The sequence below is a fragment of the Mytilus edulis genome, chromosome 6, assembly GCF_963676685.1.
Source record: "Mytilus edulis chromosome 6, xbMytEdul2.2, whole genome shotgun sequence".
Taxonomy (NCBI): Eukaryota; Metazoa; Mollusca; class Bivalvia; order Mytilida; family Mytilidae; genus Mytilus; species Mytilus edulis.
This window is the reverse complement of record NC_092349.1, coordinates 13,840,755-13,912,843: the sequence shown is the minus strand read 5'-3', so window position 1 is coordinate 13,912,843 and position 72,089 is coordinate 13,840,755. Positions and strand designations below refer to the sequence as shown.

At 32.7% G+C, this 72,089-nt stretch overlaps 5 protein-coding genes across 7 annotated transcripts; 2 read left to right on the top strand and 3 right to left on the bottom strand.

Annotated features, from left to right (window-relative positions):
- The first annotated feature begins 4,235 nt into the window (after positions 1–4,235).
- LOC139527180 (E3 ubiquitin-protein ligase TRIM71-like) lies at positions 4,236–15,316 on the top strand. Of its 3 annotated transcripts, XM_071322491.1 has the most exons (3): positions 4,252–4,380; positions 6,706–8,150; positions 15,113–15,316. In XM_071322491.1, the coding sequence occupies exons 2-3, from the start codon at positions 6,714–6,716 to the stop codon at positions 15,116–15,118; spliced, it is 1,443 nt and encodes a 480-aa protein (XP_071178592.1). In that variant the 5' UTR covers positions 4,252–4,380; positions 6,706–6,713; the 3' UTR covers positions 15,119–15,316. The 3 variants fall into 3 exon arrangements, with proteins under 3 accessions (XP_071178591.1, XP_071178590.1, XP_071178592.1); XM_071322490.1 differs by lacking the exon at positions 15,113–15,316 and having other exon boundaries at positions 4,236–4,380; positions 6,706–8,502; XM_071322489.1 differs by lacking the exon at positions 15,113–15,316 and having other exon boundaries at positions 4,242–4,380; positions 6,701–8,502.
- Positions 15,317–20,433: 5,117 nt separating this feature from the next.
- Positions 20,434–31,880, bottom strand: LOC139525986 (uncharacterized). Its single transcript, XM_071321173.1, has 3 exons — positions 31,773–31,880; positions 23,690–23,803; positions 20,434–21,755 (listed from the first exon to the last, which is right to left on the bottom strand). The coding sequence occupies exon 3, from the start codon at positions 21,658–21,660 to the stop codon at positions 20,467–20,469; it is 1,194 nt and encodes a 397-aa protein (XP_071177274.1). The 5' UTR covers positions 21,661–21,755; positions 23,690–23,803; positions 31,773–31,880; the 3' UTR covers positions 20,434–20,466.
- LOC139525985 (putative nuclease HARBI1) lies at positions 29,769–31,602 on the bottom strand. Its single transcript, XM_071321171.1, has one exon. The coding sequence runs from the start codon at positions 31,021–31,023 to the stop codon at positions 29,776–29,778; it is 1,248 nt and encodes a 415-aa protein (XP_071177272.1). The 5' UTR covers positions 31,024–31,602; the 3' UTR covers positions 29,769–29,775.
- Positions 31,881–38,611: 6,731 nt separating the features above from the next.
- On the bottom strand, positions 38,612–51,310 carry LOC139526210 (prion-like-(Q/N-rich) domain-bearing protein 25). The gene is made up of 10 exons (XM_071321336.1): positions 51,234–51,310; positions 48,880–48,951; positions 47,259–47,391; positions 45,073–45,155; positions 44,493–44,564; positions 43,514–43,640; positions 42,345–42,467; positions 41,782–41,907; positions 39,158–39,277; positions 38,612–38,616 (listed from the first exon to the last, which is right to left on the bottom strand). Exons 5-10 carry the CDS (start codon positions 44,493–44,495, stop codon positions 38,612–38,614), a joined length of 504 nt encoding a protein of 167 aa, XP_071177437.1. The 5' UTR covers positions 44,496–44,564; positions 45,073–45,155; positions 47,259–47,391; positions 48,880–48,951; positions 51,234–51,310.
- Positions 51,311–64,425: 13,115 nt separating this feature from the next.
- Positions 64,426–70,047, top strand: LOC139527179 (E3 ubiquitin-protein ligase TRIM71-like). Its single transcript, XM_071322488.1, has 2 exons — positions 64,426–64,548; positions 68,298–70,047. Exon 2 carries the CDS (start codon positions 68,308–68,310, stop codon positions 69,970–69,972), a length of 1,665 nt encoding a protein of 554 aa, XP_071178589.1. The 5' UTR covers positions 64,426–64,548; positions 68,298–68,307; the 3' UTR covers positions 69,973–70,047.
- Positions 70,048–72,089: the final 2,042 nt, after the last annotated feature.

The window sequence follows — 72,089 nt, the reverse complement described above, 5'->3', positions numbered from 1 at the left end:
CCCGATATTTCAGATGTGGCGCTTTCTATCGTGATTTCCAGAAGATTCGTTGAATTCGTAATTTTTCATTAATCTTATTGGATTTTTATTGTGTTTATATTCTGGCTATGACTGGAATATAAGGTCGAAGGTAAACAAACATCAATAGTACTACCAAATAGTCCATCATTTCTTATTGATGAAAAAATTAACATACCAAATTATTTAATTGATGAAATTTAAAGAACACACAGTAGCTTGTAAACGAGTAGTTTTTTATGTAGTAGCAAGAATTGAGTTATTTAGGAATAAAAGTAAGACCTGACATACTACAAAACCGCTTGACCGCAAATGATGTGTGGTTTAACTATTTCGTTTTAACATATCATATAGAGAGATATGATATGTTTCACAACATGGTCTCATCGCAATTAACTAGGTGATTAAAAATTACATCCATAAGATGTACTCAGCTACGTCATAAATTACCTGAGAAAGATATAGTAACTTTACTTTAATTTGTCGTTTAATTGCATAATTTCAATTATGTGAACGAAAAACTGAATTTATGCCAGGGGTGGTGGTGTATTGTGGTAAATATATTTAACCCAAATAATTCATATAAAATCTCTTCTTGAGATTTCAAAAATAAACATTTTATATGAATTTAGTTAAATATACTTACCATGAAATTACATTTATATTATATTGAAAATTTACTGATTAACAAGCAGTATTTTATTTTGGTGGAAGATAAATTCTCTCATATGAAATTCTTGTTTTTGACAAGTGCCGGACGTATATCCGATTCATATGAAATTAGCTATCAAAGGTACAAGGATTATAATTTAGTACGACAGACGCGCGTTTCGTCTACATAAGACATCAGTGGCGCTCATATTAGAAGAGGTTTACAAGGAGAGTCTCATAGTTCGACAATTTGATGAAAAATTCTACCTCCAAATGCAATCAATATGTTGTCAAAAGAAAACCGGCTACGTTTATTCACGGTCTTTGGTATCATCTTGCGTCGTTAATCTTTCAGTATTGTTAATTTTCTAAGTGAAAGTTAATTGGATTTTTTAAAATTGTTTTATTGGCTATTTTGATATTTGTCTGTCTTTGACCTCGTCTTTGACCTTGTCTTTGACCTTGTCTTTGACCTTGTCTTTGACCTTGTCTTTGACCTTGTCTTTGACCTTGTCTTTGACCTTGTCTTTGAGCTTGTCTGTTACTGAAGTTTGTAATTGTATGTCCATTATTTCGTATTAATGACAAATGAAAAATTAATATAATAATTGTAAAGTGAATATAAAATCTACCTATGTAATACACAAAATCATATCCTTTTTTTCTGCACTTAGGGACCGGTCATTATTTATCTCTAGGGGGGGGGGGGGCAAATGTAAATTTGAAATGATAAAATATGATTGACCCCCCCTTTTCAAAATGTGATAAAAAAATTAACCCCCCTCTTTCAACTACATAAAAACTTAACCCCCCTCTTTTCTGATTATAATTGAAAGGTTTCAAATGATTCAATTATCATATGTTGCTAATATTCCGAGTAAGGTATTTTGATACACATACACAGAGAATGCATTGAGCCTTGAGGACAACATGCCCATTGTGTGAAGAAATAAAGTGTCAAGAACTTTTTCCCATAAATACAAATGCAATTTACTATAATATCAACAATTAGTTTATATTAAGATATTATTATAAAACAATAAAACCATAGTTATCTCAAATCAGCATTTTGATTACTATTTCAAATCGCAAATTTTGTATTTTTTATTGAAAATACCCTTTAATATGATAAAATTGCTCTAAAAAATCATGAGACAGTATATCATATATGTGAAGTGCAATTCTTATAAAGTTAAACAAAATATTCATTTATAGTGAAGATTCCAACACCAAAGTATTTTTCTCCAAAGCAATTAAATGAATACAGTATCTTAGACTAAAAGTATTTTCAAAATGTCAAAATTTAAAAAAATATATTATATAAAATCAGATTTTAAAATGTGGCATATTTAGCTGGGTATTCAGCCAATGGTATGCACCATCTCGTCAAACTCAAAACTAATTGGAGTTTAAGTTGGTTACTGGTATTCAATTATGATTTCGTCATTTTCAGTTTTAAAGAGTAAAAAATTTGAACTTTGATTGATATCTGAGCATAATTTTTTATTGTATTGATACAGAATGTAAGGATGTCTTTTCTCAAGTTAGAGATGTTGAAATGAAGCTTTTCTTGGCCTTTCAATACAAAATTTTGTATTATAAATGATTCATTTCTACTTCTAGACGGAGGGTCTTCAACAATGAACAAATCATTCATATATTTATTTATATTAGAAATCTATATGAGGTATATTTCAGATATGGAATAAAAATAAGAAGAAAATGCTTTGAAAATGTCTTTAAGAATATTTTTTGTACACATAACACAACAGTTTGTAAAATATATGAGTTCATCTTGAAAAATAAAAATGGTGTTACCTTCAAAAAGCAAAGTCAACCTTTGCTGTTGAGAAGCCAAGATTATGAAACCAATTTTATAGTCTCTATTCCTAGTTTCGTAGTCCTACAACATCATGGCTAAGAAAAACATAAGAAAAGTGACTAATTTTTCACATTTTTTGGTTATATTCATTATTCACTTGACAATAAAATTAGTCAAAGAGTAAAGTGACTAGCTATAGCCGGATCACTGATAGTGACAGTTTCATATTTGTTAAAGAGTCAAACTAGGAGGCAAGTTAGCTCTGGAGGGCCTAAACAGTCTATGGTCATGGTATATTAGTCCAGTCCAACTTAGTTTGAACCTCAAACTAATTGCAACAGAAAATGTTTTAGTTCTCATCTATAGCATTTAGCCACAAATATACACAGAAAAAAGTCCCATAAAATCTTTACTTGAGGTAAACTCAAAATCAGCATTTTTAATTTCTTAAGAGAATTTTTTTTGGGGTCAGTTTTCGGTTGATTTTCAAATTCGTGTAAAGCATGATACTTGGATGGAGTTTGTATTTGACTATATTACTAGTATTGAATATTCACCTCCTGAAATGTACGAAACCAAAGTGTTATGGGTATTTTTTTTTTGCACATTTTTCATTAAAGAAATTGCAAATTTATGGCTTTGTGACCAATAAAAAAATAATGTGAATATTTGGTATTGGTTATATCTGTAAATTAAATTTGTTCAGCATCTACCGTTTATAATGAAACTTTAAACCACAAAAAGAAAAGAATGAATATATGATTAATTAGTTTTATTAAATTTGAGATTCTTTACCTTGACATGTAGAAAAATCTAATAAAATGTCAACTAATGAATTATGAATCTTATGTTGTAGCTTGATAAAAGATATGAAAACACATGTAGAGTTGTTTGTTATACTCTAAAGACGTCTTAAAATATCAAGAATCTATACATTCTGTTGAATAGAAGGGGTAAAGTTATAATTTTGTATCAATTAATATTACTATTTCTGCTTTATTTGCAGAGTTATCTCACATTTCAATGCAAATCTCCATAGTAATTTTAGAATAGTGATTTTTTAGTTTTCTTCAAGGTAGATTTTGTTCGACTTTTTCTCTGTATATTTGGGGTATAATGCTAAAGATTAAAACTTAAAAATCTTCTGTTGCAATTACTTCAAAGTTGGGGTCAAATCTATGCTAGATTGACTAGACTATATGGCGATCAATGAATCTATGGCCAATAAAATCCTGCCCCCTACTTGATCAACATGAAAACGAATGACCCCCCTCTATCAGATTCAATTTTTTTCATGACTCCCCCTACTTTTTTGCCGCCCCCTGGAGATAAATAATGACCGGTCCCTTAAGGTTCATATGGACCCTTGGCTTAATTAAAATGTCTGCCTTTTCACTTCCAAATTTACTCTGAGTACAAACCAACCTGTTCATCAGGAAAAGTTTTAAGGCATAGCATGTTCTAGATATATAAAGTTCTTGCTGTTTTGGAAAATTAAAATTCTAATTAGATTTTGCAGTCCACATGATTCTTAATAGAAAGCTATCTGTGTCAATAAATCCTTGAATCATAAAATCGAAAAATATTCCTCTGTAGCCAGCATTATTATCTATTGTAATTTTCATTATGATTTTTCTATATACAACTCTAGCAATAAACAATTTGATTTTAATATTGCGAAATCGTTTTGCATGAATTATTCAATTTATGTGATTTATTTTTAACCAGGAAGTGTAACTAGGCAGATAACAGCGCCACGAAGTGTTTAAAATCGTCATACACCACACAGTTGTTGACGTAGTTTTGTCTTCCAGAACAAGTATTATAAGTTAATCAGTAGAACATTCGTGGTTTATTCTGAATTCGTAGACCGTCGTAAAATCAATCAGGTATGTTTTCATAGTTTTGAAGTAATTTATTTTGACAAAGAGCTAAACAAACATGGGTTTATACAGTTAAAAGCGAAAGTAAAAAAAATACCAATTCTTTCTTCGTTGAGTTTCTGTTTTGCTATAACACATGTTACATTCCGATATTCGGTTTGGTAAATAAAAAATTGTTTGGTTTTAAATGGATTGTCTCTTTTTCGTCTTTATGTATAGATCACTGTTAAGGACTTGCGAATCTAGTCCAGTCAATCAAGCATAAATTGACCCTAGCCCGAAAGTAATTGCAACAGAAGATTTTCAAGTTTTAATCTTTAGCAATATACCCCAAATATACACAGAAAAAAGTCCCATAAAATCTGACTTGAGGTAGACAATAAACATCACCATTTAAAATTCCTATGAAGATTTGCATTGAAAAGGGAGATAACTCTTGCAAAAAAGGCAGAAACATCAATAAAAATTGATACAAAATTATAACTTTACCGCATCTATTCATCAGAATGTATTGAGCGGTCTTTAGAGTATAACTCGAACGGTGTTTTCATATCTTTTATCAAGCTATAATCTAGATTTCGTAATTCATTAATTGACCATTTATTGAATTTTTCAACATGTCAAGCTAAAGAATCTCAAATTTAATAAAACTAATTAAGCATGTAATCTTCTTTTTGTGGTTTAAAGTTTCTATAGACAAGTAAGATGCTGAAAAAATAAAATAAACAGATATAAACAATACCAAATTTTCACATTATTTAAAAAAAAACACTTCAAATTTGCAATTTCTTTAATGAAAAAATGCACTCAAAAATAAAACTACCCAAACTACTTCGGTTTTGTACATTTCATGAGCAAAAGAGTATATAGTTTAGTCAAACACAAACTTATAACCCCATCAAAGTATCATACTTTACATAAATTTCAAGAAAATCAACCGAAAAAGACCAAAAAAAAGACAAACTTTTAAGGAGTTATCTCTCCTTCCAATGATTATTTTCATAGGAAATCAAAATGCTGATTTTGAGTTTTCCTCAAGTTATATTTTACGGGACTTTTTTCTGTGTAAATTAAGGGCATAATGCTATAAATTAGAATTACACCATGTTCTGTTGCAATTAGTTTCACATGTTTCAGGTTAAATCTTATTTTGACTAGACTAATCGTTTTAACGGTCTGTATCGCAATAATTTTTAATGTAAATGTAGAAAACATGCGCGTCTGATGTTTAAATTCTGTGTCTTTGATGAGATTTTAGTATGCAATAGACATTCAATTTTTTGGAGGTCAGGTAATCATGGTAATGCTATAAAAGTATAAACAACTAAAAAATCTAAAATAACCCTAGCAAACAACATTACACAACCATAGATTTATATCTCCATTTTTCCACGAATCAATGAGCTGGTTGATCCAATTTTATATCATAATACACTTATATAATTTGGCATATTCCGATTGCGAAACTTGAACATTGTTACTATTTTAACCGGGAAATTAAGTTTTACTCTTGACCGTCTGTACTCCCATCCTTACTTTCTTACGTCCAAACATTGGTTTCCGTTCTCTAACTTTAGTTTGCCTCTACCAAATGTTAGGAATGTTATAAACAATGCCTATGACCAAAAAACTAAGATCCAATTTGAATGAGGGTGGCGTCTTTTTTCTTTTTTTGTTGTTGATTTGTTTCTTTACAAATAGCAAAACAATGCTTAATCTCAGTTTCCGTTCTCTAACTTGAGCTTGCCTTAACGAAATGTAATGCATCTTATACACAATGCTTTTTACCAGAACACACAGATAAAATTTGAATTTTGGCATCGTCACTTTTACCTGTCTTGAGTTATACCCCTTCATAACATTATATTCAAGCGGGGACATCATCTGTGTATTCCTTACAATAAGCATTAAATGGAAAACGATCAAATTATTAGAATATGTTTTTGGTCAAGTTCACTAGCCACGTAATGTTTCTCGTCGATTTTCTTCTTTATAAGTTCCGGGAGAAATAACCATAACGTCATATAAATTGGTATTTTGCTCTGTATCTACTTTCATCAACAAGCGACACTCAAATTTATTATTCTTTTGGAAGATATTCTGTGTCAAAATTTCTTTATATCGAGAAAACGATATTAAAATTTCCTCTGGAATATGACAAAAACTCTGGGTGTATTATGTCTTATTGCCTAGTTTATTGTTGCCGCATAGGAATATACTCTAACATCACTGCTAAAACTTCTCAGAAAAAATCGCTTAAATATAGAAAATCTAGATTTTTTTTTGGATCTGGAGTATAATAAAACCATACAACATTTCTTTGTAGTCAAGGGTTTCCTATGGCAGCAGCTAGTTTCTGTGATCCTTGTTCTGAAGCTAATAAGTCATTAACAGCAACAAAGTATTGCTCTGACTGTGAAGAAAGACTTTGTACAGACTGTGGGGAATCACATTGCCGATCCAAAGCCTTCAAAACTCACCATGTTATCGACCTGTCGGCCATCGGATCCAATATCCTAATATCTGCGAAGAAAAACTGCAATGACCATTCAGAAATGATATTGGATTATTACTGCACAGATCATGAGATCGTATGTTGTAGAGCCTGCATATCTAATGAACACAGGCTTTGTCAGAACGTACTCCCATTGGAACTTGCCTCGAAAGATGTTAGAAAGTCTGCACTGTTTAACGATGTTATGGAAGACATAACGCATCTGATCACAACATTGAATGCTTTAGACAATAACAGACAGTCAAACTTACAATCAATTGAGAAAACTAAATCAACAATAACTAAGCAGATCCGAGCAGTGAAATCCAAATTTTTGAAACAAATTGACGATTTGGAGCGTGAATTAACGACCAGTTTGTCATCTCTCCAACGAAAACATGAAATGGAAATCAACAAAGAAAAGCAAGAAATATCGCAAGTCTTGGTCAATGTTATAGAAAATAAAAACGAAATGAATTTTTTGAGAGATCATGGATCTAAGAATCAGCTCTTTATATTCTTGCGCCAACAAGTAACAAATATTCATAGCGCCGAGGCAAAGATTCAGCAGATGGTATCAAATTCACAAGAAATCGATATTATCTTTGATGACAAGAAAGATGTCAAGCTTGAGTCTCTCGGGTCACTATTAGAGTATGTTCAACCATGTAAAGTTCAATTTAAACCAAAGAAATTTCAACAAGCCCAGATAATGGCGAAACCAATGAAAAACATTCTAGGTTTTGAGAAGGATACAGTATTAAAACTTAATACTAATGTGGTAAAAAATCTTTTAAGTGTATCAGTGACAGATAATAATAAGCTGCTCATTACTAGTACATCATCATCCGCTCTGAAACTCTATGTTTACAGAGACTGTAAAGAGTATGAGACAGAGATAATATTTTCCTCCGCACCGTATTGTGTTGATGTGATACCTGGTACGGACAGAGCTGTTATTACCCTACCTAACGCAAAGTCTATACAATTTATTAACACAACAACGATGACAAAGGGCGACAACGTTAAAGTTGGATTTACATGTCATGGTATCACTGCTGGACGAGAGATGATTTACGTTGGAGGTAAAAGTGGCACTATCAAAACATTAGACACCAATGGGACAATTCTAAAATCAATCCATCATGGATCTAATTGTATTTACTTCATAGCATACGATGATATTCATGATCATTTGATTGTTAGATGTGTTGGTAAACTCCTTTGTGTAAAATTAGATGGAACACTAGTTTACAGTAAGGACGTTTCAGGAGTAGCAGATGTAACACTTGATCGACAGAGGAACATTTATTTTGGCGGTTTTGAGACCAACAACATACAAAGAATGTCAACAGATGGAGAAAATTGTGAAGAAATGCTGAACAAAGACAATGACATTGACAATCCATATGGAATGTGTTTTAACAATGACTTTACAAAATTATTTGTTATTAATAACCTTCACCAGTCCGTATCTGTATTCAAATGCAAGTAAATGTACAGGTGAAACAATATAAATATTGAAAACCTATTTCGAATAGTCAGCTATAAAAGTCCGCGAAATGTCAAATGTAAATATACAATGTTTGACAATGGTGAAATCAAAAGAACAAACACAAGCATGCAAACGTTTACTCTCCATTCAGCCACAAGAAATTAGTTATATATATGAGAATAAATAACAAAATGAGATATGGCATACAATTAAACCAATGACTTAAAATGTAATGGGATTTAGTGTTAACATATCAAACTCGTCTACGTTCATTCGAGGTATTTCGTATTATTTCGTGCCGTTACATTTTGAGTTTGCTTTATTTTGTAAGTGGATTGTTTGTAGGATTTTTATTTGTTGTATAAATATAGGATACATGTCACGTGTTGTTTGTCTTTCCCCGAAATGTAACGACTGTTATTGTCCATAATTGCGTATAAATGATGGTAAAGTGAACAATTATTCAATATTTATCTTAAAGGTTGTTCTTAACACTGCGGCGGAGATAAGTCAATAAAATCAGCCAAACGTTTTAATCACTTTGTATTGTTAAGAAAATATTAAGGCTCTCAATGATCAAAATGAGTGTTTGTCAAACTGCTATATATCAAACCATTTTTTCCAGAAAGTGATGGGTTCAAGTTTTTTGAAATTTTATATTTTTTTCAAACGTTCAAGTAAATATTTTATTAAAATTAAACGAGCAAAATTTATTCTAGTCAAGGTATTGGGTACCACCTAAATAGATAACAATTATTGCATTGTTTTTTCAGTATTGGAAAGTTGTTAAATTTAATGTGTGCTTTAACGCTTTTCTGTTTCAATAAACTTTAAAACATCAAATCGAATGAAATATCCCTGCTGCCGCATGCATAATTATCTATTGTAATATTTGATTATATCTTTATTGCTTTTTAGACATCAAATTGTAATAAAACATTATGATTTATTACAAAAACGTTTACCATGAAATTGTAATTTTTTAAATCTATTTTTACCCAAAGTGTCGCATGAAGTTAAACTAGACTGATAACAGAGCCACGTAGTGTTTAAGTATGTCATACAACAAACTTTATTATCCTTATATAATTTCTACATTAAGTTCTAGTATTGTCTTAGTGCTGGCTAAAGAACCAGTATTACAAGTCAGTGGCGTAGTTGGGTTATTTTAACGTGTACGCCCGAACCTTGGCGAGGGACATGAGGGGTGTCAACCGCTCAATGATAAAGCACCTGCTGGTAGTGTGTTCGAAAAGGACGAAGCCCCCAAAAGCTATCGAGAATGAGATACCGTAATGATTCCTTTTAGTAAAAAATCATTGATGGCAACATACTTTTGAATCTAAATGGTTTATTTGTTTTGGTTACATTTTGTAATATACAATTGAGAATGGAAATGGGGAATGTGTCAAAGAGACAACAACCCGACCATATAAAAAAACAATAATAACAGCAGAAGGTCACCAACAGGTCTTCAATGTAGCGAGAAATTCCCTCACCCGGAGGCGTCCTTCAGCTGGCCCCTAAACAAATATATACTAGTTCAGTGATAATGCACGCCATACTAATATCCAGATTGTGCACAAGATACTAAAATTAAAAAAATACAAGACTAACAAAGGCCAGAGGCTCCTGACTTGGGACAGGGCGAGGCGCAAAAATGCGGCGGGGTTAAACATGTTTTTGAGATCTCAACCCTCCCCTATACCTCTAGCCAATGTAAAAAAGTAAATGCATAACAATACGCACATTTAAAATTCAATTCAAGAGAAGTCCGAGTCTGATGTCAGAAGATGTAACCAAAGAAAATAAACAAAATGACAATAATACATAAATAACAACAGACTACTAGCAGTTAACTGACATGCCAGCTCCAGACTTCAGTTAAACTGATTGAAAAATTATGATTTCATCATATGAATATCAGGCACAATCCTTCCCGTAAGGGGTTTAGTATCATACCATCATAACATATATGAGAAGAACATATCCCGTGTCATGCCAACAACTGGTTTTTGAATAAAATGTGTTTAGTTCCGATGCAAAGACCCTATAAGTGAATCAATATTAACGCCAAAATAAGCAATCTTTAATGACCTGACAACAGTATCGTAACTATATCCCTTCTTGATAAGTCTATTCAAAGATTTTGTTAGTTTCTGAGGTGAATACTGACATTTCTGTGCTTTATAAAGAATATTTCCATATGTTAACTTTATATTCATCGTATTAACCCGGAAGGGAGCCTAATGGTCATTGGTTTTAGAGAAAACGTCCAAACCAATATCACTTTTAAATAAGTTTAAAGGGTGCCGTGAGTGAGCATACAATCGACAAAAGCACCTTTAAATGAACACGAAAACTGAAATATCTAAGAGGGGAAATATAAAAAAAATTATTCTGAAACACCTAGGATTTCTTGACACAAAAAGTGAATCAATTTATCGTTCCTTTAAAGGGATTTAAAAAAAATCTTAAATTTTCGTTTGACGGTTTTTTTTCTTGATCTGGAATATTTCACGACAATCTATGAAGGTTTATAAATTGAGCATGTAAAACAATTAATTGCGTTAAGAAGAGTCCGGCTATCTATCTATCAGAAAAGAACAGAAAAATGAACGAAAACAAATGCTTTCAAAATTTCAGCTTTAGACATTTGGCATTTTCATAAAATTCGTTGAAGGTTCGACAAGTAGTTAACTGTAATTGAGAAAATAACAAAATGTAAGCCAAAACTGCGACCACTTATTAATTGCAGAAAGAAATACATTTTGTCCTTAAAATGCGGGAAAATTAAAGATATAATTGCATAATTATATTGCTCTGAATACTTTTTTGATCATAAACAGTTTCTGTCCATCTTTCGTAAAATTTCACGGAGAGTCATTCAAAAGACTTTATCCACATTCGGAACCTAAATATTGACGCCGCTTTGTCTCGTTTTTGGGACATAAATCACAGGCTCGACAAAAATACAAACAGCATATCGAATCTGAGTAGATAGTGAATTGCTTTTTAAAATACAAGAAAAGTACGTAGAATTCATAGTAGATTCAGACTTTTACAAAAGATTCGAACAAATATATTAAATGATCTATTTGAGTAAATTTAGTCCCTTTTTATTCAAAATTACAATCCATTGAATAAAGAAGCACAAGGCTGGTGTGCTTTTGACCAGTTTTTTTTTAAATTTTATGTCGATTATTTGTTTCATTTTCAAAATTCAAGTGTACGCCCGGGCGTTTTGACGTAAACGTAGCTACGCGCATGCAAGTTAAACAGCAGAAAAGTCGTGTTTTTTTTTGAATCTGTTGATCTCGTTTTAAATCCAACAGGTAAGATTTCTTAATTTAGCAGTGTTAAATATTGTTTGTTTTGACGACGATTTTAATCGAAAGTAAATTATTTCACAATCTGTTCTTTATTGTGTTACTGTTTAACTATTACAACAAAATATTCCGGTTTTTTATTACTTTGATTTGGTTTCAAATGAATAATGTTCTTATTGTTTGTCTTCTTTATAGAAAAAACACTGTAAGGAGAGTGCTAATCGTTTGAACGGCCGATATATGTTGTAATAAGGTAAATCTTTATTATTATATTATATATTTGTGTAGTGTGTTGTGTTGTATACAAACGATTCAATGTGCAAGTTTTGTGAAATGAAGCAAGTCCTTGTAAATATTAAATGAATGAATGTATGAAATTAAGACGATGAAAGAAAGTCTGTGTTTTTGGAACGAACAAATATGAAAGAAGTGACAGGAGAACGTAAAGATTTGAACTGCAAAAAATAGCCAGTGAGATTGATTTTTTACTTAAGATAAAAGATGAAAAAAGTATAAAAAATAGTAACCGCTGTTTTGTTAGGAAAAATTGAATTCAAATGATCGGAAGCCTCGAAATTGATTTTGATTGGTTAATTCAGTTTAAAGATCGGCTTGAAAATGAGCAGTTGGGCGATGTTCATAAGAGACAACAGTCATTACGATCAAACAAAAGGTAGCAATCATACGAGCCATGACACGTTAGAAACCTTTCAGTGAATACAAGCTACAAATCTCACCAGAATTTTTTTTTATGTCATATCTTTAATGTATATAACTTTGAGAACATGAACATTTGGTGTTTATGGGAGATCTTGTATTATTTATTTTAATAGCTGTTAAAAAGTGAGGACGATTTATATCTTGAATTTTTATGTATTTTTCTGTGGTCTCCTTTCAAATATAGTATGCGGCCGTCCAGTTGCCTTTTAACTGTATTTGTCGTTGACTTATTGTCTCATTGAGATTAACGTAGATGTTTTAACAATCATTTGGCCAATTGTATTTCAAAATATCATCACACGATCGTTACATATACTTAACCCAAAAACTGTTTTTCACACCTCGATGCATCACAGCTGGATATGTGATATTTCTAATATTTTTTTATGAAATCACGTCTATGATAGTAAAAATGGGTTTCTTATGTGGAAGGGATTGATATGCATTACTAGTATTTAATGCATGATTTTTTAGTTCTAAGATTTAAGCGTTTTACTTATAGGTTGCCTTCGTCATAATAGGAAAAACGTTTTGAAATATTCGTTGTTTTGGTTTCGTATTTGATTAGCCTTTTTTGCATCTGTGTACAAAATTATCAGCCTGCTCTATTTTATGAGTTTTTGATATACCAGAAACATTACTTTTTTTTGACTGAATTATTTCTTCAAAATTAGATACATTTTTTTTTAAATACGACAACTTACAATGTAATTTAATAATGATTTCCGTCATTGTAATCAAATTCCGATATTGTGATACGCTACGTACACTACTCTGGAATGGATATAATCATAGCTTAATCTAGCAGCCATTTTAATGTGAGTGGATCTCTGTTTTTATAGATTATGTGATTATGACCTCATTAATCCAGTCAAGGAGTATCATATATTGATTTACAAATAGCGGTTTGGTTTATAAAGTTGCTAAAGTTATCTTTCTTGAAACATAAGCAATTTCCATAACTACATATATAGTTTGTCATTCTCTCAGTTTTGATTAAAAATTAAAAAAAATCCTAAAAAAAATAAATTGAACCTTTTCAAGGAAACCACACATACACTTTACCGTACTATGTACCAAACAAAGAATATAGTTTCAAATACATAATGATACATTGTAATGTGACCAGTATAAATTCGAAGCGTGTTTATTTTTTATTGGTTAACTTTGGATTATTTGTCCCCTATTTTTGGTTTTCTGAAAAAATACTGCATTTGCTCTTTACCGTAGTGTAATCTTATCTTAGATCACAATCTCTGCAATTTTGCCGTAATATTAAGACTTTTGATTTTGCTATGCTTTACACTACTATTTCCATGCTCATTCATATCTCATTTGTTTTCAGAAATTTCTCTATGGCATCAACTAGGTTCTGTGATCCTTGCTCTGAAGCTGATTAGTCATTAACAGCAATAAAGTATTGCTCCGACTGTAAGGAAAGACTTTGTACAGACTGTGCAGAATCACATTGCAGATTCAAAGCATTCAAATCTCACAATGTAATTGACCTGTCGTTCATAGGATCCAATATCCTTACGTCTGGGAAGGAAAATTGTCAAATTCATTCGGAGATGCTTTTGGATTATTACTGCACAGACCATGAGATCGTATGCTGTAGAGACTGTACTTCTATTGAACACAGGGTTTGTTAGACCGTACTTCCATTGGAACTTGCCTCGAAGGATGTAAAACATTCTACATTGTTTAACGATGTTACGGAAGACATAACACATCTGATAACATCATTAAATGCTTTTAACGATAACAGACAGTCAAACTTACAATTACTAATAAATGCTGAATCAGCAATAACTAAGCAGATTCAATCAACAAAATCAAAGTTAATGAAACGAATTGACGATTTGGAACGTGAATTTACAGCACGTGTGTTAAATCTTCGACGAAAACATGAGGCAGATATCAACAAACAAAAAGAAGAAACATAACAAGTATTGGACGAATTAAAGGAAAACAAAAACGAAATAGATTTCTTGAAAGATCACGGGTCGAATAATCAGTTATTTATATCCTTGCGTCATCAAGTGACACATATTCAAAGGACAGAGGTAAAAATTAATCAGATAATATCTGATTCACAAGAAGTCGAAATCGCTTTTGATTCAAATGAAGAAAAGATTGAATCTCTGTTGTCCCTTTCTGAAAATGTTTAAAAAGGATACAGAATTGAAACTTAAAACTGGTGTATACAATCTTGCATGTGTAGCAGTAACAGAAAATAATAAGCTGATCATTACTAATGTATCGTCATCAGATTCAAAACTGTGTGTCTACAGAGACTGTAAGGAGTATGAGACAGAGGTAGCTTTCCCTCTAATCCTAGATGTGTTGCCGTTATACCTGGTACAGAACAAGCCGTTGTTACACTATCAAACGAACAGTCTATTCAATTTGTAAACACAACAACGATAGAAAAGGGAGACAAAGTTAACGTTAGATTTACATGTTTTAGTATCGCTGCCGGACGTGACATAATTTACATTGGGGCTGAAGGTGGTATAATCAAACTTTAAGACATTAACGGGACAACTCTAAAAACCATAAATCAGGGATTAGGTGATATTTACCTTATGTTATACAACGATATGAATGAAAAATTGATTATTAGATATCCTAGCAAACTCCGGTGTGTTAAATTAGACGGAAAACTTGTATATAATATGGATGTTTCTGGAACAGCAGGCATAACCCTTGACCGCCACAGGAACGTTTATTTCGGTGGTTATCAAACCAACAACATACAGAGAATATCATCGGGTGGAAAAGATTGTCAAGAAATGCTGAACAAAGACAATGATATTAAACGTCCGTATGGAATGTGTTTTAACAATGACTTTACACAACTGTGTGTTATAAATTACCATTGCCCGTCCGTAGATGTTTACACATACACAGAGAAATTTTTGTGAAACATTATGAATACCTGAAATTGAATTCTTATATCATTGTGCAACTTATAAACATGATATATATAATACATAAATGCAACTTTTTTATGCGTACGTTACAATTTGAATTTTGAATAAAGAAGTAAAAGTGATAATACTTTTTAGTATTTTTCAATTTAAGTTCGTATTACATGTAATACTATAGTTCTTGTCTAATCGTTTTTATGTGTTTTGTTATTTGATTTGGTAATGTGATTATGAACTTTCCAACTGGTGTATATAATCTTGCATGTGTAGCAGTAACAGAAAATAATAAGCTGCTCATTACTAATGTATCGTCATCAGATTCAAAACTGTATTTCTACAGAGACTGTAAAGATCCTATCAGATTTTCCTCTAAGGTCAGTATTGTTGTGATTTTACTTTTTTTTGAAAACAAAAAGGTATGGAATGGAAACTATTTGAAATTCAAAATGCCGTATAAACTAATATGTTCAATCTTTTTGTAAGCACGTCCTACGTCAGTTGGCATTGGAACATAATGTTAAATTTTGAAATCACATGAATATTTGGTAAGTGCTTCGTCTATGATAAGTTTTAATGGGTTGCAATACCATTAACATTGAAACTAAGATTTTCAATTGAACGATGATATTGGAGAACTTTTCCCTCGCGGTTGTAAAATCAAATATGGCCCTTACCGAACTTACTCCTTTTCTAGTAAATCGTCCCACAAGCCACGTTAATAACTGGAGACCGTGTCATAACAATGACCAACTAAGATATTTGCTAGCAACCAAAAGTCCAAAATACCATAGTACAAAGCACATCAACTGAAAAAGAATTTCTTGTTATTGATGGATGCAGATGATGCACATGTCAGAAAATTGATTAAGCACCAGCCAGTTGAATTAAAACTAGATATTTTTGAATGATTTATTAAAAAAAAAGATTTACAAGTAGCACACGGATTTCTAATTATTTGGAGAAACAACTAACGATTGATTGAGTGTTGGTTGCATAACGTTAAGACGCAATGATATTTGATCAATCTTCGCGTTACAAAAAATAAGTTATTGTTGCATTGCTAATTTTACCATCATGTTTAGTACAAAGTCGTAAAATAACGACATTCTATATAACCGTAATAACTGATAGGAAGGTAGGTTGCAATGGGTGAAAACCCTTAACTAAAACACGAAATTGCGTTCACATTTAATTAATTTCAAAGGAAGACACCCATAACCCCCTACAGATCCCCTCTGGATTAGCGTATGGGCAAAAGCATTTTGCATTATTGCTTCATAAATTCAGATACTTATTTTTCGACAAATTAGGCGCCCGGTAGCCTAAATACCTTAAATATGTAGTAAGTATGTAGTTAGTATTGGGACTCAAGTAAACCCAGACCAACACATGTGTTTAGATATTTATCTAAATTCTATTCAGTTAACATAAGAAATTATAAGTATGTTTCGCGAAGGGTGAAAGTGCTAGATTTTACTATTGAATTAAACATCAATTGGTAAACAAAATCTGATTTTCTGTACTGTCTTGGTATTAAAAAGAAAACAGTTTTTCAAAGGTGATTACCCAAACAGTATGATCTTATTATGGTGGCATGTTTTCCTTTACAATATTTGCTATCAAAACAGTATGTCCCTGTGGTAACCTAAAAAAGAGCAGTCAACGTTAAGGTAGATGGAGTGTCTGAATTATAATCCATAGAATATTTTAATAATTTGCCAAAAAGTAGTTTATATCCTGCTTGTTTCAAATCATTAATGAAAAGAATGGGTCACCGGACTTATTTTCACACTGATGATGACTGAGCCGAAGGCGATGCCATTATCGCTGTCGCAGACAATACCACTGTCCTACGGGCTGTCAATATATCACGATAATGACCCGTTTTCAAAAACTAGTATGTTTATTTCATTTTTAAACCATGTTTTAAAAAGAATTCATAAATTCAAATTATTCGAAATAACCTCGAGATATCATAATGTACGATTTCTATAAGAAAGAGTGAAGACCGGTCATTGTTTTAAATAACTACAAGTCACTTCAGGATATGAAATACAAAATAAAGTTTAATTTAATCTTAAAAGCTTGCAAAACGATCATGTCTGCACAAGCAGATTTGTCTTCCATTTTCCTAAACTGTAAACTGTAAACACGTCTGAATCGCGATTGCGTTTTATTACGAAACGTCACTTATACAGACAAACCCCGCCCCATCGGTCATTATCATGTAAAAGTCTGTTAACGACCAGTTTTCCGGTCCGTTTTGTTCTGTTAATGACCGATGAAATTTATTACTGAAGTATAAAGAATGTCTTGTGGCCGCTTTTTATCAAATCAGATAAGCTTATTCTCAACCGATATGAAATTATTTGTAATAGTACTGACTGATTTTCTAATCAATATTGCCCTTACCTTTGATCAGCTGATCATACAATGCAAAACTGTTTTATTAGTAAGTAAGTAGTTGTAAACGATCTTTAAAAAAATAGAAATTACTGGTATAACTGGGCAGTTTTAGTTATTACATGTAATCCTTAATTCCAGTAATTACGTGAAATTCCTAATTACCTCTATTTCCTGTAACATATACGTCTTTTTTTACCACCCTATATATACCTCTGTTTTTTCTTCTCTCCATGCATATGTTCATGCAATCATTTTCTCTGTTTCATTTCCTTATTGTTTGTATATACGGAAACAAAAAACTAAAGATGGTACTATCCAACATTTTTTATTGAAGCAATATTGCAGATCTGAATGATCAGTATAGCTTTATCTATCTTTGCTTTTATATCTTAAATCGAATTTCTTTTTTGTTTAAGGCACGTTTATATTATATTTAAATTAGAGTGGCACTGCAACTAGTAAATTTAAAAAATAATTTGATTGCTTATAAAAATCTTATGACTCAGGAAGCAAGTAAAAGTCTTGCAACAGCGCCAGTAGCCATATTGTGTTTTTTTTTGTTGTTTTACGACCTTGACCTTCACATGATTAAAATTTTACATAAATGCTAGAAGCGCGTTTCGTCTACAAAAGACTCATCAGTGACGCTCAAATCAAAACATGTTTCGAAGGCCAAATGAAATACGAAGTTGACGTGCATTAACTTTGTGTAATTAGACAATATACGTATAGTGTCTTGAGGTATGAAATTTATTTGTATGAGGCTTAGAAACGGGGGAAATGCGAGGTTCTACCGAGCATTTCCCCTGTTTCGTGCCGAATATAATAAAATATGTAACAAATATTGTTAAAAAAAAGTGTTTGGAATTTCCGTCTTGGGGTACCATTTTGGGGTATTTGCCTATGACAGTAAGACATTGACATTTTAATGAATTGAACATGGAAAATGAACTTTATTAATAACATTTAATAAACATGGTATATGAATAACCAATTCGAAGACATTACAAGTTTAAATTTAAAAGTTTGACCATTGTTACTACACGTTGTCATGGTTGTGACGTGTCGTTGTTTATAAAAAACAGTAGTTCCGGTAAGTAGGAGGGGCTGAAAGGTTCGTTGAGGTCATTGACGTATAAAGCTTACGTTTATACGTATAGCTTTATCTGTATAGTAAAATAGCTGATTGCAGTATAAATGGGCGATATTTGATATCTGATAAATCGACCTCAATGAGGACATCGTTTAAGTGCCGTCCTATAAATGCTGACTATTTGTCTTTCAGAATTGGTCATCTGTTCAACAAAAGTATAGCTGATTTTGTATTTAAAATTTAGTCACCAAACCCGAATAATCTCCAACTGCGAATTTATATGTACTCTAAAACGAATTTAAGATGAAGCGCGACTCGACAAAAAAAAACAGTAGATCGAGGAATATTCCGACAATTTAACAGCGCTAAACAAAAAGTTGCAAATGGTATGTATACGATATAATGATCAAAATTCACAAAAGATTAGGACATATAGAAAAAAAACATAAGTCCATAAAAAATATAAAGGTAAAGATGTTCAATGTGTAAACAACACAAAAATGAAGACAAGAAATAACCGAAATAAATTGGACAGTACCACAGACTGTGTCAACTACCAGAATCCGATTTAAACTGGGGTCAAATAAAGCTGTAAAAATGTCTAATTAGTATATATAGATCATATGTCGGGAAAATAAAACGCATAATAGAACACACGTAAACTACAAAACATTGGCAACTAACATACACAAGGCAATAACAGATAACACATAACAATAAGACGAAGTTGTATGAGTACAATGGCACAACTCTCCATCCAAATCACAACGGATAAAAGTCAACCATCATACTGGGTAGGTACAAATTCGGTCTTCAACACGGATCATTGACTCAAACCGACAAGCAAGCTATAAAGAGCTCACATGACTATAGCTAGTGTAAAACAATTCAAACAGAAAAATAGTCTTAGCTTTATAAACTTAACAGGGAGCCACTAAACAATATTCTCCAGGCTTAGGAAGGTGCAAAAACATACAGCAGATTCAAACATTTTAATAGGCGCCAACGTTTACCCTTACCTGCGAAAGTACTGTAACATTAAAAAATAAAAAGACACAATATATTAAATATCAACTGATATGGCTTAACTCCATCAAAAAGACGTTTAAAAGAAAACAACATACATTGTGAAAAAAAATTTGACCTATGCCATAAACTAGTATAACTATAATATTCAAACGTGTGTGTCTTTATAGCATAAACCGTATTTGTAGTAATGAAAAAGACAACTAAAACCTGCTCAAAGAAAGCGTTGAATAAAACACTAATGCAGGTAAATAAAAAAACTTTCGAAAAGTATAAACGTGTTCATTACTATTTATCAAACAAGATTATGCATAAGTCAATCGCATAGACAATCATTCCAAATCTCCTTGTTTCTGAATAAAGGTTTTTTAACATGTTTTGTTACGTTGGTATATTTTCTTGTTTTTAACGTGTTCAAAATGTTTTAAATGTTTTTAACTTCTTTTCATACATGTTTTCGAGCCATTGAGTGTAATGTTTAGTTGGATTATTAAAAGAATTAATATAAAATTGATGGTTTCACTTGTTTATAAGGAACAGTTATTTGTAACTTATTAGACGTTTTTCGGTTTAAATTTATGGACCATAAACACAAATTATGTTTTAAATGCCATTCCACCTTGGTAACCGTATATCCCACCATATACCCATAGACCGAATCGGGCCTTGTTGGCATGCACTATATAATGGTCACCTGGAGATATAGGAAGACTAAAACTGCTGAAGTGGTCTGAATTATGAGTAATATTAAACACATCATTTGCATCCAGCAGCTTGTCATCGAGAATTATTCCGTTAATTGCATCTGAATTTATGGCAATGCTAATAAAGTTTACAGAAGCTACATACGGAACGATGAAATCGTATTCATACAAATACTGATGTATTCCTGTAACAGTCATCATGGACGACCCGATAAGTTCATTTTGATCTTCAGGGTAAATCATAACCATTATGTCATTCATTGAACGAACATAAGAAATATTATCATATTGAAAGTCAATGTAGGCTCTAGACAAAATTGTACTGGTAGACGTGGTGGAGTCTTCCTGTTGTAACGTGATTTCTGTATGCTTGATACCCAGTATTCGAACAGTACTGTTTACACGTAAGGCTAATTTTGGAATAACATATTCATTGTCTAACTGATTTACCGGAAGTATCATTTCCATAAAAGGTTGACAGTAAAACCTTGAATGAGGTTTAAGAATTGCTACAGTATTACATCGGTTGCCACTAACAATTGCAATAGGATTAGATGCTGTAATAGCTGTTCCAGTAAGGTCAGTTTCATGTGACAGTTGAAAAATTGTATTTTCGTCTAAAACGATAGAAATAGTTTGATTAGTCGTGTAATTTGCACCGTCGTAAGTGATTGGTCCGTCATTAATTTGCAGTGTAATATTTATAGTTGTATTTGAATACACTGCTCCGATAGCAAATAAACTGTCTTCATGCCTATAAAAAGATGGTTCACGTTGAACGAAAAACGATGGTATTACATAGTTCGTTGATAGGAACTGTAATGGAATGACAAGAAAACCTTCCATAAAATTTGCATCCTTAAGAAAGGCGTATATTCTGACTGGATCTTTCGAACTAATTATCGCACATCGTCTGCTAATGCCCTCAGATGATACAACGCCTGTTAAAGCAACATGCTGTCCAATCAGAATTTCTGTTTCATTTTCGTCGTGATCGTAAAGACCTATATGTCTAATGTTAAACCATTGATCTAACGACATTTGACTTTTACCAGGCGAATCACACATAGTAAGATTAGTATCCATGGATTTGTTTGGTTTTATCAAAACTAGTGTATCGGTTTCTTTGCCATGCCAGAAGTCATCAGGGACGAAAAATATAAAATCTTGTCCTCTGCCGTCTGTCAAATTAAAAAAATGTACATAATTACATTACATGTTTGTTTTATTTAGAAACGTTATTTTGATTAGCTAACAAATATCGATTCCAAATTCATTGTGATATTCAACAATAAAGTGGACAGATAAATTAGAGAAAAACTTGATAGAAATCGTATTTTAATAATCCTGAAACAAAATGTTATTATACGTAATGAATACTCTTCAGTAATTTTATACGGTTGTAAAAACGTTGACCGTGAGCACATTTTTAGAATGAAGTGCTTTGACGCTTCATACACACTATAGTTCGATCAAATTTTTCAGACCACAAGAAGTTAACAGAAAAACATTCAATTCTTAAATATTATACATTGATAATATCAGTTAAATAAAATGCCAACAATCAAGTGGAGTTTTCGCGTTCTTAATTTAATCATGATATGACGTTTATTTTTGTATTTGTGTTGTTCAACACTTATAAGTGATTGATTTAAAATCTAAAATTTAAAATTCAGTTGTATTAAAAACAATGTATGAACTCGTATAATAATGTGACAATATGTTTAGTGTTATCAAAAGATATCCAAATAAACATTGGTTTTGGTGTTGGATTTTTGTTTAAAAAACAAAACAAAACTGTATATAATTGTATTGTTAAAAACCCGTCAAATATCGTTTTGAAAAAAAAGATATGTAGTTCCTTGAATGTCTTGTGATTTGGACATTTCTATAAAACCAACAAATTGGAGGGTCTTTTTGTTCGTATAGTGCACTTGTATCAATGTCATCAATTTATTGAATTCTTATCCATTATGATATGTCTATTTATGTGGGAAAACGTAACTAGTCTAGTTCGTATTTGCTTGTTATCATGAAAAAAGTGTTCGTAAAATCATCACAATTAATGAGAAACTTTAAGTCCCTTTATATATACATAATATAAACTTAATTTCAAGAGTGTTTTCGGTTGTTTAAAAAAATGAAATGGGAGGTAACTCTACAAACAAAACAACTTACTTACAATAACTGCAACTAAAGTCGACAAACGATTTCCTAGATGCAGGCAATATAAATAAGACGCGGTTTGGTGTTCAATGCTCAACTTTGTACTTTATCTCGACCTTTTAAACATTTTTTTAATCGAGCGTCACTGATGAGTCTTTTGTAGTCGAAAAGTCGTAAATATAAAACGTTAATCCTGGCATCTATCTATGATGAGTTTATTTGAGTGTCACTGAGACAACACTTCATCGTATTCCCAAATGCGTAAAAAAGTTAACAATTATATAGCTATCTATAAAATGACCTTACATGATTAAAACGGTTCAATCATGGAAACTGCATGATTACATAAATCAAGGAGAAACGAGGAACACCTAGGAACAATTTTTTTTGAAATGCAAAGTAACACAGACTAGACCTAGGATAATCCAGGATTTACCCCTAGGTGAATATGTTCGGGTATTTTTTTTAGTCCCGACATGAATTATCAATAACATTCATTTAGCAAGAAGCTTATGTATTATGATTTACACAAACAAAATGTTATTTTGGAGGTTATCTCAGCAGAAAAAAACACCCTGTTTCTGGCAATATTTGCTATGATTAATGTAAGTTTCTATTTGGTTATATGGGATTCGTAATACTTGTTTCCAAAATTAGGATGTAAAGAGAATGAAAGGGCTAATATATTTGAATTTTATAAATTGAGTGGTTCCAACCTGTATAATATGATTGAAAACTATTTTTGACTCCCTGTATCATACAACGTAAGTGACTTTGAACCTGCTATTGAAAACTTCGAGAACTCTCATCTTGCGATCGGACCATGTTGTCTCTGGATTTTTTTGAAGTTGTTTTGTTGTGTTTGGTGTAGTATTAAAAGTGTTAAAATGGAAAACAATTTCCAAATCATTATTTTTTTTTATATTTGTAGCAAAATTAACTTATATACCAGATAATTGACATTGCCTCCCAAGGTATCCGGGCTTACATATACATGAGTTTGTATCATTAAAAAGCTTGCAACTACCACCATTCCTGCACAATGTTTTGCTCACACATAAACCTACAACACCAAGAAAAAAAATAAAACTATGAGATAGACTTTACACCTGATTGCTGTTTTCATCTACTTTTGACTTCCTACCTTTTATAACACTAGTATTCCACATTCAAAACTAAAGCCAAATTGAAAGAGTTGGTATTGCTTTGTTCATAAAATATGAATGGCCAGGTAGATACAAGTATCTTGTCTACGGGAGGGATAAATTCTACTTTGTAAAGGATCACTCTGATTCAAGCAAAACATTCTCTGAAACTGACATTATCAAGATGATTGATTTCTTGATTGATAACATATTTGTTACGTTCGGAGAACGTGTATTTCAGCAGACCGTCGGTATTTCGATGGGAACAAATTATGCTCCTCTTCTTGCCGACTTAATTATTTCTTTATTATTATGAGGCTGACTTCTTACATGAACTTCTTAGAAAGTAAGATAAGAAATTAGCATTATTCTTTAACTCTACGTTCCGCTATATAATTGATGTTCTATAACTAAATAATTCAAAATTTGGTGACTATGTTGAACGCATCTATCCTATCGAACAAGAGATAAAGGATACTATGCATACGGGGTATACATCTCCCAATTGATACGATATTCCCGTGCTTGCATTTCCTATCATGATTTTCTTGATAGAGGGTTACTGCTCACAAGGAAGCTATTAAACCAAGGGTTCCAAATGGTGAAGTTGAAATCATCCCTTCGTAAATTTTATGGACGACATCACGAGTTGGTTGACCGTTATATGGAATAACCGTTTCACAAATGATATCGGATATGTTCCTAACGTCGTAACTACAATCTCCTTCCCTTTCATGAATGTGACCTACCGAATTAGACTTTTTGCCGGATTTGTAATCACATAAGCAACACGACGGGTGCCACATGTGAAGCGGGATCTGCTTACCCTTCCGGAGCACCTGAGATCACCCTTAGTTTTTGGTGGGGTTCGTGTTGATTATTCTTTAGTTTTCTATGTTGTGTCATGTGTACTATTGTTTTTCTGTTTGTCTTTTTCATTTTTAGCCATGGCGTTGTCAGTTTGTTTTAGATTTATGAGTTTTACTGTCCCTTTGGTATCTTTCGTCCCACTTATACTACAGATACAGTTAAGTTGGCCTCATATCTTGACTTACATCTAGAAATTGACAATGAGGGTCGGTTGAAAACAAAACTGATGATTTCAGCTTTCTAATTGTGAACTTTCCATTTCTCAGAATCAACATTCCAGCATCACCTGCATACGGGGTATTTTTATCCCAATTGATACGATATTCCCTTGCTTGCATTTCCTATCATGATTTTATTGATAGAGGGTTGCTGCTCACAAGGAAGCTATTAAGGTTGAGTTCCAATGGTGAAGATGAAATCATCCCTTCGTAAATTTTACGGACGCCATCACGAGTTGGTTGAGCGTTATGGAATAACCGTTTCACACATGATATCGGATATGTTCCTTACGTCGTAACTACAATCCCCTTCCCGTTCATGAATATGACCTACCGAATTAGACTATTTACCAGATTTGTCATTATATAAGCAACACGACGGGTGCCACATGTAGAGCAGGATCTGCTTACCCTTCCGGATCACCTTAGATCACACCAAGTTTTTGGTGGGATTCGTGTTGCCTATTCTTTAGTTTTTTATGTTGCGTCATGTGAACTTTTGGTTGTCTGTTTGTCTTTTTCATTTTTAGCCAAGACGTTGTCAGTTTATTTTCGATTTATGAGTTTGACTGTCCCTCTGGTATCTTTCGATCCTCTTTTTTATACATAGAAAATATAAGACTGCGCAGATTGATCCTTATAATACATGGGTGGTGTCCAAGTGCTTTTAATAATTAAGTAGGCCAAGCTCCACCTAATACACATGGCATGTTGTTAATGGGAAATGATTTAGTTGGTTTTCTTATTTAAATTGTTTCATGTTGACATCTTCGCTGGCCAAGGGTTACGACCTACGGCGTTTGGTGATCATACTAATTTGAAAATAATATGAAGCTCTTAAAAGACCAAGTAAGTAAAACAGTATATAAAGCCCCAGTCCCACTAGACCACGATCGCACTACGCTCACCACGATCTAAAATAAAATCAGATCGTGGTGAGGTCGCAGTATGAGCGGCATGAAAATGTACATTTTCGTTGCTTTCACGATGCTACTACGTCCTCATTACGCTTCTACGACGATCCCGCTACGATCATACCACGTTCTCACCACGCTTATTCTGCGACCTCACTACGCTTATCAAGACCTTTCTACGCTCTTCACGTTCTCACTACGACCATACCACGATTTATGCGATTGCAACACGATCTTACCACGCTTCTACTGCGATTATAGCACGCTCGTCCCACGACCTTACTACGACCATACCACGCTCATACCGCGATCTTACTACGCTCTCAACAATAATGTCAGCACCGAACTCCATATAAATAATGTTTCATTCCTTCTATTTCTCATTCATAAGAATATTTTACGGAAACAACACAGACATGCCACCAAGATCCACCAGAACTCGTGGGCGTGGCGGAAGGGGTAAAGGTAGAGGTAGAGGCAGAGGGGCCCCTGATACTAACCCTGATCCCGTAGAGGTGTCGAACCAACCAAACAAAACTACATTACAGCCTAGTGATGTTGCTGGTCCATCAAAAACAAATGAAGATGTTTCAATGGACGAAAGTGGGAATGACACAGATTTGTCGGGCATGGCCGCTCAGATGGAGAAAAGGGACAAAAGATCCAAATTGCACACAGACCTGACCTTAGAGGAAGAGCAAAACATGGTAGAATGGATGGAGGCGCATCCAATTTTATACAATAAGAAGATGACAACGTATAAGGATACCGGCAAGAAAGAAAGGATGTGGCTAGAAAAAGCAGAAGAACTCGGCAGGTCCGTCTTGGTGCTGAAAACTTGGTATTCTAGTATGAGAACTAGATACGGACGCTTGAAAAAAACAAAATTCGGCGATGGTGACAAGGAATATACAGAGAGAGATGATTGGGTGATAAAGAACTTCGATTTCCTCCATCCTCATGTTCATGGGGTACAAAAGAAGACATTAGTGAGTGTAAGTACAGAAGTAATACTATAAAGACTTTATTGATTTAAATCGATTTTTGAATTGCAACTCGAAGGGAAAAATCGAAATGAAAAAAAAAGAAAGAAGAATATATATAAGAAGATGTGGTATGAGTGCTAACGAGACAACTCTCCGTCCAATTCACAATTTGTAAAAGGTCAAAGTACAGTCGTCAACACGGAGCCTTGGCTCATACAGAACAGCAAGCTATAAGGGGGTGCATTTAAATATTTTCAAATGTATATTTTTCAAATCAAATATCGAAAAAAAACAACAAATCTTACAGACGCTTTTTAAAAAAAAATAACAATTGCTCAACACGATGCACAACTTACCGAGACTGATATCCAGCATCTCATAACCATCAACTTAGATTAGTAAAGCCGTAAAGCATTAGCATAAAATATAATAATATATATGTATGGCCCTGTGGAGTACTAGCTAATAGTAATCACATTGTCCGTTCGCCCGTCTGTCCGTCAGTATTTTTGTCGTTGTACGATATCTAAAGTATGCCGTCAAGTTATATCTATTAGATAAAGTAAAGTACCACTGGACTTTAGGAAGCTCTTTGGGAGCAATTTCGATTTTTGTTTTCGAGAAATCAGTCTGAGGTTAGTGGACTTAAATGACCGTGTTATTTTCCTAGATTTTTTATTTTTATTTTGAATGTATATGCGGTCTTCAAATCCATATGACAACAAAAAAATAAAGAAATAGAGCAATACGATTGTTATTGTTAAAGTTTCAACTAATAATTCAAGGGTCTATTTATCTTTCTTTTTTCTTTTAATTAAGATGAAGAAGAAATTAGTAGCAGCTGAAAACTGTGCTTCCTCGGCCACATCTGCTGATGAAATCGATGAAATCCCAGCTGACATGCCAAGTATTCCGAAAACGACAGGACTGAAATCAAAAGCTTTTAAACATAAGCATGATACATCAGAAACTGAGGATGTTCTCTTGGCTGGCATTGAAGACCGCAGCAATAAGATGATGGTCTTGCAGCAGCAAGTGCTGGAGAGATTGCGACCAGTCAGCTCCGACAGGGAACGAGACGCATTTGTTGACTGGATACGTACGGTCATTACTGAGCTAGATCACGTGGTATGGCGCCGATGTCAGCAAGACATCAGCAACACTCTCTATAGATACATCGCAGAGAATGACCAGACAAAGAGAGCACAAAGCATCCCGACTCCAGTGATACAGTCGCAACTTAGACAACAGATGCAACCTCTGCAAGCACAATCTAGCAGCTACTCCGCACCATGGCAACCACCACCATCTCAATGGCATGCTCAGCCTTCGTCAAACGTTTCTGTGTGGCAGTCACAAGATGCCAACTGGGTTTCACAACAGTTTTCTCAAACACGACAAAACATGTCTCAACTTCAGCCTATTCGATCTACTTCCGCTGGTCCAAGTGTGCCAGTATCGGGGTGGGATGGCATCACCAACAGATCTATGACTGCGTCACCTTCACCAACAAGACAAGCAGATACTTCGCGCACCAGTCAGTCTTCTTTTCATCTGAGTGATTTGATAAACATTTCAGACCCGGATCAAGAAAATGTTTAGACACAATATATGTATTTCAATAAGTATCTCATTTTGAGTGTTTGTGTTATTCATTCAGACAGAGAGTCTTTACAGTTTAGACAGTCATTATATTTGTTTTGATAATAAAGTAGATTGTATATTCTTTTGAAAGAAATAAAGTGTACGATTTTTGGTGAATTTCATTTTTTTTATGGTATATGCTTGAGCAAAATTTAGTTTTTCTATTATTATTATTATTATTATTATTATTATTATTATTATTATTATTATTATTATTTTTATTATTATTATTATTATTATTATTATTATTATTATTATTATTATTATTATTATTATTATTATTATTATTATTTACAGTGCTTATATAGCGCTTATCTAAATAAACATTTACTCTAAGCGCTTTAAAAAAAATGGTATATGCTCGTTTGATTTGTTTTACATTTGTCATTTCGGGACATTTTATAAATGCATAAGCGGTATAAGCTTTGATGAAGGCCATGCGATGATATATAATAGCTGTTCAGTTCTTTGTCATTAGCTCTCTTGTGGATAATCGTCTCATTGGCAATCATACTACATCTTTTTTTTATATTCCCAAAATAATCTTGAAGACATCTTGCATACATGACCTAATGCAGCACCCGGACATCCGCTGATACATATATTATACAATAGAAATAAATTAAGGAATATTCAAACAAATTCTATGATTTGATACATCGGTACAACATGTGGAGCAGGACCCGCTTACCCTTCCGGAACACATGAGATCACCCCCAGTTTTTGGCGGGGTTCGTGTTGCTTAGTCTTTAGTTTTTTATGTTGTGTATTTTGTACTATTGTGTCTATTTGTCTTTTATTTCTTAACCATGGCATTGTCAGTTAATGTTCGATCTATGAAGTTGACTGTCCATCTGGTATTTTTCGCTCCTGTTTGAAAAGCCTGTCTGTCTGTCCGTCCGTCTGTTTAGCTGTGAAATGTGTTATCCAAAAATGATATCATTTTTTTTTATAAAGCTTAGAGGATATGTTGTGTAAAACATTTTTGGTTACGTATTTTAATAAAATACTTTTAGTAACTATTTTTTTATTCGTTAATTTTTTTAACTATTTTTTATTCATTTTTTTTTAAATATTTTTTTATTCACGTCTTTTTTTAGTTATTCATATTTTTAAACTTTATTACAATAATTTTTCAATACAAAATAAAAATCAATATGACAAACACAATGAAGGAGAAAGCATATAAGCATTTACTGGGATGTTACCATGCGTTCCTGCCATGGTACAGATCCAGCGGGGCTATTGAAATATAATTTTAAGTATTCTCTCTGTTTCTTTGCTGCAACCGTGTCCCTATTTGGCCTACTACACTATTGACCTCATGCATGTTTGCATTAGCTCGCCAAAGACCCGGTACAAGATTGTGAAGGTCGTCTTCCGTGTCAAGTTGGACATTTTGCAGGTTTGGATATCGCATTCTCATTAAATTGTGCAAACATACACATGTCGCTATTATGACACTCGCGGTGTCTGGTACTTGTCCCATAGTAGAAAGGAATATTTGCCATCTCTGTGCCAAAATTCCGAATGCATTTTCCACCACACGTCTCCCCCTGGAAATTCTGTAATTTGTTATTGCTTGTTCTTTTGACATTCCACGTATGGAAAATGGCTTCATCAAATACGTTCTCAACCCAAATGCGTCGTCACCTAATAGAAAGTATGGCATATTCTGGTCATCATTAGGCAATGGATCTGGTTCTGGAAATCCAATTGTACCATCTTCTAAACATTCCTTCAGTTCTGATGCATTGTATATTTGGGCATCTGAATTGGAACCATACCCGCCAACATCAATCCATAAAAACTTGTAGTCAGCATCAACCAAGGCAAGGAGTACCAGTGAGAAAAAACCCTTGTAATTGTGGTAAAGGGATCCAGTTTTAGGTGGGCATCTAATAGCAACATGTTTTCCTTCTAATGCACCACACGCATGTGGAACGTTCCATCTCTTCTGAAATTCGTCTGCTATAGCCCTCCAATCATTTGGGTCAGTTGGACATGAAATCACCTCATCTTTATATTCGTCAACTATTGCTCGGCAAACCTCGGGTAAAAATTTACTTATAGAATTCCGAGCAACTCTGAAGTCATACTGCAAGGTCGAATACTTGTCACCAGTAGCTAAATGTCTTAAAGTGATGGCAAGTTTAAGACCAGGCGATAGGGCTCTTCTAAATAGCGTATCCGTCTTCTTAATTCTTGGACCAACTCGGTTAAGAAGTTCATCGAACATCACTGGAGGCATTCTTAAAAAATTTAAGAAGGAAGGTTCATCCTCAATTCTTAACTCGTTCATCAACTGATCATAATGACCAAACTGGAGTCTCCTTTCCGTTGCTAACCAAGGACGAACCCAAAAGGACCTACGCCGTCTAAATGTTCTTCGAATCCTTCTTCTTCGCTCTCTCAATAACAACACCATGGCTTGGTCGTTAAGATTTTGTATCTGAGTTATTGATTGAAGAAGCATTACTACATGTACATGGTCTTGTGTTTCCATGGTTCAATTGAAATTGATGTTTCAAACAAAAACTGGAGAGCTTTTATACATTTATGTGACAATGACAATGAGCATGACAAGAACTCGAAATAGTCGTAGTACGAACGTAGACAGGTCGTAAGAAGAGCGTGATGAGGACGGTATGAGCGTGCTAGAATCGTACTATGGTCTTGAACAGCGTGGTGTAAACGTGGTTTGGTCGTAGTGGGAGCGTAGTTGGGTCGCGGTGAGAACGTGATGATCGTAGAAAGGTCGTGTTAACGTCGCTGTGAGATCGTAGCGTAGTCTCCCCGAATAGAATCACGCTCTCGCTACGCTCTCGCTACGATGGTACAGCGACCTTTGCGATCTTACCACGACCTTACTGCGCTGTCACTACGCTTCTACTACGACCTAATTTCGCCACGACCGCATCACGCTTGTTTTGAACACGTTCAAAGTTGGCCACGCTCATCACGATCTCCAAGACCTTACCACGACCGTATTACGACCTCACTGCGATCTACACGATCGCACTACGCTCATCAAAATTTGCATTTTTTTCACAGATCGTAGTGCGATCGTGGCCTAGTGGGACTAGGGTATAAATGAAATAGTCCGCATTATTTCTTCTGATCAATATGTTCCAGTCAAGATATTCATGTCTATCTCACTGATAAAATACATGTTACAACAATATTGCCTGAACCAATTTAAAGTATGGTTATCATAATTGTTTTGCCATTTCTATCATCTACAAAGTAACTTACTTTCCTTGCATTTGTTAATATCCCAATACAAATTACTTGCACAGCCACAATGGTGTCCATCACATATTAAGTTACTTTTACACTCGTCGTTTGAGGAACATTTTGTGTAAACGGATTTTTCTAAATGAAACAAGAAAGAAGGTTAAATTGAAGAGTGGAAAGTCATTATTTATTATTTATAATAAAATTATCACTTGATAATATCACTGATATCAGTTAACAAGACAAATTCAAATTTTCTGTTGGTTCTGTTGTTTTCCTCTCATAGTTGGTGTGCTTCCTTCGGTATCAGTTTGTAATGACGTCGCGTACGGTGTTGGTGATAATACGGGTTTTGCAAATCCGGTTCGTCTTTATTGCATTTGTTAGAAGTTTCGGAATTGATAACTATTTAAATGTATATATCAAAATGTGCGTAATTAAAAGTTGAAATTGAATATGCCTTAAAATCAAGACTTTTATTAATTTTTTTACTCGAATGATCCCTAATAACACTGGTTTTGAGCGTGTGGACAAGTAACACCGCGACATATGATCAGCTTTGCTTTGAAGTTATTCTTGTCATTTTTTAAACTTATTAAAAAAAAAGTTGTACTCCTAGCAAGAGTAGTCTTTGGTGTTAATGGTGTATGTTTTCTTTATGATGTCATCGTTAACTGGACGGGTCTGACCAGGACGAAAAGTTCACTTTGTTTTGTGGTCAAGCCGAAAATTGAAAGAAAATATGGATAGGGGTGAAGTTAAGAGTGATTTTTAAAGAAAAGTCAAATAGATTATTCCAAAAATGATATTTCTTTTCGTATAAAATAAGGAAAAAATAAATGAAAAGTTTTGTTACAACATTTTAAAAGATCGTGGCAGAATTAATGATTTTTTGAAATTTGTATTTCTGTCACAAAACCCAAATCTCGCATATTTTTTGGAGCTCTTCAAAATTTGAAGGAATGCTGCAGATCCAAACCACAATTTTAAATATCCACCCTTCCTGTGTCAAAATTATACAATAAATATACCACTTTCTATATCTTCAATTAGTAGGTATTGTTTAAATTATGTCCTAAATGGTTCATTTTATTAAATCCGTTGAAATGTTACACACGCCGTTTTCTGACGTTTTGGCGTATTTGTTAAGTGTCTTACAAAACAGTAATAGGCAGTTGCAATCTTTTCTACGATATGAAATTTTATTCAAACGTAAAAACATTTTTTTTTAGTGTATGAAAAAAAATGTGTCGAAGTTTTAAGAGAAAATATTGAAGAAAAAATAAACGCGATCTTTATGTTTTTGTCTAGTCAAAATGTCACAAAATCCCGTTTTTTACATTTTTGTTACAAGTATGATAAGTCATATTATACAGTTTTGGAGGGGAGAAATTTTGAAATTATAATAGCACAAAAAATACTATATAACATTAAAATCTACTGTTCAGGGATTTTTTTGAACCCATTTTCGATCACATGTCGAAAGTATTAACGACACAGTCAGCGACTACTTTTGTCTAGTCATAATGTCACACCATGCTTTTTTACTTGTTTTGACGTTACGTTCTGTAAAACTTGACATGTAGTGCTAGAACGTTGAAAATTGCGGAAGCCTTTACGTGCCATGCTAATTAACTTTTTCCAATTTGATATAACGAATTATGAATTTGATATATATGATAACGAATTTGATATAACAAATTATCAATTTGATATAAAAAATTATCAATTTGATATAACAAATTATCAATTTGATATAACAAATTATCAATTTGATATAACAAATTATCAATTTGATATAACAAATTATCAATTTGATATAACAAATTATCAATTTGATATAACATTCATTCATATCTTTATTTCCTCTATTAAGAGATTCAATGAACAATCATATATGTAAACAGATCAAATTACAAAAGTTTTCAAAACATGATAATAACACAATATAATATGACAATATGTACAATAACAAAATAAAGTTCTGTGCTTATATATATAACTGAAGAAAATTTTGACAAAAATTGCTCTCACTAACGACGGTTCATGCACTGGCACATTAACGAATCGTTGTTCTCCTTAATCTACTATATGCAGCGACACAGTGTGCAACGTGCACATGACAAAGATTATAAAAACTGTCGGTGTCTATATTGTTCGTTGTTATGTGCTTCCCCAAAAGAATGCAATATAACTCTTCATCGTCGTATGAATAAAGTTCCACAAATAAATGCAATGGGAATTTTTTAATTATAAACTCCCACCACATATCTCTGATTAAATGAGTTCCGCTACAGCTACAACATGCATGTACATATACATCTAAAAACTGAGTGTTACATAGTTCGCATGTACCTCCAGTGGTATTTGGAATGTCGGTTAGCAGTTTAGTAATATAATAGGAGTTTACGATTTCTCTGGATGATTTAGAACTTTTCCAGAAGTCTGGAACTCTAACCGATCGGTGAATACTTCTAAAGCGAGAAAAGTTATTATCGTTATGTAAACGCCGAGTCCATTCGTCAGTTTGTACTTTGTCAACTGTATTTTGCACTATAGCTTTCCAAAATTGCTTCGTTGGAAAAACTCCCTCTCGCAAAAAGTCAAGCATATAAGAATGAAGGCTATATTTATACAAGATGTTCATAATATCAGGAATGAATCCATGATGATTGCGTTCATTGTCAATAAAATAGGTAAACAGACGCACAATTTGAAGGAATGCTGCAGATCCAAACCACAATTTTACATATCCACCCTTCCTGTGTCAAAATTATACAATAAATATACCACTTTCTATATCTTCAATTAGTAGGTATTGTTTAAATTATGTCCTAAATTGTTCATTTTATTAAATCCGTTGAAATGTCACACACGCCGTTTTCTGACGTTTTGGCGTATTTGTTAAGTGTCTTACAAAACAGTAATAGGCAGTTGCAATCTTTTCTACGATATGAAATTTTATTCAAACGTAAAAACATTTTTTTTTAGTGTATGAAAAAAAATGTGTCGAAGTTTTAAGAGAAAATATTGAAGAAAAAATAAACGCGATCTTTATGTTTTTGTCTAGTCAAAATGTCACAAAATCCCGTTTTTTACATTTTTGTTACAAGTATGATAAGTCATATTATACAGTTTTGGAGGGGAGAAATTTTGAAATTATAATAGCACAAAAAATACTATATAACATTAAAATCTACTGTTCAGGGATTTTTTTGAACCCATTTTCGATCACATGTCGAAAGTATTAACGACACAGTCAGCGACTACTTTTGTCTAGTCATTATGTCACACCATGCTTTTTTACTTGTTTTTTGATATAACAAATTATCAATTTGATATAACAAATTATCAATTTGATATAACAAATTATCAATTTGATATAACAAATTATCAATTTGATATAACAAATTATCAATTTGATATAACAAATTATCAATTTGATATAACAAATTATTAATTAGAAATAACAAATTGTCAATTTGATATAACAAATTGTCAATTTGATATAACAAATTGTCAATTTGATATAACAAATTGTGAATTTCTCTACCAATAGTATGATTTAATTATAATAATGAGATTGGTTAAAACATTGCGTAACCAAAATTGGCGCATTTTTTGTGTATTGATTCTTTGTTTATCTGACGTCCAGCGACAAATATGTCATTGAATGCTTATTCAAAACTTTCTTAACAGGTTTAATGTTTCTGAAACCCTTTCCCTCCCCTTTTATCTATTATTTGATGCAGTTTGGGGGACTAGTTTGAATGTTCTCTATTCAGTACATGGGACCTGGTGTCTTAGAACGAACGATTATAATAGAAAAGGGATCAATTTATATTGCACATTTTCAAATCAGAAAGAATGGATAGTGTGTTTCTAGGGACATAGGAACATGCAAGGATAAAAAATGCTGGCTTCGTTATCAATTTCGATGGGCACATACAAGGTTTAATGAAACATCCTTAAGTTCATCCTTGCATTTTTCTTTATATATTTGTTTCAATATATATTTTGTTTGCATACTTTTTATTAAAAAACAAAGAGCCATTCGCGAGATCTAGAAGAGAAAACCCATGCACAATCAGTACAATACAGTTGATAAAGTTGCAGTAGGAACTGATTTTTCTCTTTATCTTGTCTAGATTGTGGTCCACATTCGCCTGTACATTGTATTTTTATATATGTTGTTGTTTGCAATTTGATGATAGTATCAAGAAAAAATTAATAGCTGAGTGACAACTAGAGAAATTCTTTATTTCCATGATGAACCAAAGTGAACATATATATACATACAACTTTAATATTAAACCAGCATAAATTAATGCTCGTGGTTTTATAGTATTATTCAACTAGGAAATTTTTCGCTAAAATGGGCTATCGAAAATACAGCTGAATGTATTAATCCTGCGCTAAAATGGGCTCTATTGTCTGCGCTAAAATAATGTCCCATAGTAGTTTTTCGCCTAAAATTATCTGCGCCCATCTGTTTTCTTGTTCATAGTTGAGATTAAATTTCTTTTATGAAATTGGCAAATTTGATTAAATTAATTTTATTGTGGTTAATTTTGAATTTTGCTTTCAACTGTTGATTCTTTTAACATTTAATACAGGCGATGAAACAAACGATTCAACTAAAAAAAAAATTATTCGGCAATTATCAAAAGCGGATAAAAGAATAAGCCCTTGACACCATTTGCGAGTATGATGGTCTTGTGAAACAATGAAAGTCCGTCGGAAGGGGGCGATAAATATCTGACCCGTCTTAAGAGAGAGCAATATCTCTTGCAAATACAAGTCAACCTTTTAGATTTCGAAAAGAGCAGACTAAGGCTACAGGGAAGCACTCGAACCCTCAAAGTGGAAACGGATTAATATAAGTTGTAATAACCTGTTTTCCAATCCACTATAAATAAATATGTTTAAACTAAAAGAAAAAGCAACAGAAAATATCTTTGCTCGAATGGGATACTAATTTAAATATTATTTTTCCGTTTTAATTTAACTGTAATTGAAAAAATATGTACCGCTTTTGCATTTCGGTTCTATACGTAGCAAGTCAAGCAAACCGCTCATATAAATTATGCTGTATGATTGAGCTGCACGAAATAAAAGAAAAGTACGACGTTATTTATACAATGCATGAAAAATAACGTCAAATTAACGTTACCAAAACTAACACCAACACCGTACGCGACGTCAATCCGAATTTAATTTTATTTTCACAATTTGTTACTATTGAACAGCGGTAAACATGTGTTGCTTTTACACATGTTTTTAATTTTTATATTATAATATACTAAAAAGGCCACTATTTTTTTGTGTTTCCATTTACTCTTTGATTTTGTTTAAAATTCAAATTTCTGCAGTTCTTTGATAATATTTACTTTTATTCAAAATTATGCATAAACATGTTTATGGAAAATCTTTTCGTTGTAATTGAACAGATATATATTGTTATAGAGGGGTATTTGCAAAAATACCAGTGTTTTGACCAAATTTAATTTCACAGTCACTTTGACTTGTATTGTTAGCAAATACCCCTCCATAACATGATACATCTGTTCAATATTGCGCTTCTGCCATTTTATTTTATTTTGATATTTGCGGACCTCTTTGTTTATGTAGCTCTTTATATTTGTTGCTACATATACATCCTTGGTTTGGGTGTTCCAGTTGACGAACACGTCTATGAAAATAAAAAATCTCCCTTCAACTTGGTTCACTCCACCAGCTGTATAAAAGACATAATGAAACATACATGCTGAGAGATTGTTACTTTGACAAAGAACATCTGTTGAATGATATTTACACTACAAACCAGTAAAAGTCTGAAATGGCCTATATCTGTACTCGACTGTACTGATTTTTACTCGACCAGTCAGAAGTGGTCTGAAATTTACTTGATATTACTCGACAGTAGTCTGAACCATACTTAACAGTCTGAATTTGTACTTAACCAGATTAAACAATTTTATACGAGTCTGAACCATGCTCGACCTAGTCTGAACCATACTCGACCTAGTCTGAACTGTACTCGACCTACTCTGAACCATACTCGACCTAGTCTGAACCGTACTCGACCTAGTTTGAACCATACTCGACTAAGTCTTGACCAACCTGGACCTATTATTTGTATCTATAAACTAGATTTTATCAACTCAGGAAATATTCTTTAGTAAAAATGAAATTTGATCAAGAACTTGAAACTAAAATGTACTCAATATAGTATTAAAATTAAAATTTCACAATAATTTACAATAATCATTAATTTTATTCAAAATTTTATGAATATTTCGGAAGTATTGTATGGTAATTGGACTTATGTATATATACTTAGTAGTATATAACACAACTTAATAAATTTAAAATAAATTAGACCTTAAAATTTTTTGTTTTATTAATCCAAGAATTTAATATAATCATAATTCCATAGCAATCATTGATGACCATTTAAAAAAGAAATGTGTTTCAAAGTAACATTTCAAAATTATTTCAAATAATTGAAGAACATTTTGTCAAATTGAAGACATGACATACATAAAGCACTTTAATATGGTATAATTACCTCAGTACATGTGTGTTTTACAGGTAAAAAGAAAGTCCTATTTTCTAAAAATTGTATATTACTTATCTAGTATATTCGGAAGGCCTTGTTATGTAAGTTAAACAGGATGTTGCAATTTTGAATAAATGTTAATTAGAATTTAATACCTCTGACCAGGTGTGATCTTATTTATGAGTTTGCCCCAAGCAGAGGTTATTTTTACTATTTTACCACAAATCAGAGAACATTTTTATTTATTTATTGAATTTTATCCCTTTTTGGTATAAATCATATATAATATATTTTTTTATCCTAAATATAATAAAAGATATATTTCTAATAAAAGGTTAAACAATTTATTAATTTAGTTGACTGTTGTTATATATGTCAGTAAAAAAGAATTAAATTTAACAGTTAAAAATTAGAGGTTGGCTGGTCTAGTATGGTTCAGACTGGTCGAGTATTGTTCAGACCTTTGGTTAAGTATGGTTTAGACTGGGAAAATAGTTCGAGTACAGGTCGAGAAAGGGTTACGACTGTTTCAGACTGGTCGAGTAATGGTTCAGACTATTTTCAACGGCAAAAATAAGTGTCAAGAAAGATTCACTACAGTCAAGTATGGTTCAGACTTGAGTCGAGTAATGTCAAGTAAAAGTCAGACCAATTCAGACTGGTCGAGTAAAAATCAGTACAGTCGAGTACAGATATAGGCCATTTCAGACTTTATTGGTTTGTAGTGTTAGTTTGAACGATTTTTATATAATTATGTGTCTTTACTGAAAACCATATACGTATGAAACTACCTCATAATTATAAAATAATACCAATGGAAGTTGAAATATAAAATACATACTTAAAACACATATAGAACCGGTCCAGTAATCATCACGATCGCATTTACACTGATTGTGAGTACAAAACAGAGACTCAGCACATTCTATGGATGTTATGCATACATCATGGAAACCATTTGCTTTGGAAAAGACAAAGAGTATTTGAAATCAAGACTTGATGCGACATTTATAGATACATGTTTAATGCTCATTACCTATTTTAGAGATTTACGCAGTAAATACAACATACTCATTCAAAAATTATATTGCTCTTGAAAATCAAATCAAATAATAATCATGTTGTGCAATTGCTCATAAAGTCTTATTTGTTGTCACTTGTTAATGATATTTGATTGTTTACGTACTTAAAATCTTACAACCAAATAAATATTTCATGTATCAGCAGTCAGTCTCGTAGCACTTTACGTTTGGTATGTATTGTTTACCTATTATTCTGTATAAACGTTTGATTACACTAAGGAAAAGTGTTTTAGGTTGATAAATACCGAACTCTAAGAAAAACACCGTCATATTTTGAAGACAATGACAGATTAAACCATGTGTAAAACATGGCATTACCTCTCACTTGAATGACAGTTTCATATAATTCATATTCATAAAATACGTTTCTTTTTTGATTGAGTTATCCCAATTGTTTGCACTTGTCCTAAGTCTGATGTTCAGTGGATGCCGTTTGTTTATATAGTTCATAAGTGTTTATCGTTTTTTTTATATAGACTAGACCGTTGTTTTTTCCGTTTGAATGTTTTACATTAGTTTTGTTGGTGGCCCATTAAAGCTTGCTGTTCGTATGAGCCGAAGCTCATTGTTCAAGGATGTACCTTGACCTATAATAGTTTACTTTAATTTATAAATTGCTCTTCGATGGAGAGTTGTCTCATTGGCACTCACACCATATCTTCCTATATCTATTCTGTTCCGTTTAAACTTATGAAAAAGGTAAAAAAAATGCATTATGATGACCACGACAAATCTTGAGTGTGGTTTTACGTTTTTGTTGTCTAATAATCATTCTAGAGCAGTATTTGATAAAGGTGATGGAATAAACATGTACGTCTTCCATTTACAATTGTAATCTTTTTCCGACATTATTGAGACCCAAACCTGTGACCGAATGGATTAAGCGTCTATTTAAATCAACGTGAAATCTTCCTACAAAATCAAGATGAAAACATGGCAAAGATATTACCACGACCTAGGCCGTGTTCACACCAATCGTCATGTTTACAATTAGTTTAATGTTATGCACACTGGTTTCACATTATTTTTTTCACATCTAAACACCTTGTTGGATTACCTTTACATTAGATTTGTTCACACTTGTACATTATATGTCATTTAAACGTTCATTACGTAGAACCGAATGCAATTTTCCTGACAACTTTTCTAACAGTTAGGGAACAACCATTTGACTTCAAAAAGGGGAAGGTGGCGTGGAATGGAATTTTCCTTGAAAAAAATTCTGATCCCCAATTTGATAAAAATAAAATACATTATAGTGTTAAATATTGAAAAAAAAAATGATTGCTAGCAACAACAAAAAAAGAATCAAAATGTTCGTGCGAAAACAATTCTGATTCAGAACACCCAAAACCCCCGTCCTCCGCCCACCTTTTTTTTTAAAAAGTTAAGTGGTTGCTCCTAAATGAAAGTCATTTTCATGATTTTGGTGATTTGTAATAGTTTTAAGATACTAAAGTGTAGGCTGCATCAACGTGCTTACAGACGAAGAAATAAGATTGAGATGTTAAGGATCACTACATTTTTATCTTTTCTGTTTGTTTCTTTTTCTCTTGTTGCTATTTTTTCTCTAAGGAGTATTTGGCAAAAGGAGGGGGTAATGTTTTTATATACTTCTCTAAGTGTATTCTAACGGATCTGAGATACAAGACAAACAAAACAATTAACCTCACACTTTTTTTAGTAATGCATTTATAAGTTAATCGTTGTTTGAGTAAAGACCAGTAGCAAATATTTCTGTGAACGTCCAGTCTATTCGGAAAGACCTTTTAAATGAATTATTTGTTCGGAAATGATGATGATATGAGTCTTAATATGGGGTTAATAAAGACACTTTAAGTGTTTTTTTTATAACAAATACATATATCAAGTTTATACAAATATTTCTGTAAAGAACTTTTGAATAATTGTTATAAATATCAATTTTATTCAAAAAATCGTTTCTTCTTTAAATTAACATGGTCAAATTGATGTTCTAAATGACTAGTTTTGTGTACACTTAACCCACACAAGGCCTACATCGTCTATCGACTGCATGTAGACTTAAACATGATTTAAACTACATGTAAACATTGAGTTTTAGCAATGGGAACGTAATGTTGTTAGTTTACGTGTGAGTTACTCTTACACGAGTTTAGGTCAGTGTGAACACGGCCTTATACATGACTTGTTGATACGCTATGATGTCTTGTGTAACATAAATGGTCATCGGGTTAAGCAGTCATTGGTCCTTTTGTCGTGATTTTTTAATGCCATTCGGTCAGTGATAGAAACGTTATAGGCCTCATGAAATATGAAATTTGCCGCTCTATTGAGCTGAACACTATGTATGTAATAATAAATTGTTCTATAATGTATATATATTCATATGTCACTGTCTTACTTGGAAGACAAGCTGAACCATTCCAATATGTATGTGACGAGTTCAAGCATCGACATATCTTGTTTTCACATCCTAACATTGTCTGACATTCATTTGAAGACTTACATCTTTCTCCTTCTGCTTTCCCTATGATGAAAAAACTTAATAATGTTACTATAAAACCGTATCTTTCATACTTTACATTAACGGGATTGTGTTTTATTTCATGACGATGATGCCCCTAAGTAAACATGATAATGGTATTATGTTTTAATTTTAAACACAATGTTTAGTATTGAAAAAGCTTTGCTTTTTACATTTAAAATACGGTTTGATACAAAAACTGACACACATAACATTGATTTAGATATCATACAAATGTAATGAAATCGAGCAAAAAAAAGCCATGTAAATATGTTTTTTTATTGGCACTGAGCGTCTTCGAATAAACATTAATTGTGAAAAAACGTATGTGGTGCAGTACGCCTGATAGCGTTAATATTATTTATTTTCTGCTCCGATACATAAATGTCAAGTTGTAATGATGTTCCCTTGCACTAATTTAAAACGAATATATTATTTACTCTGATGGCATCTGTCATGTAACCAATACAATTGTCTTGATGGACACTGGCACTGGTTTCCAATACAAACTAGGTTACTCTGGCATTCATAGGACGATGAGCAGGAGGAGCTAATAGCTTTCTCTTGAAAATGATAATGAACACATGATTTTTATTAAAGAAAGCAGAAACTAACAACGAATTCAACAAGTACACGTTAAAAAAAGTGAGATACGTTTTCAATGTTTGGTTTGTTCATTATGCTTCTAACATATTCCAACTTTATTGAACTGCAAGGACAATGGTACGCTTTTGAAAATATTATCAAGAAATCTCAGGGTTTTTGCATGCGTTCTCCATTGTCGCATTTTTAAAAAGAATAAACATTAAGGCGATTAAAATTCATTAACTCCAAAAAGACTGGAGAAGGAAATATACTGGTCTTGTCCGCTGATTAGAAACTACTGGGAAATCACCTTGAACGTGTTACGATTTTGATAACATGCTGAATTCCGTTGACATTTGTATATTGTTATACGACGTATATGTATATTTTTATATGACGTATGTGTATATTGATATATGACGTATTTGTATATTGCTAAACGACGTATTTGTACATTGCATATTGTTATACGACGTATTTGTATATTGTTACACAATATATGTGTATATTGTTATACTACGTATGTGACCTATAAGTGTGTTAGTTTCTTACTCATTTTATAGATATTTTAGTTGGTTGTCGAATTGTTTCACTATAATTCATTTTAAGGCATTTTCATCTCAATTAACTGTAAATAGCCTATAGTTTATCAAGACTATTTAGATACAATGATATGGCAATGCTAATCTTGCCAAACTATTTCTTAATTTATAAAAATGTTTGGCTGTATTGATAGTGTATAGATCGTTGGTAGTAGTTATAAGGAGGTAAATGTTAACCTTTCTGAAAAAATTAAACAGAACTAACAAAAAAAAAAAAAATGGAAAACAGTTTTCCAATCTATAATGTGTTTGATTAAAAAATATTTAGAAACATAGCATCACTTGGCATACTATTGTTATCTGGTTAAACAAAACAAAGCTTAAGGGAACACAGTAAACAAAATGAACACGCTTGAGTTGAAAATGGTGTAATAATCAGAATCTGTAAATAGCTTCAAACAACATTATATTTATATACATACGAATATGATGCGCACACTTCAAGTCACCGTTGCATAGACTTCGATTGTTGCAACAACTCCCACAAATAAGAATATGTCCATCCGACTGGCGTCGTCCAAGTGTGAATGAATTTAAATTCAAACAAAGCTGTAAAAAATAGGTTTCGTGCATTGTCTTGCCATCTTATTTTTTATGGTATTAGAAAAATTGTCTGATTGTTGCTTTTTAACCAGTTTTTTTCCCCGTTAAGGATATCTTCTTGCTATGCGTTGACACACATGACGATGATACATGTAGATGCATATGTATTGGGTATCTCAACAAAAGAACACTTGTTTTTTTTTTTATCATAGAACAAGAATGTATTAATGTACCCTTTTATCTATCACAATTGTTAAAGTGTAGGGTCGTAATCTTAAGATGCATTATTTCAATATAATCAGATTTATAAAAAAAATAATAATTACGTGCAAATTAATTAATTTATCAAAAAGATATTTGTAAAAGATCTGTCATTATCAGGGGTCAATCTGTCTATTCTATATTATATTGTTAAATTCTAATTAACATATCTCCTATACAGTTATGTTTGCTATACACAACTATTGGTTAAAATTGAACACTTGACGCTCTTAGTCAGACTTAAAATTTAACAAGTGTTAGTTGTAAGGTGTGTGAATCAAGAGACAAATTAATGAAGAATTAATAAGAGAATAATATGTTTTCAGATTTTCAGTATGGTTTTAGACCTTAACGTTCCTGTTCATTGGTCATCTTTATTAAACAACTTCCTTTCAGTGGATACAATTTATTTAGATTTAAGTTTTGCTTTTGACACTGTGTCTCATGCGTGTATGATTGGTAAATTTTACAATTTCGGAGTTCGAGCAAATGTTTTGGATTAAAAATATCATGTTCTTCATCCCTCAAGTGTAGTACATCTGATTAAACACAAGATACTGTTGCAGGTCCTCTCAACTATTTGTCGTGACCACTTACCATAGAAGTTTTACATCCTAAGTCGTAGTAGTCATGATGTGAATGTGTACTGTATTTGTGCAGGTAACACACCTATTCATAAACAAACATATTTTGCAGTTTTCTAATAAGTTATTCATATAAGAATGACAAAATGATAAATCGCGTATACTCGTAGCTTTGTCAGGGAAGCAAGTTATGACAGTTTTAGAGCACTAAAAAGGACAGTAAAAGAGTATAATTCAACAAACTAGGTAAATTGAATTTATAAGGTGCTTTATCGTTGATGTAAATTTGTTTCATGTAATATTGTTTTACTGTACTGCTCTGCAACTGTGCCAAGTTATGTGATACCTAACCACCCAGAGTCACTCTTTTACATGTCTTTAATTTGATCTTGAATGTTTAGGTGTTGTCAATGTTGTTTCATTCTGTTTATACATTACATATTAGTATCACCATGTAGATATCTCTACTGGATTTAGCAACCTATATAAACTGTCCGACAATGCTGAAAGAGGCATTGAACACCAATTGCATTCAATTAATTAATAAATCATCGCTGTTTCTTGAAGTTAAATAACATTTAACTCAAAGTTACCTCATTTTTATCACACAATATTTCTTTGTTGCATGTCGCTGGATCAGTTATACCACTACAAGACAGACATTGCTGAATGGGGGCTGAAATGAAATATTTAGTTCTCTCTGAGGCTAAAATTTGAATGTTCTATACAGTTACGACGGATAGAACATTTCTACCCAAATACTCCAAAATGTACAAAGATAGATACAAAAATCGTGATGCCATCTAGCAGTGTGCATATATATCGATTTACATATGTGTCGAGGTTTGTGATTTGATAACAACACAGAGCTGTCAGTATATATTCATAAAACTGCCGAGTATATACGACGTTTATATCTCGAGTTTGAACCTCAAAAACATCATCATAAAACCGGTTTATATGTGACTCTATATACAGAACACCTATGAATGTCAGATGCTCACAGAGGTAGAATATCTATGTTCATCAGTTACATGTAATAATGCATTTAATAATACGAAATCACGCAATTCACACTTTTAATACTTTAAAAATTAATGTTAAAAGTGTAAAAAGTAAAAACACAAAAATACTGAACTCCGAGGAAAATTCAAAAAGGAAAATCAAAAATCAAAAGGCAAAATCAAAAGTCCAAACACATCAAACGAATGGATACCAACTGTCATATTCCTGACTTAGTACAGGCATTTTCTAATGTAGAAAATGGTGGATTGAACCTGGTTTTATAGCTAGCTAAACCTCTCACTTGTATGACAGTCACATCAAATTCCATTACATTGTTTAACGATGCATGAACAAAACAAACATATTCAAAGAGTAAATGCCAAAAATAGGGGTACAGCAGTCAATATTGTGTTATCATCTTAATATAACTATAAAAACAACAAATGTAACGAAGAAGCACAAAAAGGCATACATCAAATTAAACATACTCATTTTTCTTTTCTTATACGACTTAATTTATCTATGTAAAGTCTACCCGTAAACAATAAGCATATATTATAAAAAGAGGGACGAAATAGTTATCAAAGATACCAGGATTATAATTTAGTACGCCAGACGCGCTTTCGTCTACATGCGACTCATAAGTGACGCTTATATCAAAATATTTATAAAGCCAAAAAGTACAAAATTGAAGAGCCTTGAGGATCCAAAATGCCAAAAAGATATGCCAAATCCGGCTAAGGTAATCCTTTCCTGGGATAAGAAAATCCTTAGTTTTTCGAAAAATCCAAAGTTTTGTAAACAGGAAATTTATGAAAATGACCACAGTATTGATATTCATGTCAACACCAAAGTGTTGACTCCTTGGCTGGAATACCCTCTGGGACGAAACGGTCACCAGCAGTGGCATCGACCCAGTGGTGTAAATAGTTATCAAAGGTACCAGGATGATACCAAAGGGACAGTCAAACTCATAAATTGAAAATAAACCGACAACGCTGTGGCTATAAATAAAAAAGACAAACAGACAAACAATAGAACACACGACACAACATATAAAACTAAAGAATAAGGAACACGCACCCCACAATAAAATTAGGTGATCTCAGGTGCTCCGGACGGGTACACGTTAAAATTATTTTACAGCAAATAACGAGATCCTCTACGTAAGCCGAACATATCAGGTGTTCAATATATGTGTTGTAAAAAACAAAGCCGCATACATATACAAACAAACACAAAATTAAAAATCTAAAATTATTTTTTTGAAGGGATAAAAAATTGTCAATACAAAAAATTGCATTTCAATGGATTACTCAAAATATCCAGAAACAAATTAATAAACTGACATGTATTGCATATGCATCATGACTTTTTTTTTTTTACAAAAAAAGTGCACTGGGAATAAAACCCTGTGAGACAGGGATACTCCATAGTAAATATATAATATAAAGTCTCGGACAGGGTATAAACTGTAACATTCCCGGCTTAGGACTTATATCCCCTTCGCTTTCGGCTCAGTTGATATAAACCCTAAGCCAGGAATTTCACAGTATATACCCTGTTTTAGACCTGAATAACATATGGTATTTGTATATAGAGAAGGTCATTTAAAATTACATCATTCTTACACTTTATTCAAATACATGTGACTGAGATTATAACTGATGACAATTTCATATACTAAATGCAGGTTTGTTTTATACACCACATACACTTCTACCAAAAAATACATTGTACAACTCTTTAATTCAAGACATAACAATTCCCTTACCTGCAGAATCATCACAGAGTGAATCCCCATTACATAGACGGGAATCATTGCAGCATCTTTGACATACAATATGGCTGCGTCCTATGTCTCTTCTACCAAAAATTACACCAGTTTGGGTTGTTTTACTACATAACTAAAACATTAATATTAGTAACAACCAGGCTTTAAAAAAGGGACAAAAATAATCAAAGTACATGTATAAAATGCTCCGATATGAAATATAAAAAGATACGACTTGATTTTAGCAATGCCATTAAAAAAACCCATGACAGACATATATATTATTTACAGTCTGACAATCAAATTTCTTAGTGTAGAGGAAAACAAAGGGGAGATACAAACTGAAAATGCCGGAAAAAAGGTGATAAAAAAAGCTTACAAAAAGACCTTTAGAAAACTAAATAATACAGACAAAGACAGGCAAATATAAGATTAAACCAAAAATGAACTGAGATGAAGATAAAGTAGAAATTTGTCTTATGTTTTTTAATTACACCAATTGTCAATTTAGTAACGTATATCATGATCATAGAAATACTGAACAATGTCTATGGTATCTTATATTTCAGGTTGATTGAATTAATAAGTTCAATAATCGCTGGACCCGTTGATAACTCCCATGATGAGACAAGAAAGGTAATACAATTTGCTCTCATAGATATACACATTGATTGATGCTAAAAGGCATATAAGCGTCAAAAATATGTTTTCAATAAGGATATCTTCCGTTTATTTAAGTAATAATTGATGCAAGCTATACTTTTTTGTAGTTTAAACATGGGTAGGCATTATATTCGTGATTATTTTTGAACGAGCGATAGTGAGTGCTAAACTAACGCAAATATAATGCATACCCATGTTAAAACTACATTAAAGTATAGCTTGCATCAATTATTTCGATTCTGATTAGAACAATTCAGATAATTACTTTGTCAGATGTGTATAAGTGCAGAGCGTTTGTGTAGGCTCTTCACCTGCACCTCCCTTTTTTGTTTGTAAACAAGCAAACGATTAACCATGTGATTTTTCAGAGGGTGGAATTTGAACAGCCAGCATGAACTGTTGTCGTATCTATGTCAAATATGTCAATTTTGAATTACAACACGTTACAGTCATAATAATAGAATAATTGAAATGTGCATCATTTAAGAGGTTGACAGTGTTTTAAGTTAATAACATATATTAAATGCATGCCAATTTGATAAAATTCACTATTCTGCAGTAGTCAATATACGCATGTGCAAACAAATTTTATTGGATATAGAGCATTGATGTATTCACAAAGCGAATGAAGCACGTCATATAAGAATGCAAAAATTAATCATTACTAATTATGTTAGTCTAGGTTAAAAGTTAGTACGGATGATACAAATCAAATGGTTATGTACTGTTGCGAAATTACATCAATTTTGAAGGAGATATAAATTTGCGTTTCAATACGCATTTGACAAAATGATGAAAACAAAATACAGAAAGACAAAGGGGCAAATGATATTGTCTTATATCTTCCATGAATTCAAATGAGCAAAAAAACAAAGCAAGAATTGAGGTTACACATCATAAAACATAAACAGATGACTTTCTCACAATCTTTTCAACATTAGAATATACTAGTAATTACCTCAGGGAATGTGCAGCCTGCATCGTATTTTGTTTGACCATCGTCTGTTCTGAACTTGTGCAAGTAGCAGATCTTTAAAACAAATCATTAAAAAGGTCAAATAACAATAGTTCCCGGTTACCAATAATTGCAATATGGGGATATGTTCTAACTGTTTCAAACTGCTTCCGTTTACCATGTTTACAGTGTTTACAGTATATAAGGCTTTGTTTGAATTAAAAACAAATGATATCTAAACTACTCACTTTGTTTTACATTTTAAGTCTTACAAAAGAGGGACGAAAGATACCAGAGGGACAGTCAAACTCATAAATCGAAAATAAACTGACAACGCCATGGCTAAAAATAAAAAAGACAAACAGACAAACACTAGTACACATGGCACAACAAAGAAAATCAAAGAATGAACAACACGAACTCCACCAAAAACTAGGGGTGATCTCGGGTACTCCGGAAGGGTAAGCAGATCCTGCTTCACATGTGGCACCCGTCGAGTTGCTTATGTGATAACAAAAATAAAAATAAGCGTATCATGCTTATCGAACATTGTTCTCTAGCTAAAATTACAATGTATAAACAATAATTAAGAATAAAGTTGATATGAAATAAGGCTTTTAAAAGCCTTATTTTATACCAAGTGACTATATGTGAGCATATATCCCATCGAACTAGAGATAAGGATACTACAGATACAGTTAATTTAAAAAAGAAGATGTGGTATGATTGCCAATGAGACAACTGTAGCTCACTATAGGTCACTGTACGGCCTTCAACAATTAGCAAAGCCTATACCGCATGGTCATCTATAAAAGGCCCCGATAAGACGGTAAAAGTCGACCTCATATCTTGACTTACATTTAGAAATTGACAATGAGGGTCGGTTGATAACAAAGCTTTACGACAAAAGAGATGATTTTAGCTCTCCAATTGTGAACTTTCCATTTCTTATTAGCAACATTCCAGCAGCACCTGCATACGGGGTATATATCTCCCAAATGATACGAGATTCCCGTGCTTGCATTTCCTTTCATAATTTTCTTGATAGAGGGTTGCTGCTCACAAGGAAGCTATTAAACCAAGAGTTCCAAATGGTGAAGTTGAACTCATCCCTTTTTTAAATTTTACGGACGCCATCACGATTTGGTTGACCGATATGGAATAACCGTTTCACAAACGATATCGGATATGTTTCTTACGTCGTAACTACAATCCCCTTCCCTTTCGTGAATGTGACCTACCGAATAAGACAATATACCGGATTTGTTATCACACAAGCAACACGACGGGTGCCACATGTGGAGCAGGATCTGCTTGCCCTTCCGAAACACCTGATATCACCCCTAGTTTTTAGTGGGGCTCGGGCTGTTTATTCTTTAGTTTTCTATGTTGTGTCATGTGTACCATTGTTTGTCTGTTTGTCTTTTTTCATTTTTAGCCAAGGCGTTGTCATTTTATTTTCGATTTATGAGTTTGACTGTCCCTTTGGTATCTTTCGTCCCTTTTTTAAGGTTGTTCTTTTCGTATAACACACCAAGGTCAAATGAAAGAAAAGAATAAACTATAAAAATGCATGATCTGACTTATATGTCGTAAACAATATATGTTTTTTGCCATGATTTGCAGAATTTGAATTATATTATTCACACCCAGCTAAAAACAGAATAACAGTACGTTTTCTCTAAATATGAATTTTATTAGTATTAAGCTAAGAAACACGTAAAACACTGTGCCAAATGCGACTGTTCCAAAAGAAACATTTAGGATAAAACATAATTCTAAATTGGAACGAATGACGTACAAATTCCGGAAATCTGAATGTTTTACTTCAACAGAAAAGAAGAAAATGTGTTAAAACGATCATTAAATAGATCAAAAGGTGTATATATAGATAGATGTAAAAATTTAAGACTCGTACATGAAACACAAAAAGAACGAACTCTTATAGATTGAAGCATGATTTCATGTACAGTGTGAACCAATAAGATTTTAAAAATCCTTCACATAATTATGATAAACTAGCTTGTTATAATGTGAAAAGTTCTGTATTAGACTAAACGACCCGTTGGTGTAGCGGTGCATTACCAAAAGAATACTCTATTTGTTTCGAAAGTTAAAAAATGTTTATTGTCGACGTTTTTCGGTCTTATATTTCGTCTATAATAATGTACTGCATTAAACATTTCAAACTTATCAAAGAAGGACAATGTAAAGTTAATTGGCAACCAGAATCGATAACTACCGCTACATTCAAATTATAAGTAAAAAAAAACTGCATTTCCATCAAGAAAAATAATGAAAAAAAACGGGTCATTATTTTTTTGCCATTGAAGTAAATTTCATTAAATATAAGTTACCTTATCGTTGTCGCATTTTTCAAAGTTACTACAATCATTTACATCGTTTATACCGCTACACGAAAGACAACTCTGCCCACAATCTGCAAAAAGTGATAATTACGTTCACAATTTAAATGAAAATATCGTTTGAACCATTTAAAACGGAACCCATTTTAAAACATCCAGAGAACTGGCTCGTGTCATGTTTCCTGCATATTAACTTTAATTTGAAATAACAATTACGTGATAAACTGTAGCTGTTTCCAAGTGTGAGGGACAGATTTGATTTTGTTACAGTTATAAGTCAGGCTATAAAGTATTCAGCATGTATAGATACCAAAAAGAGCTCGCAATTTCCCCTCTATGATGCTTTTACATTGACGTATACCCCACTTGACCATTTTCGAATATTTGAAACAGTATTGTATGAGTTAATCCAATGTGTTTGACGGTCAAGAAGTTCCGGACACACACTTTTTTGTAGCACTACATTATTTCATCAGTAATACTTACAGACAACATTTACTACGGAAAAACAAAAGTGCACAGGATAAAGGTCCGAATACAACACCTAAAATACAGATCCCAATTGTAAACACATTTTTTTTGAAGGAGCAGAAAACTCATCTTATCACAGTACATAGGTAAATTTTTCATACCCAAATGTACAGTGCATACACCTTTGCTCGTAAGACAATAATTTGTTTTTGTTTTCAATGTCGTTTTAACATAAAGGTTGTTCAGGTCTGTTGGTCGGAAAAGAAAGAATATTGATCTAAGCTATCGTAGAAGTTTACTTCGGTACTGGCATTAAAATACGGATGTTTTTTGTGTTATTTAAATTTGGTGTTACAAAATGTTAGAAATTATTATAAATTAAGGATTGTATATCCCTCATGCAAAGCTCTGATTCCTTTCACGTATTTGGATATACCTTTTAGAACTTTTTGATTATAGCTCTTCATTTTTTATATAAGCTTTGTGTTATGCAGATATTTATATTTATCAAAGTTGTACATATATCGATGCTAGTTTGTTTTGTTTGGTAAGGAACATGTGTTTATGCTATTTATAGAAAGGTCTGTTGGATTGGATATATAAAGTATGCGGGAAGAATTTCATGCACGGGTGATTTGATAGTAGTTAAAGTCATTCGAGTCATTGCAGTCAAGTGCTCTAGATGCTTTTTTCGAATCCTTACAATTTAATACATTCAACTTAGTATGGAAAATTCTTAAAATGAAGAGACTATTCCTAATACCCGTAGAAAATACCAATGCAACTGTTACTAGTGCTACTGATCGTAGTTTTCGTGTCTACTAGGAGAACAACACTGGACCTAAATCCACAGACATCTGCTTTTGTTGCCAGACGATGGGTCACTGGAGACTAAACTGTCAGTCAAAGTTTAACAACCCAACAAGTTGCGGAGGAAGATATGAATGATAAGTATTATTTTGATTTTGTTGCGAGTGATAAACGTCATTTAAAAGAGCAGTTAAATACTTTACAACTGGATTCATATGAATATGAGCAATCTATTAGTGTACAATCTGTTAAAGGTAGGCGAAAAAAAAAAAAAAAAAAAGATATTTTGATTATTGAAAAATGATAGAAGCAAATTCATATGTGTTAGACATTATTTTAGACGGATATGCTATTCTTTTTAGTAAAAACAATAAATCTGCTATTGATAATGAAAAAATTGTATGACGAGCTATTGCTGATCTTTTGGTTAAAGATTGTATTGAAGAAGTTAAAACCAGACCTCATGTTATAAATCCGTTAACAATTTCGATATATATATGTTTTCCCTTTTATTAGTGCATGCGTTTAGCCGGGGTCACCGGCTGAGTAATTTCTATGTCGCCTGTCATAGGTAATGTAACCAGATTAATAACTAGAAATTTGTATAGATTGATTGAGTCACGTGTTTCATGGGACTATAGTTTTATCTTGACTGAGGGTATAAGAGGTCATATGTGAGTTACAGTTTTGGAAACATAAAATTTTGCTTTAACTTCGAAATGTTTTCAGAGTATACAATACAATATTTTATTTTAAAATTAAAGGGCCTAATAAGAGCATAACATCAATAAAGTCATGACATAAACATTACAGAGTGATTAAAGAAACATAAAATATAGTTCAAATGCATGAGGAAAGGGTCAGTGGTTAAGGGGAGATAAATTTTTTTCAGTATAAGGTCCAAATATAATTGTGTATTCGGGTGCTAGCAGTTTTGCTTATGGAGCTTATTTATGTGACTATGTCTATTAGAGAATCAGGTGTTTATTTTTATTTTTATTTTTTTTTTAAATGTGGACTGGTTGAGGGACAGGATTAAGTTTGATATGGAGAGAAAAGAAAGCTATAGAATTATGTATAGATACTATTCAAGGTCAGTTATTCATGCGGGAATGTCCTGAAGTGGTTTACGGGCAGTCAGAATTGTGTGGGTGTAGTGGAGCCAGGTAGTGGTAAAAAACGCAACTACATAGTTGGCGATGTCAATATTTTCTAGTTGTGTAAAGAATTCTATTAATTTAGATATTGAATGGATACCTAGAGATAAAAATGTTAAAGCAGATGCTATAAGCAAGGTTTTTTGATTTTGACGATTGAGGCGTCAGTTTTCATTTTGAATTTATAGATTATATGTATGGACCTCGTTCAGTTGATAGATTTGCTGACAGTGATAACAAGAAAATTGAATTATTTTATTCTAGATGTTATACACCAGGTTCATCAGGTATGATTGCGTTTTGCTTTGACTGGAAGGATGACAACAATTGGTTGTTCCCCCTATACATTTAGTATGTATAGTTATTAAACATAATATTGCGCCATTTTTGGTCTTGTTATATCAGAATAACATTGTGTGGCCGAGATGCTTGAATTCAATGATATTAAAGACAATTTTATTCATGGTCCTTAAAAGAAATCATTGTCTGGTTCAAATGATTTGAGAGGCACTGTAATTGCTGTACCCATTGTGATCTAATATTGATATAATTGATTGGTTTTGAATAATGATAAATCTTCTTTACTTTGTGTAGTTTGTTATGGTTTATGTATTTTGTACTAAACATTATTGTCTAGTATAACATTATAGATATGCTGCTTGGCTAGAGTAACGCTTAAGATATGCCGCTAGGCTAGAATAACAATATAAACATGCCGCTTGGCTAGAATGACAATATTTACGGGTGGCCATTTGGCTAAAATAACAATATAGATTGCCACTTGGCTAAAATAACATTACCGATATATAGCCGCTTGGCTAGAATAACATTACAGATTGCCGCTTGGCTAGAATGACAATATTTACAGGTTGCCGCTTGGCTTGAATGACAATATTTACAGGTTGCCGCTTGGCTAGAATGACAATATTTACAGGTGGCCGCTTGGTTAGAATGAAAATATTTACAGGTGGCCGCTTGGCTGAAATATCAATATAGATTGCCGCTTGGCTTAAATAACTATACAGATTGCCGCTTGGCTAGAATAAAAATACAGAATGCCGCTTGGCTAGAATAACAATACAGATTGCCGCTTGGCTAGAATAACAATACAGATGGCCGCTTGGCTAGTATAACATAACAGATTGCCGCTTGGCTGGAATAACAATACAGATTGCCGCTTGGCTAGAATAACAATACAGATTGCCGCTTGGCTATAATAACTATATAGATTGCCGTTTGGCTTAAATACCAATACAGATTGCCGCTTGGCTAGGGTGACGCTTAAGATATGCCGCATGGCTTGAATATAAATACAGATTGCCGTTTGGCTAGAGTAACGCTTTTTAAGATATGCCGCATGGCTAGAATAATTATAAAAATTGCCGCATGGCTAGAATAACAATAAAAATTGCCGCTTGGCTTAAATAACAATACAGATTGCCGCTTGGCCAGATTTAAGCTTAAGGTATGCAGCATGGTTAGAATAACAATACAGATTGTTGGTCGACTATAGAATAACGCTTACGATATGTCACATGGCTAGAATAACAATACAAATTACCGTTTGGCTATGATAACTTTATAGATTGCCGCTTGGCTTAAATAACAATATAGATTGCCGCTTGGTTAGGTTAACGATTAAGATATGCCGCCTGGCTATAATAAATATATAGATTGCCGCTTGGCTTAAATGATAATACAGATTGCCGCTTGGCTAGAGTAATGATTAAGATATGCCGCATAGCTAGAATAACAATATACAGATTGCCACTTGGCTATAATAACTAAACAGATTGCCGCTTGGCTAAATAACAATACAGGTTGCAGCTTGGCTAGAATAACAATACGGATTACCACTTAGCTAGAATACCATTGAAGGTATGTTGATTGATTAGAATACAAAAATAAAAATACCACTTGGACAGAAAAAAAACATGTACGCTGAATCAATACCGCTGGGCTACATGACACTGCTTGTTCAAGGTCAATGTAATGTATCTGAATGTTACATGTCGAATGTCTATAATATGCCATAACTTCATAAGATTTACTCTTTACACTATAGTACTAAACTAGTTTATTTTGAATATAGGTTTTTTATACGGATGAATTATTTTATAATTATGGTTTCAAAGCTTGGTGTATAGTTGGTGTAAACATGACAGATAGATTTATCCGAATCTGCTAAATATGGATATGTGAAGGAAAACATTATTACTCAATTATCTATATCTCAGAATTTAGGTATTTAATTATAATAAACTGATCATACATTTGCCCGATCTTTAACTTTTTCGAAAATGCACTTGACTTTTGCAAGTGGCTACTCCCATGTGAGAGTTTTGTATTATATTGATAAATGTTTTATGTTCGGTTGAGGTTACGAATTAGAACATAATTATATTTATCAAAGTTGTACATATATCGATGCTAGTTTGTTTTGTTTGGTAAGGAACATGTGTTTATGCTATTTATAGAAAGGTCTGTTGGATTGGATATATAAAGTATGCGGGAAGAATTTCATGCACGGGTGGTTTGATAGTAGTTAAAGTCATTCGAGTAATTGCAGTCAAGTGCTCTAGATGCTTTTTCCAAATAAATAATTATGAAAATTATTTATTTACAGGTTGATAGTCCAAGAAGAGTCGCAAATATTGATGTTGCAGTGCTAGTTATAGAGACAAGACAATTTTCATGATTCTCATTGATAAACAAGAATTACGTGTACTTATTACCTGAATAAAAATGCACTTGACTTTTGCAAGTGGCTACTCCCATGTGAGAGTTTTGTATTATATTGATAAATGTTTTATGTTCGGTTGAGGTTACGAATTAGAACATAATAGATAATTGTACCTTTACTATAAACATACAGAGGTCAATACGTAATTAGAAAGGGGATGCGATGGTAAGAGTCTTATGCAATTATGCAGTGTAAAGCACTTGGAGAACCTTTGTGTCTAAACTATAATGCTTTCGTATTTTTTTGTATGAGAAATGTATTGTCTGTTTAATAACAGAGTGTTTCATATTTTTTATTGTGATTGAGTGGTAATTCGCATGCCGGATGATGCATATAAAACCAATAAAGCTTGTATATGTCAAAGCACAAGGTCTGACAAAATACATGCATAATGTGTATTACCACTCACATCATCACACACCATTTTTTCAGAGTTCAAATATTTTATATATATATACATAATGTAGTGTTTGTATGCATGCTTTGTAAATATTCTATTGTTATAAATTGTTATGGGAGAAGACTATATAAGTTTGATTAACTTGTGTCTCATCATGTTTGCACATTTACGCAAATAAAATATGTTGAAACTAAACAAGGTCTGACTTTTTTTTATAATTCATAGGAGTCCCAAAATTTTAAAATGTTGCGTTGTTTCTGCTAAATGAATTTAAGATATTTGTAGATCGATCAACCAGTATTGCCTTCAATCTGTTTATTCGAATAAAAAGATGAACCATAGTTGCTTTGTTTATTGTAAGTGATGGACAGCACACTTTTACATTCTGTATTCAAGTAACTCAAGATGCAATGCATACCTCTTTCAAAGCGTAATTAGAAAAAGAACCGGACTTAATTCTTATTACCAATATACTAATGAACGCAGTTTTGATTAAAGGTATTCTTAAAAGTAGTAGTAAAGTAGCAACAAAAATACAGAAGAGACATTTAAACTAACATGTTGAAAATAAACTGATAACGCACAAACAGCACTACAAAAAACACTAAGCACAACATAACGATTAAAGGCTCAGCATAAAAAGTAAAATCACAAAAATACTGAGCTCCGAGGATATTTCAAAACTGGAAAGTTCATTTTCTAAATGGAAAAATCAAAAGCTCAAACACATCAAACAAAGGGATAACAATTGCAATATATCTGATTTGGTACGGACATTGTTGTAAGTACATAGTTGTGGCCTAAACCGTGTATTATAACCGACATTGGGACGTCTGACGTTACAATCATTTTACATTAGAATTGAACAGAATAAGGAGCCAACATTGTTTGAAATTATTGTCTAAAAAATGGTTTCAATAGCAAGTATAAAAAAATAAGTCAATAAGTCTTACAATATCTTCGATATGCACCACAATTCATCTTATGCTGTCTAACTGCAGTGAACTCCTACATATCAAAGGTTTATAAGCTATGAAGTTCTATACCTAATAACCTTAACCTCTCCACATGCATGTAACCTTTGAAAGATAAAATCCCGAAGTTTACATGGTCGACACACTGAGACTTACTAATATAAGCATAAAATATGATTAACAAGCAGGTTGTTTTACTATATTTAAAAAACTTAATTACAAAATATAAAATAGTAAACACTCGTGTATATGTAAGCCCGGTTACCTTGCATTGTCAATTAGCAGGTAAATATGTCAATTTTGCTACAAATATAAAAACAAATGAATGATTTGTGAATTGGTTTCAACTCTTTTAACAATCTACACAAAACTCAACAAAACGACTTCAGTGCAATCCAGGGACAACATGTACCGATCAGAGAGTACTCGAAGTTACCAATAGCAGGTTCAAAACCACTTATGTTGTATGATATAGGGAGTCAACAATAGTTTTTGATCATATTACCCCCTTTCGTTCTCTTTACATCCTAATATTGGAACCCATTGTTACAAATCCCATATAACCCAATACAAACTATGGCTTCAGCTAGTTTCTGTTATCCCTGCTCTGAGACTGAAAAGTCATTCACAGCAACAAGGTATTGATCTGACTGTGAAGAAAGACTTTGTACCGACTATAACGAATCACATTGCCGATTAAAAGCATTCAAATCTCACCATGTTATCGACATGTCATCCATCGGATCCGACATATTTATGTCTGTGATAAAAACCTGCACCATACATTCAGAAATGATTTTGGAATTTTACACAGATCATGAAATATATAAATGACTTAAATAAGGTTAACAAAAACTTTAAAAGTCTCCCAAATAAATCAAAATTAATATGGTTAATGTCATCTGAGGATAATGTTATAATTAAAAAAGTAAGTTTATTATTGTGTACTTTATTCAAAGAGAGAAAATCAATTCTAGATACAGTTTAGTCCCCGATAGTTTGTCCATCTATATTATATTGTAAGACTATATAATATATAAAGATTGTATAATAAAAACTATAACACAAATTCCCATACGTTTCGGCCATTACGGCCTTCTTCATTGGAATAAATTACAATTAAGGTCACACGAGTTGGTTGACCGTTATGGAATAACCGTTTCACAAATGATATCGGATATGTTCCTTACGTCGTAACTACAATCCCCTTCCCTTTCATGAATTTGACCTACCGAATTAGACTATTTACCGGATTTGTAATCACATAAGCAACACGACGGGTGCCGCATGTGGAGCAGGATCTGCTTACCCTTCCGGAGCACCTGCGATCACCCCTAGTTTTTGGTGGGGTTCGTGTTGTTTATTCTTTAGTTTGCTATGTTGTGTCATGTGTACTATTGTTTTTCTGTTTGTCTTTTTCATTTTTAGCCATGGCGTTGTCAGTTTGTTTTAGATTTATGAGTTTGACTGTCCTTTTGGTATCTTTCGTCCCTCTTTTACAACATTGAAACAACAAATATATATATATCTTTTCTGAACAAATTATTTGGGTGAAAAAGACTTGACTTTGTTTAATTGTTAAATAATCAATGTAATCAATATGTAATCACTTGTATGAAATTGAACTTAATTGTACTGCTCAAATTATTGGGCGTCATAATTGACAATACAAAACTTTGTATTATTGTATTATGCTGTATAGCATGCATTTCTTATTACACAGGGTTGGTCAGAGTGTACTTCCATTGGAACTAGCATCGAACGATGTTAAAAAGGCTGCACTGTTAAATGATGTTATGGAAGACACAACGCATCTCATTACATCATTGAATGCTTTAAACGATAACAGACAGTCAATCTTACAATCAATGGAGGCAGCTAAATCAACAATAACCAAGCAGATCCGAGCAGTAAAATCCAAATTGTTGAAACAAATTGACGAGTTGGAGAATGAAACGATTAACAAGTTCTCATCTCTCCAACGACAATATGAGTACCAAATCAACACACAGAGGGATGAAATATCACAAGTCTTACACAACTTAACGGAAAATAAAAGCGAGATGAAAGTCTTGATAGATCATGGATCAAATATTCAGCTATTCATTTCTTTACGTAGGCAAGTCTCAAACATTCATAGTAACAAGGCTAAATTTCATGCATCAGATGGTATCCAATTCACAAGAAATCGATATAAATTTTGATGAGAAGAAAGATGTCAAGATTGAATCTTTTGGGTCACTGCTAAAGAATTCTAAACCATGTCAGCTTCAATATAGACAAACGAAATTTCAACAGGCCCAGATAATAACTGAACCTAGAAAAGCATTGTGGAGCTTGAGAAGGATGATACAGAATTGGAAGTTAGAACTCTATACTATGAAAACAATATTTTGGATGTATCAGTTACAGATAATAATAAATTGCTTGTAATTAATCTTTCATCGTCGAAATCGAAACTCTATGTGTACAAAGAATGCAAAGATTATGAGATAAAGATACCATTTCCCCTATCCTTTATGGTGTAGCCGTGATACCTGATACCAATAGAGCTGTTGTTACTCTATCTGAATATCAGTCCATTCAGTTTATAAACACTACAACGGTGAAAAAAGACAAGAAAGTTAACGTAGGATTTACATGATATGGTATCACTGCTGGGCGCAAGAGAGTGTACGTGGGTGGTGAAGGTGAAATTATCAAAACATTAGACATCAATTGGAAAATTCTTAAAATACATTTGTAATTCAACAAGGATTTGATTGTATTTTCTTCATTGCATATGATGATATACATGATCAATTGATTGTTAGATGTCTTGACAAACTCCTTTGGATAAAATTAGATGGAACACTTGTATACAGTAAGGACGTTTCATGATTAATTGGAATTACGCTTGATAGACGGGGAACATTTATTGCGGTAGTTCCACGACCAACAACATACAGAGAATATCATCAGATAGAAAAAACAAGGAAGAAATGATAAACAAAGACAACGGCATTAGACATCCGTCTGGAATGTGTTTTAACAATGACTTCACCAAACTGTTTGTCATTAATAACGTTTACGAGTCCGTATATGTGTTCAAATGCAAGTAAAAGAGGGACGAAAGATACCAGAGGGACAGTCAAACTCATAAATCGAAAATAAACTGACAACGCCATGGCTGAAATGAAAAGGACAAACAAATATACAATAGTACACATGACACAACATAGAAAACTAAAGAATAAACAACACGAACCCCACCAAAACCTATGGGTGATCTCAGGTGCTCCGGAAGGGTAAGTAGATCCTGCTCCACGTGTGGCACCCGTCGTGTTGTTTATGAGATAACAAATCCGGTAATTAGTCTAATTCGGTAGGTCACATTCATGAAAGGGAAGGTGATTGTAGTTACGACGTAAGGAAAATATCCGATATCATTTGGGAAATGGTTATTCCATAACGGTCAACTAATTCGTAATGGCGTACGTAAAATTTACGAAGAGATGATTTCAACATCACCATTTGGAACTCTTGATTTTATAGCTTCCTTGTGAGCAACAACCCTCTATTAATAAAATCATGATAACATATATGGCAAAGAACATAAATAGTGGAATTTTGATTTCTATATAAAAATGTAACTCATATACAAAAGTACATAGTTTTTAGCTTTAACTGAGGAATTTTCATTTTCTTTTACTAAACAAATGACCATTAACCATGCCGTTCATTACTTTGCATTTAAAAGTTCTGTGAACTGGTGTGAAATTACAAATATTTGAAATCCATAATGGCAAATGTGAGAAATTAATAAATTGTAAACAATTTAGTATAAGTGACACATATTTATAAGTAAAAAAAATAAGGATAATTTTAGATACTGTTAGTTCTAAAATCATTGACCGATACTGAAATTATAGAAACCGGTGATGGTTAGGGGAATATAGCAGATGCTTCTACCCGCGTGTTACCTTTGCAATGTTTGGAGTTAGACATGCAAAAAGTCTATGTATTGACCATATATTTAGCTTCATATATAGGTATTATAAACTTCTACCATGACTGCATATAAGCTTATTTGCAATTTTGATCGGCTTATGTTTCAGTTGAGATTACACTTTAAGGATGTACTTGGGTCAGGTTTAATAACTTCCGTCAGATGTTCGAACTCCTTGATTCTTTCTCTTTGATACAGGATAAAATATCGTGCCGTCCAATAACACCAATTAAGTTTTCAATTAAGACTTCAACAAATCATAAAAGGTTACTAAGTAAAATTCAAGCAAATTCTAGAGTTTATATATTGTTTTTTAATTTGAGATTTAATAAGTCATAGTAGTGCAATGAAAATATAAGGTACGCACGGTAGGTATAGTGTCCGGTTATGATCAAGGTTTTCTGAGTGAATCTGTACATTTTATCGATGGTAGATCAGGATTTTTCGAGTGATAAACATGTGATCAGGTCAATGAACTGTTAATTCGTAATTAAAATAGTTTTTACATAAATACCCATCTTATCAAATGTTTGGGTTTGAGCGTTCCTGATGAGGTACTTCCAGAAAAGCGCTTCGGACGAAACAAATTATTAAACGTGTTGTTTTCAATTTTGTGAATACTATACATGTTTTGAGAAACAAAGAAGCATAATGTCCATGTATGTAACCAGTAAATTCAGTGTTTGTTATTGTCCTTTTTTTAACGAAACTTTTTCAAAAATATCTTCGATTACAGATTACTGTCGATTAGTTGAAAAATGTAATCAATTACAATCGATTAAGATACAGAATACGATTACCCAATCCCTGATTTCAACTTCACCATTTGGAACTCTTGGTTAAATAACTTACTTGTGAGCAGCAACCCTCTATCAAGAAAATCATGATAGGAAATGCAAGCACGGGAATATCGTATTAATTGGGAGATATATACCCCGTATGCATATGCTGACGAATGTTGCTTTTAAGAAATTTTCACACTTGGAAAGCTGAAGTCATCTCTTTTGTCGTAAAGTTTTGTTTTCAACCGACCCTCATTGTCAATTTCTAGATGTAAGCTAAGATATGAAAGTTGATGATAATGTGTGCTTCAAGTGTGTCTAATATATAGATTTATATAGTTTTCTACTTGTCATCCTATTGTATAAAACGAAATAAATAATGTTGTATCTAAAACTTAATTTATTATGATAAAACAGTTTCAAATATTACAAATGATTGTACATGTTGTAATAAAATAAAGAGCTGCGCTATAAGCGCATGATACGGCCGTTGCAAAAACTGGAAAAATACCCTTTTTAAGTATGAAAATTCAAAACTGGAAAACAAAAAATCTGACATTTATCAAAATTGAAAGATAGCTTCAGTCAACAGATAAACAAAATTCACCAAAGTTTCATAAAATTATGCGAAAGAGTTTATTAGTGATTGTCCGAAAACTGGACAATCAACCCTTTTTTAAACATAAAAATTCATAACATGGAAACGTAAAATCTGAAATTTATAAAAATCGAAAGGGAGCTTACGTCAATAGATATAAACAATTCAACAAAGTTTCATAAAAGTTGGCGGAAGCGTTTTTTTTTAGTTCGTCCGAAGTGTGGACGACGGACGGACGAACAACGGTATACCATAATACGTTCCGTCTGAGACGGGCGTATAAAAACGGATCGAATTTCTTTCTAACCCTACTTTATGAAGTCACTTTTACCGCTGTTATATAACACACCGATGACTTCTGAAGTAGACATCCATTAAAGACGGTTTATAAGGTAGCAGATCTTTTGGGAAGTAATAATACATAGTTTGTTCATGCTCAACATGTTGCTAAAATAAAATCTCTATAGCTGTATGTTATACGTACACATATGCATGTCAATTTCCCAAACCTGATGAAGTAAATAAATAAAAACTACATCTTGTTTGAGAGGTTTATAGTAATATTTGACATCTCAAAAACGGAGCAGAAAATGCAACAAGAAATACACAATTAAACCGACTACGGACTAAGTTTTCTTTACTGTAAAAGCAATAATTGTTTCTCTCTGACTATTCATGACGTCTTCATAGTAAATCCATTTAAGATTGAATGTGTTATAATTGATGTTTTAGTATACGTTGGCTGATTTGTTTTCATAAGTTATAATTAGCTTTGAACTGGCAGTCAGTAACTGCTTTTACTTTTAGATCTGTACAGTCCGTACTTATTGTCTTTTTGTTGTAAGGATGTATGAGCAACTTGCCACCTCCACTCTGTTGTTGTTACTTCTGTTTGCTTTGCATCTATCTGTTGGTGAGTTCTGCCTGTTTCAATTGAATTTTATAATTGATATATAAATCTAAAGCGATAAATACTCCAACAGTCTGCATAATTAGCAATAGTGTAATAACTTGGCAATGCTATGCAACTCCTTTTTTATTGATTAAAGTGGTTTTCGTATGATAAGCAATTTGGTGTATTATAAAATCTCTTCAACATAACAACCGAATATTTTTTAAGATTTTTATTTAAACAAATGTATTTTATCTAAAATCTTTAACTGAATTGATTTTATTTTTATGTATGTGTTGGTGGTAATCTTACTAGGGCACAGTGTATCAAGTGGTGTTTAAAAACGTCTTACATGGAATTTTAATCTTACATAAGGTAGATATTTACATAGTTTTGTCGTCAAGAAATGTTCATAGCTAATATTCGGTGAAATAGTATTTTAATTGACTGTTTGTTTTCCAGAAACTGTTCTTGTGATCTAGTATAACAAGGTACTGTATACAAGTTACTTTTGTTGTTATTTAATTGATTATAATTTGTATTAAAGATATAATAATAATGTATTTCTTTTTATGTGCTATAGGTTGACATTGGTAAAAACGAAAGTAAATTAAGTGTGAAGTATAATTATTTCCCATCGCCAATTCAGCGTGTCAGTCGCAAGGAGACAACTTTTGATTTTTAAAAAGTCCTTTGAACATTAAGGAATTCAGTTGTTCGCTAAGTACCACATCAGACAGACATACTTCCAAATTGGTATATTACCGAAAAGACATTCTTACTATGGTTGTGGCCTGTCATCTACTTCTTGCATGCATAAATATTTCTCGAATCACACTGTACGAAGTGTGAAGCAAAAAGTGATATCAGAATCAACGTTAATTTGATTGGTTTAATCAGCATCACAAGACGTTATTGCGACATTGCATTTGTCTTTTCGTGAGGTCATTGATGACTTTTAAAGGTTAAAATGATGTACCTTTTGAGGTCATTGATGACTTTCAAAGGTTAAGATGATGTACATTTTGACAATGGAAACGGTCGTAGGTGATTTTTTAGTATTAAAAAACATTTGTGCATTTCACCTCACAATCTTCTTTTTGTTAGATTTTATTACATTCTGAATTATACAAATATTCTTTAGATGTCTGATGTTAAAGTTTGACACCGAAAAAGGAAAAGTGACGTCATACTGGAAGCCGAAGCCTCGTTTATTATTATATTGAAATTAAATAACTCTAGTTAATATTAAGCGATGGGAACATCAATTTTGTTTTGTCGATGTGCAGCAAAGATTATTTTTTTTATAATTCAGTTTCAAAAACTTCTAATGACATGGTATCGGTAAATACGTACCATAAAAATTAAAATAACAAAATACCGAACTACAAGAAAAATTTGAATCGTAAAGTCCTTACCAAATGTCAGACTTGATCTTTATTTATATGTTGTCGTTAGATATCTAACTAGGGCACATTGTATCATATTGAATTGTTATATTTAATCGTGATAAATCGAATTTAAATTTAACCATAGGAAGGTTTTGCATACATAATTTTATCTTCAAAAAACGTAAATAATAATTCTAATATGACGTGCTTCTTTCGCTTTGTAAACAACACTGTGGTAAAATTCTCGATATATCTATACTTGGCGCAGACTCCGTGGTGTACATAATAAAGGCTGTTACAATATACTTCCCACGTAAATCCACATGTATTGAAAACTATTTGCAAACCCTTTGCCGATTTCATTGTTTAAAATTGCAATTAAAAAAAGACAAAATCACTTTTATTCTTATTCGGATGCATAATAAAAAGAAGTAATGCACAAGACCTCGGAGAAACCTGTGTTACCAACAACTCGCTAACTCTCAGAATAAAATTCGAATATTACGGCCATCGCCATGTGTAAATTTCCAATAATCTATGGCTTCCATGAATTATTTCTTAAATAGACTGTAAAGCAATCTGAGTTTGTGTTACTGCAACTGTTTTTCAGATGTAAAACAACAAGTTTGTTAAGTTTTTTGTTGTTGTTATTTTTTGTATGATGATGTGCTTTAGGCTCTGATTGTTTCAATAGAATTATTTTAAAAGAAATAAGAAGCATTTTTCTGTTCAACTATATCATCTAATCATTTTTTAACATTTTAGTTTGGATCGAAATAGATATATGTTTTGATTTCCCTTTTCTTTAAAGTAACTTATATATGTAAGTAAAGTAAAGCCGTAATTGTTATTGTTAATTTTCAATTCTCTTAAATTTTGTTTTTAATTTTGCCTCCCAACAAACTGTTTTGATTCGAGTTTAACTGATGAGTTTTTCGTAAACAAAACTTTCGTCTGGTGTACACAATTAGTTCATGGTATCTTTCGCGTTTTTTTCATACCATTTAAAATTATTGTCAGTAGCATTAACACAATATTTGTTAAAAATGGGGACATGTATACCAATTTGATATTTCTGATCGTGAAAGATGCTTTTTCAAAAATCCTTGAAAGCTTTTAAAACTTTCGGTTATAAACACAATCTCATTCAAAGTGGTAATTCACAATCCGCAAATTTACAGACCATGCTATTGATTGATATTATATTATGTTTTCCTGCATTTTTTTTACATGTATATTCATTTTCTTAATATAATTTTGATAGGACACAAACACTTTAAACATACCCTTTTCGTAAATATAAATACCTTGCTCGTTAATCAGGAGATATAATGTTGCTTTATCATACATAAGTAAAACAATTACTAGGCAAGGGAAGAAAGCTTTAGTGATATAAATCTTTAAACGCCAAATCCTGAATAAAAAAAGATTTGGACTGGTCCGTACGTGCTGAATATTAGCAAGCAGTTCGACAAATATGTAATGAGTTATCTATAAATTTATATTTTGCTTCTTGTGGGATGAATACTCGCAAATCTAATACAATATTGCGCTCAATTGCTAAATTTTTTAATCGCCAAGTATGTCCACCCGATTCCGTGCCACATGAGCTACGTAACGTCAAACTTAATATGGTACTGTGAAATACATACGATGAAAATTTGATATAAATATATCTTTTATATATTAAAAACAATTTTATTGGGTAACACGTTTTTTTATGTGATATGGAATAATTCGCTTAGTTTTAATTAAATTGAGAGGCAGGACGAATAATCCTTAAAATTGACACATGCGGCGAATAATCTTACTATTCACTTGCAAATAACCTTTTTAGTTCCTTGATTTGTAAACGAGTTATTTTCAATGAAAATGACGTCACAAACATCAATAAACAAAATGGCAATGTTCAAGTTACAGAAAGTCCATCCAGAGACTAGGACATACGGCTTTGGACATGAATCTAGCAGGGTTTCCCCTAAGTCGATTATTTTTGTTGCCATCTCTTTCTCCAAAAAACTATATTTTTCGCCACTTTATTAATTTTTTTTTCGCCAAGTAACATAACTATTTTTTTCGTTTAACATTTTCCTTTTTTCTACCAACCCCTTCCCCCTACTAAATGAGATGATATTGTCCCATTAGCTCTCAAACTTGTCTTAGAGTCTACATTAAATGGACAACTGTGTATTCATTACAATTACCATAATGTTAAGACGATAAAGTTATTATGATATTTGTTGTTCATGGCAAATACTCAAATACTGTATCGCTTTGATTTCCCCCTTTCCTGTTTCATCGAAAAACCGTACAGCCATAGCATCAAAGACATTGTTATTTGTACAACGTACTTGTTTTGTTTTTATATCAGGCGATTCTTATATTGTTTATACTTTTGCCTGATTTTTTATAAATTATCATAATATTGAGACAACAATTATAAAGTTTCCTTACAATTTGAAAAAAAAACTCTAATGAAATTTGAGGTTTTGTCTGGTTGAGTTGTCGTCGTATTGGAATATACTCTACATTTTCAATTTTGCAGTCGTCGGTTATTAAACAGGTTCGATAACGGAAATTTTGCTTGGGTAGTTTTAATCAAATATCATTCCGATCTTACAACAACATTCTTATCTGCTATCAATTAATTAAAAGGTTTTCTCTTTTTGGTTGAAAACATGCTTATAAGTTGTAAGATCTAATATGAATAAATGTATATGCACATAATCCCATACAGGATTTGATAAACCTCAACTGTTATAAATACACAAAGGAAAATTCAGAAAACAAGAAATCTAGGAGAATCTTTTGATTTAAAGTATATTAAAAACACATTACTTATTTTTCAGACGTTTTCCTATGGCAACAGCTAGTTTCTGTGATCCTTGCTCTGAAGCTGACAAGTCTTTAACAGCAACAAAATATTGCGCCAACTGTGAAGAAAGACTTTGTACAGACTGTGCTGAATCTCATTGCAGATTCAAAGCTTTCAAATTTCATCATGTTATCGACCTGTCGGCCATCGGATCAAATAAATTCATTTTTGCGAAGAAAAACTGCAATGTCCATTCAGAAATGATATTGGATTATTACTGCACAGATCATGAGATTGTATGTTGTAAATCCTGTATATCTAATGAACACAGGCTTTGTCAGAACGTACTCCCATTGGAACTTGCCTCGAAAGATGTTAGAAAGTCTGCACTGTTTAACGATGTTATGGAAGACATAACGCATCTTATCACAACATTGAATGCTTTAGACAATAACAGACAGTCAAACTTACAATCAATGGAGGAATCTAAATCAGCAATTACTAAGCAGATTCGAGCAGTAAAATCCAAATTGCTGAAACAAATTGATGAGTTGGAGCGTGAACTTACGACCAGTTTCTCGTCTCTCCAACGAAAACATGAAATGGAAATCAACAAACAAAAGCAAGAAATATCACAAGTCTTGGTCGATGTAGAGGAAAACAAAAACAAAATGGATTTTTTCAGAGATCATGGATCAAAGAATCAGCTTTTTGTATTCTTGCGACAACAAGTAACACATATTGATAGCACCGAAGCTAAGATTCAACAGATGTTATCCAATTCACAAGAAATCAATATTATCTTTGATGAAAAGAAAGATGTCATGATTGAATCTCTTGGGTCCCTGTTAGAGTATGTCCAACCTTGTCTAGTTCAATACAAACCACGGAAATGTCAACAGGCACAGATTAAGGCAGAACCAATGAAATACATTATTGGGTTTGAGAAGGATACAGGATTAAAACTTGAAATTGGCGAAACATATGCTCTTCGAGATGTAACAGTCACAAACGATAATAAGCTACTTATAACCAATACATCATCATTCGATCCCAAACTCTATGTTTACAGAGACTGTAAAGATTACGAGACAGAGATAAGATTTTCCTCCAAACCTCATGGTGTTGCTGTGATACCTGGTACGGACAAAGCTGTCATTACCCTACCTAACCAGAAGTCTATACAATTCATAAATACTAAAGATATGACAAAGAGCAACACAGTTAACGTTGGATTTACATGTGTTGGTATCACTGCTGTGCGTGACAGAATTTATGTTGGTGGTGTTCATGGTGTAGGAGGTATTATTAAAATATTAGACACCAATGGGTCAATTTTGAAAACAATTAAACAAGAATCTGATTGTATTTGTTTCATAGGATACGATGGTAGAAAGGAAAAATTTATTGTTAGGTGTCTTGACAAACTCCTTTGTATCAAATTGGATGGAACACTAGTATACAGTAAGGCCATTTCAGGAATATCAGGTATAACACTTGATCGACAGGGCAACCTCTATTTCTGCGATTACCATGGCAGCAACATTCAAAGAATATCATCAGGTGGGAAATGCAGTGAAAAAATGCTGAACAAAGACAATGGTATTTCTCAACCGTATGGAATGAGTTTTAACAATGACTTCACAAAACTGTTTGTTATTAATAACCAATATACGTCCGTATGTGTATATAAATGCAAGTACTTGTAAAAAACTTGAAAATTTAAAATCGGATTTTTATAGCATTGTGTTATTCACATGTACATAGTAAATATATTTAGTTTGTTTGTTTTTTTGTATGATTTTCGATTTTCATTTGATGTTAAGAAGAAAATAACAATATAGTTCAAATTTTCATTTTATAATGTCGTCTGGCATGATGTTATTTTAAAGGAAGGCGTTGAAAATTGATACATAGTTCAAAACCTCAAAACCTCAAAACGTCATGACATAGCAAATCCAAATCCATTTTTGATGTTTACATGTTAAGCAAAAGTAGTATACCGCTGTTTAAAAGTCATAAATCGATTGAAAGAAAACAAATCCGGGTTACAAACTAAAACCAAGGGAAACTTATCAACTATATAAGAGGGAATCAAAGAAATAACAGAACACTGAATTGCAACAACAAAAAAACAAGTGACAATTTGAAACACCAATTACAAATAAAATACTAAGTAGAAGGGCAACAGAGGCACATACAGACATTTGATATATATATATATATATATATATATATATATGAGTCTGAAAGATTGTGTAACAATACCGATAAATAGATGGAAAACAAAACACTAAAAAGTGTTGAATATCATTGCACAAAGATGGAAAAACTGAACAGATGATATAAATTATACAATAATTGCAAATATTTCGGCTCAACAAATGGCCTTCTTCGGTGACAAAATTTTTAACAATAATGAGATATAATGTATAAGGTGTAAACATAGATCACTAATAATACAGGTAAGTTTTGGTCGATTGATTTTAATCCAAAATCCTGAATATAATAATATAAACACTAGACTGTAAATTTAATTATTTCTTTCTATTGATTCCATCTGGATGGAGGACACCCAGTGTTTTTATCCAAAACCTCTCCCGATTTTCTCTTTGCCTATGTTGCCATGTACAATCCTGTTCGATCACAAGGATCTTCATGTGATCAAAATCTTTCAGATTGTGATCTGGTAACCTGAAATGTTGGCTGACAGGAATATACGGTTTTTTTGTGAGGTCACTCCTGTGGCCATTGAGGCGTTTGTGAAATGGCTGCATAGATTCACCAACATATTGGAGACCACATCTAGGACACTCAAGAACGTAAATCACGTTTGAGCTTTTGCAGTTGACATTGCAGAAGATCTTGTATGTCTTTTCTGTGGTCTTACTGTGAAATGTTGATGAATGCTGCAATTGGTTGCAACATTTGCAGCGCTTATCCCCACAAGGCTGACAATTACCTACAGTATGGTTAGGTTTGGAAAGGTCAGCACGGACAAGTATATTTCTCAGGCTGTTAGGTTGTTTGAAGGCAATCATGGGAGGCTCAGGAAAGATTTTGGATAACTTCGAATGTTTCTCGATTGCTGTCCAATGATCACGAATGGTCTTGAAACTATTTCTCAGGCATGGATGGTAGGTGAGCACACATGGGATTCTTTTACTTTTCTGTTTATCTTTGTAAGTTAGCAGACTGCTTCTGGGGATGGATTCCGCTTTTCGAAAACTATTTTTGATGTTTTTGTGTTTATATCCCCTTCTTTTCAAATGTCCTTTAAGCTGCCCCAGACGTTGTTTTGAAGTGTCTTCAGAGGAGCCTCTGAAGACACTGCAAAACAACGTCTGGGGCAGCTTAAAGGACATTTGAAAAGAAGGGGATATAAACACAAAAACATCAAAAATAGTTTTCGAAAAGCGGAATCCATCCCCAGAAGCAGTCTGCTAACTTACAAAGATAAACAGAAAAGTAAAAGAATCCCATGTGTGCTCACCTACCATCCATGCCTGAGAAATAGTTTCAAGACCATTCGTGATCATTGGACAGCAATCGAGAAACATTCGAAGTTATCCAAAATCTTTCCTGAGCCTCCCATGATTGCCTTCAAACAACCTAACAGCCTGAGAAATATACTTGTCCGTGCTGACCTTTCCAAACCTAACCATACTGTAGGTAATTGTCAGCCTTGTGGGGATAAGCGCTGCAAATGTTGCAACCAATTGCAGCATTCATCAACATTTCACAGTAAGACCACAGAAAAGACATACAAGATCTTCTGCAATGTCAACTGCAAAAGCTCAAACGTGATTTACGTTCTTGAGTGTCC

Excerpts from the sequence above, each read along its gene's own strand:
- LOC139527180 (XM_071322490.1), top strand. The coding sequence starts at position 6,714 with ATGGCAGCAGCTAGTTTCTGTGATCCTTGTTCTGAAGCTAATAAGTCA.
- LOC139525986 (XM_071321173.1), bottom strand. The coding sequence starts at position 21,660 with ATGGATACTAATCTTACTATGTGTGATTCGCCTGGTAAAAGTCAAATG.
- LOC139526210 (XM_071321336.1), bottom strand. Across the intron at positions 42,468-43,513 it reads GAAGTGTGCGCATCATATTC|AGAAAGCTATTAGCTCCTCC; the intron begins GTATGTATATAA and ends ATCATTTTCAAG. Across the intron at positions 39,278-41,781 it reads TGGTTCAGCTTGTCTTCCAA|CAAATGGTTTCCATGATGTA; the intron begins GTAAGACAGTGA and ends TCTTTTCCAAAG.
- LOC139527179 (XM_071322488.1), top strand. The coding sequence starts at position 68,308 with ATGGCAACAGCTAGTTTCTGTGATCCTTGCTCTGAAGCTGACAAGTCT.
- LOC139525985 (XM_071321171.1), bottom strand. The coding sequence starts at position 31,023 with ATGGAAACACAAGACCATGTACATGTAGTAATGCTTCTTCAATCAATA.